At 39.6% G+C, this 60,948-nt stretch overlaps 3 protein-coding genes across 5 annotated transcripts in view; 2 read left to right on the top strand and 1 right to left on the bottom strand.

Annotated features, from left to right (window-relative positions):
- Positions 1–4,231, top strand: part of dkk2 (dickkopf WNT signaling pathway inhibitor 2) — a 13,051-nt gene extending 8,820 nt beyond the window's left edge. Inside the window, exons 2-4 of the mRNA XM_056409508.1 lie at positions 136–286; positions 782–913; positions 2,174–4,231. Of these exons, the coding sequence (XP_056265483.1) occupies positions 136–286; positions 782–913; positions 2,174–2,424 (534 nt within the window). The 3' untranslated portion in view covers positions 2,425–4,231. The remainder of the gene's footprint in view (positions 1–135; positions 287–781; positions 914–2,173) is intronic.
- A 28,316-nt stretch (positions 4,232–32,547) lies between these two features.
- aimp1a (aminoacyl tRNA synthetase complex interacting multifunctional protein 1a) lies at positions 32,548–44,239 on the bottom strand. 3 transcript variants are annotated; one of them, XM_056409511.1, is made up of 7 exons: positions 43,981–44,238; positions 40,914–41,044; positions 40,023–40,136; positions 37,939–38,100; positions 35,623–35,831; positions 34,228–34,396; positions 32,548–32,809 (listed from the first exon to the last, which is right to left on the bottom strand). In XM_056409511.1, coding segments are annotated over exons 1-7 (954 nt in total). In that variant the 5' UTR covers positions 43,983–44,238; the 3' UTR covers positions 32,548–32,642. The 3 variants fall into 3 exon arrangements, with proteins under 3 accessions (XP_056265486.1, XP_056265485.1, XP_056265487.1); XM_056409510.1 differs by having other exon boundaries at positions 37,939–38,103; positions 43,981–44,235; XM_056409512.1 differs by lacking the exon at positions 40,023–40,136 and having other exon boundaries at positions 37,939–38,103; positions 43,981–44,239.
- A 174-nt stretch (positions 44,240–44,413) lies between these two features.
- tbck (TBC1 domain containing kinase) lies at positions 44,414–60,729 on the top strand. Its single transcript, XM_056409850.1, has 22 exons — positions 44,414–44,490; positions 44,915–45,145; positions 45,715–45,787; positions 45,928–46,042; positions 46,120–46,193; positions 46,997–47,138; positions 47,276–47,336; positions 47,427–47,488; positions 47,938–47,999; positions 48,093–48,241; positions 51,882–52,023; positions 52,125–52,224; positions 52,831–52,880; positions 53,022–53,151; positions 53,349–53,447; positions 53,542–53,604; positions 53,697–53,823; positions 54,071–54,121; positions 54,233–54,316; positions 56,197–56,282; positions 59,087–59,123; positions 60,652–60,729. The coding sequence occupies exons 2-22, from the start codon at positions 44,953–44,955 to the stop codon at positions 60,699–60,701; spliced, it is 1,950 nt and encodes a 649-aa protein (XP_056265825.1). The 5' UTR covers positions 44,414–44,490; positions 44,915–44,952; the 3' UTR covers positions 60,702–60,729.
- The last annotated feature ends 219 nt before the right edge of the window (positions 60,730–60,948 follow it).

Consider the following 60,948-nt stretch of genomic DNA (forward strand, 5'->3'; position numbering starts at 1 on the left):
ATTAAGTCTGTTACCACTGAAATGATGCACTTCACCTTTTGCCAAGTAAAATGATAGACGTGTGCTTGTTCATCGCGTGATCTTTTTATAAACCGAGTAAAATGGATTGAGTAAACACGTGCATTCCGTGTGTAGGTGTCTCCATGCAGCAATGATAAGGAGTGCAGCGTGGGAAGCTACTGCCACAGCCCTCAAAAAGCTGCCTCTCGCTGCCTCACCTGCCGCAAGCGGAAGAAGCGCTGCCATCGAGATGCCATGTGCTGTCGTGGGAACCGATGCAGGAACTGTACGTGTCTGACACAAACACGTTTTCAGCACATGCTAGTTTCAGTTATGTTGTGACTGCAGGATACAATTCTGAAATGAGATTCCTTGCCTAATGCAGACATTCTGGAAACAATGACGTGTACATTGTTTCGCCCAGAGAGTCGGTGAAGTAGCCAGTACATTTAAATAATGGTCAACACATGCTTTCAGACCGAATCCTATTTTTGAACTGTTTTCAATTAATGCCAAACGTTTAGAAATCAGTGGTCACAGTTTGTGCCGAGGCTTTAGCTACATAGTTAGTAGTTTTCATTGACATAGTTGACCGACATGTTTGCAGTTAGTTCTACTGTCAAACCTAGTTTAGCAATCGATAAGCCATACTGCCTCATTGATCTGATCTTTTAACTTGTTGCCCGCCAGGCTGAACACTCTTACGCTGGCTTGTTTCTTGACAAAGTAAAATATCTATTATTTTGTGTCATGTTTGATCTCTTCTTTATTCTGCCTGCAGATATGTGTGTCCCTATCTCTGAGAGTGTGCTCTCGCCTCACATCTCGGCTTTAGCCAAACATAATAAACTCTCCACCAAAGACCACAGCTGGAGAAAGACTGGGAAGCCACATGCTAAGCATTCTCTCAAAGGTGAGCTTATGCTTAAAACATGTCCACTGGAAACCCTGCTCTCTGTAAACACTGTCACTGTTGTTTTGTTTCTCAGCGTTCCTGCTGTCGCTGGCAGAATCTCTCTGTTGTTCACTGTCTGCATGTCCTACAGAGTTCATGGGCGACGCCAATCCACAAACTATGTTGATAATTACCCCTCTGCTCATGTGTCAGTGTCTGTGAGCCTAAAGCACAGCATGGGGAGCCGAGAAGAAACCACAATGCCCTGCGGTTTCTGCACCTATAAAGCCATACAAACCCTGTCATTGACAGCACACACACTTGTGTGATACAAGTGAAAACCACAGAATGCAGGTTTGGCATGGTTATAGCTAATAACTCCCTGAGCCCCCTGCTTAGTGTTCATGTCACCTGATTTAAGTCAATGTAAGGGCCTATCCATAAAACAATTTGTTTCATGAGACACTTAAATTACTCAACTCTAAGTGCACCCTCAAGACAGCAGGCTGCAATGCTAAAATCAATGGGAAAATAGCAGCACGACTTAAAGTTGCTTTAAATAAGACCATTTACTTGTATTTGTGCTCTACTTACTCCCTCTCTTTAAAAATGATGGTAATATAATGGCCTTGTGTACGTCGCTGCTTGAGAAACAATACATCAAGCATCCGTGGTGTTGAAGCAATGAACACGCAGCAGGCCGAGCAGTCCATCACGCTGAGGCTCGGGACTTTAAGCAAAGTGTGCTTTTGTCACCAATACAGGGCAACTGGTTTAAAGGATGAAGCTTTTGGCAGGGGGGTATACACATTTAAAAACTATAGGAGTAACTTATACTAATAATGCATTCATGAGAGTAATGTTAACATCCTGCCAAGACTATCAGACCAGATGGGACAGTATGGTTAATAAACAGTAAAAGTTAATTGTTTTCTTGATTTATGTTGAAAGGTTCATGCTTTTCTTTGGTCTCTGACATGGCGACATATAATGCAATCTGAATTGAAACGTGAAGAAAGGGTTGAATAAACGTATCCGTATGGAAAACATAACAGCCTGATGAGCAATAATTGTACATTTCCTGTGGTTTATTTAGGCGAACACAGCAAAACCCCAAGATGCTGGATGATTTCTAATTCCGTGCAGGTCTTTCATGTCTCTCTTGAAGCATTTGGTTCTGGTTTCTTTCTGAGCAGACAATATGTCAACTCTGTGTACCATCTGTAGAGGTGTTGTTCGCTGGTTCCCCCACTCATGTTTCGTGTCCTCCTCTGTTAGGGCACGAGGGTGACCCTTGCCTGCGCTCGTCTGATTGCTCGGAGGGCTTCTGCTGCGCCCGCCATTTCTGGACCAAAATCTGCAAGCCGGTGCTGAGGCAGGGAGAGGTTTGCACCAAGCAAAGGAAGAAAGGCTCTCGCGGCCTGGAAATCTTTCAGCGCTGTGACTGTGCCAAAGGCCTTTCCTGCAAGGTGTGGAAAGACGCCACCTCCTCGTCCAAGTCCAGGCTCCACATGTGCCAGAAGATCTGAAGCAGGGGCAGCTGCTTTCGGCGTCGAGGCCTCTGTCTTCATCTGCCAGGGAAAGATTTTTAAAGGATGGTTTGTGGCTGTATTGAAAAGGAGTAAAAGACACAGACTAACAAGAGAAAGAACAGACTGTGTCGGTTTAAGCTCGCTATTTGGAGAGTGAGTGGGCTTGCTTTGAGGAGTTTGCTGCGAGTGGTCCATCCCTGCACCTACACACAAACGCACACACACACACACACACACACACACACACACACATACGCCATGGGTCCGTGAGATTAATGAGCTCACAGATACAATCATCTTTTTAGAAAATCTTGTTACATTCAGGGAGCCACAAGGTTAGCCAATATATGCTGTGATAGGTGTGAACCTTTTCGAGAATGAGGAAATAGACATAGCAGTCTTTTATTAAGCCTCAACTTATAATAATAATAATAATAATAATAATAAGACTGATAGATAGACTATTTATAGACAAGCCATATGTTTACTGCACAGTACACTCTTTACCCAACCCCAAAGTCAAAGATCTGATGTGTGTAATGCTGTGTTTCATTACTGGCTCTGCCGTGTCTGTTTTGTCAGATTTCTATTTCTCACTCCACTTGGTGTTTTTTTTAAGTATTGAGGAATTTAGTTATTGCGACCAGTAACAATGTCCAGACCCACAAAATACCAGTTATATCATATGAGGAACTTATTTCATACACAGTTCACTCCAGAGCTTGACTTGTGTAACAGCATCCCGAGACTTCAATAATACCCTTAAACCAAAGAATGAAACAATCTTCACATCAGAGTGATGAGATTCATCTGGGGTATTAGCTTCTTGCCCTGATTTTTAGCAAGATAAAGTATTGTGTCCGTTGTGGAAACCTTGTTTGATCTGTCAGATACAGCTGCAATCTATTGTGATACAACTGTGTATGTTAAAACAGTTTGCACTGAGGTAGCGCTCTGCTTTAGACTTAGTGGTTTCCATACCAGACCAGAGGATGGTTCTGCTTTTCCAATCACATGAATCCCATCAAGGATACCAGGGCAATGTTTTCCATTTGCAAAGCCAGTAGGAAAGAGATGTGAGAAGATTGATTCAACTAACAAAAAGGCTCCATGATCCTGATGTCTTCGAGGAGATTTTTAGTTTGAATCAACATTATGTTGATGGCACTCAGACCTGTTTATTTTTTTGTTTTTCAAATATGACTGCATACTTTCTACTTTCTACAGTTGTGTTGTACTGAAGGTGAACTAAATGCTTTTCCACCTCAGTACAAATTCTTTAAACATTCACTTGTTACCTACATATTCAATATATCACATTTGCCTCTTTTTGCTTTAATGTTCTTAGAGCATCAACTACACATTATTTTGTAATCATTTAAAAATATCAATAAGCTCTTATATTGTAAATAGATTGGAAACAATAAAATGTATTTAAGAATCAATGTATATCATGTACATATAATAAAAATATGAATCTTAAACATTGCAGCAAAGTTATCTAGGTGAGAAGAGTAATGAGGGATGAAATGGGACGAGCAAAGTTGGATAGATTCAAAATAATGTAGTTGAAATGATAAAAAGCTGTATTAACCAGAGGCGAAAACATAGATAGCTTTGACGGTTATTACAGACTGGATGCATCAAAATGATATTTCAAAGAGGAGAAACAAGCACATTCATTTTCAAAATTGTTTGCGTAAATGATGTCAAGATTTATATCTCACTAAATATTGTCTGTGTTAATACTTTGGATTTGTTTCGTGTATTTACGATGATGACTGAATAAAAAGAATGTATTTTGTATCATTTGTTATACTTGACTGGTTAGTACTTCTGTTGCTTGTTATGTTTTGTTGAGTTTTTATAGTGTACATGGAGGTAAAACCAAAGGAAGATGAGACATGCTTACATTATGCATTATTTTAGAATTATACAATTAATCAGTAGAAAAGATTTGTTTAAGACATACACTTAACTTAATTTAACAAGCTGCAATTAGTAAACGCATGGGCTGATTCACCTGTTGCTTTTGCATGACATGTGCATGACTGTAAAAGCCCCTGAACAATTGGTTTCATATTTTAAAGGTGCCCTGTGAAGTTTTCTTGTAAGCAAACAAAGTTATGTTTACATTCAGTATACTCACCAAAATGCATCGCGTGTATCCCTGAGGTTTGAAAAACTTGCTGAATAAATTTCCATCCACAGAAAACATTTGAAAAGCAGATTTTTTAAAAGTTGGAAACCTGCATTGTTTACGCCCAAGTTTAATTTCGAGGGATCTTCTTCCCAGTGCTTTGTTTGAGCATTGTTACGTTCCTTAGGATGTTGCTGCCACTCGCAGATTAGTGGAATAATGTGAAACCATTGGCAGGAATATGTATTTATAGGACCCACAACACAGCAGTTCATTGCACTTTGACTGGTCAAAAACACTGGGTACCTTACATTTGTCTCAAATCAAGTAAATATACATGACTAAATCAATAAACAAAGATTTCTTGGGGGGGGGGGGGGGTGATCACATATCTCCCCTGGAAGAGGGGAACTATAGGCCTTTAATAAACATTATCCACACAGCTAAAATCTATCACACATCATGGTCGTGAATTTATACCCAAAATAATACAAATTCATCTTTTTTTGTAAGCTTACTTTGTATCCATAAAGTTTTATACGTAGAAGTTGCACCGCTAAAGCATGATCAAATTATATTTCTTGGGAGTTTTTCCGAATCCGATGTGAGGTCCTGGGACAGGGATGTCGTATGTGTACACTGTACAGATTGTAAAGCCCTCTGAGGCAAATTTGTAATTTGTGATATTGAGCTATACAAAATAAACTGAATAGAAAAATTTAACTGATTCATTGCAGATGTGATCTATAGACAATATTTTTGAAATGCTTCACATACAGTAACAAAACATTGAAGAATATGTTAGGTTCGGTAGAGACCCCTTACTTTAAAAAATCTTACATTTGGAATATGATTGAATATAAATTATTCAATAACATCTTTGAATGTGATCACTGTCCTTCATCATTTCAGACAATGTGGCAACATGTGCTTAACCCTTGTGTTGCCTTCGGGTCATTTTGACCCGATTCAATATTTAACCCTCCTGTCGCCTTCGGGTCAATTTGACCCGATTCAATGTTTAATGTCGGTGTTCTTTCGGGAGTCAAGTTTCAAGTTTCAAGTTTTTATTGTCACATCCCCTTTTATACAAGTATAATCGGTTCGTGAAATTCTTATGTGCAAAACACCCGACAGCAGTAGCAGACTAAAAAAAGAATAAGAATGAGAATAAACTATACAATATCCACACACAAAAAAGAAGAAAGTATTAACAATATATATATAAAACAATGTAATAGAATATACATCATGGCAATATATATATATAAAACAATGTAATAAAATATACACTTTTTGAGACTATATATATATATATATGTATATACATACAATATATATATACAATATATATATATATAAACAATGTAATAAAATATACACCATGGCCATAGATATTCACAGAATATGTTCTGGTGTGTAGTGTTAATGAGGGTCTCAGTCCTTGTTCAGCAGCCTGATGGCCTGACTGAAGAAGCTGTCCCTCAGTCTGTTTGTCGGCACTTGATACTGCGGTATCGCCTGCCTGACGGTAGAAGGGTGAACAGTTTGTGGCCGGGTGGTTATTGTCTTTCATCATCCGTTTGGCCCTGGCCACGCACCGCCTGGTGTATATGTCCAGGATGGAGGGAAGCTCACCTCCAACGATGTACTGTGCCGACCGCACCACCCTCTGTAGTGCCCTACGCTCCAGGGCGGTGCAGTTCCCGTACCAGACGGTGATGCAACCTGTCAGAACACTCTCGATGGTACTGGTGTAGAATGTTCTGAGGATGCGGGGGGCCATGTTGAATTTCCTCAGTCGCCTAAGGAAATACAGGCGTTGTTGGGCCCTTTTCACCACGTGACAAACAAACATAAAGTACCTCACACTTAAACTTGGAAAACAATATTAATTCTAATAATTTTCTGGAGATTTTAATAGCTGGGGTCATATTGACCTCAAGGGTAAAATATGTTAGTAAATATAAAGGTAACAGAATCGGGTCATATTGACCCGAAGGCGACAGGAGGGTGAAACATTGAATCGGGTCAAATTGACCCGAAGGCAACACAAGGGTTAAAAGTTCTCCGATAGGCCATTTTCAAAACGCAAAACAATTTTCCGAACATTATTATCATCATTTAACTTCTCTTCGTCCCGTTTTGACTTTTCTCATGAGTGAGACATCTTCTTTCTATCATCAACAGGAGACTTACAATTGGCAAAAACATCAAATGCAGCAGCATTGTTGTGGTGCTATTGTTTTCCACAGTATATCTCATTATGTTCTAAATAAGGTTTTATTTATCAGCCAGAGGACTTGTTCTTTCACTTATCAGTTCATCTTGTCATGCCCCTTCCTTTAGGTTACAACAATTTTGAATACAATTAAAGCTTAAATCTTAGCAGCAGTGCCATGCAGCTACTTTCAAGCTTTTTTTTCAGTTTGTTGTCAAAGCAGTTCGAACCAGATGTTATTAGGTGGCCAGAGAAACCGCTACAGTGCTACAGTATGTCTTCTACAATATTGTTTATGATTTACGAGCATTTTGCAGGACATTTTCCGGGACCTTCTGTCAGTAGACACTTACACAACAGTCAGTGTAGCCAGCATTCCTAGATAAGCCCTACTCATTGGGATCAGTAAGTACAAATTCTTTAGCTAAACATCTGGCGCTACTATGATACGAACAGAGCACAGTGCTACAGCAGGATATTTTCTGTCTTGTTGCAGTCTCGCTGGATATGGTTTGCGTTCCCACTCCAAGTCCTCTGTAATTTAATAATACATACAGCATTTTTCCTTAATTATGAAGCTTATTTTACAGACCATGTGGAAAAGTCTGGGAGGGACCACCTTTGTAAATGTTTTCAACAGATGTTTGATAATTGTATTTCAAAACAAGGTGTGATTCCTCAAAGTTTACCTACTTTCTCCATTATATTCTTCTGTTTTACTTATTTGTCTTCACCTTATTATATCATCAGAAGCAATATCACTTTTCTACTACACTTAGTTTGAATACATATTGTGGTTTAAAAGGGTGAGAGACACAATACATAACTTCCTCATATTCTTTGTCAGTAAAATGCAGTTATTGCAACAATAATTATTCAGCACCAAACTCAATGCAGCAAGTGTCCAGTCTTTTTTCACACGTGCTTTTGATTAAAAGTTATGACGACTTGACCTTTGTTTGGAGAAGGTTTCCATTCACTGAAACATCGGAGGTACACTACCGTTCAAAAGTTTGGGGTCACTTAGAAATGTCTTTATTTTTCAAAGAAAAGCACTGTTTTTTCAATCAAGATAACATTAAATTAATCAAAAATACACTCTATACATTGTTAATGTGGTAAATTAATATTCAAGGTGGAAGTGTCTGGTTTCTAATGAAATATCTCCATAGGTGTATAGAGGCCCATTTACAGCAACGATCACTCCAGTGTTCTAATGGTACATTGTGTTTGCTAATCGCCTGAGAAGACTAATGTCTGATTAGAAAACCCTTGTGCAATTATGCTAGCACAGCTGAAAACAGTTATGCTGGTGATATAAGCTATAACTGGCCTTCCTTTGAGCTTGAAGTTTGTAGAACAAAATTAATACTTCAAATATTAATCATTATTTCTAACCTTGACTATATGTTCTATGAAATGTTCAATTCATTTGATAAATAAAAGTGTGAGTTTTCATGGAAGACACAAAATTGTCTGGGTGACCCCAAACTTTTGAACGGTAGTGTATATTTTTGTATCTCCTCACACACTGGAAAAGGTACGTTCAGGGTATCCATGGAAAGAAGAGGTAGATACAGAAATAATGCACTTTCCTCCAGCTCGAGGCCACCCACGGGCTCTGGAGTCTCCAGCAGAAACCTGCTAATGAGAGTCACTGTCACTGGTTCTGCACTTTACAGCGTGCGTCAGCAGAAACTACAAACGAAGGAGTTCACACAGACAGGTTTGACTGCCCGTGAAGTTGCCAGCTAAATAAATATGCTAACTGATTCAGGCTTTGATTTGGTGCCCGTGTTGGCACAGGGAGGATCATAAATGTAATTTGGGTATTTATGGCTCATATCATTCACTGTGGCAGAGGAAAAGTTTTCTCGAGCAAGCAGGCGTCATGACTTTATCACATGCACAAATACATCTGTCAAACGTACACTTATTGCAAGCTGATTAAAATTATATTATTGGTAATATTTAACAACTAATTGTCATCCCTCGCAAAGTTACGGGATAAATCATTAAATATAATGAAGAAAGTTGGGTTGATCAGAGGAAACCTGTGGTTGGATGCTTTCCAACATTTCTCCCCTCTGACACAGGGTCCGGCGTTCTCAGTCTTCATGTGACCCAAAGTTCAGAAATGTCCTTTTTACTTTTTGATTATGACCAGATTACTGCAGTAATATTGTTCTGCAGGAATGACTGGAAGAAATGATGTAGACACTTACTGCATCCAATACCATGATGGCATTTAGAAAATCATATCTATATTTAACAGTGGTACACAGATTGTTTAAAGTACAATGCAGGCTTATATAACATGTCACAGAATATGCTCCGTGAAAATGAAAATATTTTACTCAATTTGTGAGTAAGAAACTTTTCCTAGAAGGCTTTTTGGGTCATGACCTTATTGTCATCATCCAGAAAGAACATTAATGTACTCAGGGCTATTATAAATCACTAGAATCAGTCAGAGCTATATCAGATCTAAAATAATATCTCAGCCTGAAGGCTTCTTTAAAAAAAATATTCTCTATCTCTTGTAAATCTGCAGTCTGCTCACATTAAAGTAATCATTACAACTGGCAACGTTTTGATTGTATCTTTGCAGCACCGTTCACAGTTATTATTTTCCACGACCTCTCTTTGCTTGGTCCAAGAAAAAAAAATGTTTTTCCTTTTTTTGATCAGAGGTTATTCAAAAAGATGAAGTCTCTCTGCCAACTCTCAACTCCTGGACCTCTGCCTGGTCAACCACTGCTCTTTGTCACGTGCCACTGATATTAAACAGTTGCATTGGTCCGTAATGGAAATATCACTGTGTAATAGTATAATTTCGAGAAAGCTTGTCATGACAAATCAGTTCTTATTCTCTGAATACACCGGACGGCGCCTCGGTGTATTGGTGCGCGATTCTTGCACCTTCCGCCAAAAAAAGTTCCTCGTTTGTTTGTTTTGGCAATAAACATGTTTCTGATTCTGATTCTGATAGCATCAACAAAACTCATCCAGCAGTCAATTTATATGGTGCTTTTTAAATTCTCCCAATTCAGCTCTTGATCTTTCTCTGCAAACCAACATCTTATTTCAATACTTTTACTCAGTAGACCTTTTGTTTATCCTCATCCATCACACGCTGTTCGATCTGTGAGTCACAAGCAAAAGCAAAATTTGGAGCCAGCATGCTTTTCTTTTTTTTGTGAGAGTGGGTAACAAAATGCAACCATTTATATGACCATTTCTATCAAGTCAAGTACACTAGAAAATCATTAGCTCTTTAAGTTAAAGTACCAATATTACACTGTGGAAATACTTAATTGTAAATACAATAAAGTCAAACTCCCGCATTTAAAATCGTTCTTTTCTTCACAAGTACCATGAGCAAATTATCAAAAAGGAAAAGTATCAAAAGTGCTCATGCTGCAAGAAGATGGTCCCTGATGTTTTTTGTTTTCTTTCCTTTTGTGGCACAACTGTGTGTGGTGCATGTTGCTGCTGTAGATGTTTTGATTGTAACTTCTTTTTAAACTGTTATGTAATTGGATCGACAGCAATGCATCATATTCTATAAGATCATATGTGTTGTTGTTGAATCTCTAAAAAGTAAAAAAAGTTAACTTTTCACAAGCTCTAAATAAACAGCCCTATTTTTATCTTTGTAATGATGAATTTTCCAGTTGATCCAAAAAGGCTTTTAAATTGTGTATTCTGCTTAAGTAGTAGGATCATGGTTTAAGTTACAACACTTAATACTTCCATTTATTAGAGAATAAGTCACATTTCAAAATGAACACATTTAGAGATTCTTGGGTTTGCTGAATGTTTATTTTCAAGTACAGGATTAGCAAGTAAAGTACAAAGGAAATTTACTTAGCTGCATCCCACCAACGGTCATTAGTTTCTGACCGATAAATAAACAAACAAAGATCTGCAATTATTCAGTCAAATTGGTTTGTACTAATTCAATCAAACATGACCACAGTGGCCATTGCAGTAAATACAATTGAAACTTCCCTCACTGTGTTTACATCGAGTAAAGCACTTTCTAATTGTTGACAAGAAAATCTCAACAACACAGTGTAGGAGCGCTGGAATAAACGCAGTAGACACGGTTTATCTGTTGGCTGCACACCTCTGTGGCCGTTTATTCCACTCCCACAAACAAAATCTCCTGTAACACTGACGTCTCGTCACCTTTAACCCCTCAGCGCCATCCCTTTTTTTTAAAGGAACCCTGTCACCTAAGCCAGAAGCGGGACAGTGACAAACATTTCTGGGCCACCACTTTCCTTTGCTTTTTGTCTCATATGTAAAATAATTACATTGTGTGGTATTGAAAGAATGATGTAAACATTCAATTAAAAAGGACATTTGAAGAAAATGTGTTTTGAAAAGTTGAACTGCCGGGGATGCCGGATGTCTGTTGCATATGTGAACTAGACTCTAGTTAGGGTTAGGGTTAACCCTAACCCTAACCCTAACCCTAGTTACTAGAGGATCAAGTTTCCACATCACACTTGCGTATGGTGTATATTGGACTATGATTGGCTTCCAAATGTGACCTCACAGTTCATGTTCGTATATACACATGTTAAATTCAGATTTAAGATGAGCACAGATAAATGCTCCTCCTTCAGCAGATGAATATGAAAACAGTCTTCGAGTGTTGAACTCTGCACAGACATCATTCTGCAGTCGAGGGCAAACATCCCAGTGAAGGAACAATTAGAGAAAGCTTTTTGGGGGGTTAAAATCTAAGCAAATAAACTGGCATTTCCAACAATTCCACAAAGGGGTGTCAATTTAGCTCAGATGCGAGTTCATTGAATTGTTCCGACTCCCTATGTTTGTCCGCTCGACAAGTTATTGTGTGGATGCAATTTGTCTGTGTTTGTTTTATTGTTGTATATATTCTCATAAAAATCCAGCCTGATGCACATGATTGTCCAAATCGTTTTGGAATTTGGTCATACGCAATTTCCCATCTGTGCTATTTGTCTCATGTTTTTCTGAAAGATTTATGTTAAAACGCTAATGTGTCTGGGTTTTTTTTGGTGGTAAAAAAAGGCATTCAACTTCGTCATTTCTAATATACAACAACAAAGTTATGTTTATCTGCCACCTGTGGGTTTCTGGAAGGACACATTGAGTATAAGACAACATCAACGGAGTGAAAGAAGAAAGAAAGAGTTTCCATCATTGGCAGCTTATTAAGATGCAACAATAAAGGAATGATGGTTGATGTGCCAAACCTCAAGCATTTCCTTTTAGTCCATTTTGTCGTTTTTTATATTTATTGATTTCTGTTTTCATACTCGTGAAGTTTAGATTTTGTAATCTCTCTTGAAACATTAAAAGACATTCCAAAACAAATGGAGAAAAACACATGGCAAACCGCCAATTGGTTTTGTCTGTATACTTCTCAAACATTTCAGATGGACCGTTCATCTGGACATTAGGCAGGACATTCAAGTAATTGATCCAATTACTTCATGCACAAGTTATGAATCAGACAACATGTGCTCAGACAATTTCGATTTTCCAAGGGTTCACATCTGCATAACAGCCTACATACATAACATCTGGTGGGTGATGTCTGAATATGTAAAAAGCCAAATATGTGCATAATCTCAAGTATATTTAAATGTTTACATTATATGTATGAATCAAGGCCTTGTCATAGCTGAAGCTTTTAATTGGCTTATCCCATAATAGTTTAAATCAGGTGATCTAGCTTACCTCCAGCAGCACCTAACCACAGTGTTGGAGTTGCTGGTGTTCCTCATGGCAGCACTTCTATCCTTAAAAGAAACCCATTTGCACCTGCCACCAGTCTGATCTCCAATACTCTCTGGGGGCCGTGACTCTTTTCTCACTTTCTCAATCTCAGAACATCTGATTTGGCGTCCTTAAGCGTTGCATCTGCCAGACTACAGGGTGTAAATAATTATGAAAACCCCAGAGGGGAACTAGTTGTTGGTTAGTACACCCATTGATTTTCTTTTCAGGAAGAAGCATGGGGAGTACAGCTAATTCAAAGAGTGGGTAATTACAAGATCAAGACCACCCTGGCAAGTGCAGAATCTGAACAATGGAAGAAAAAAAGAAGAAAAAAGCATCGAGTCAATTTGACATTGGTGCAACCAAATTAATGTTTGAACATTCTCTCTGGCTGTTGTTAGTAAGTAATCACGGCTAACGTTCATGCCAAACATATGTTTATGAGTGACCAATTGTGTTTCTCTTAAATGTCGCAATAAAGCAGGCTTTTATAAGCTCACAACATAAAACCTGCTGTTATTCTCTCTCCAAGGTCAGCTTCACTATACAGCTATAATGTAAATCACACAAACCTACAGTGTAAAAAAAACAGTTTGTGGAAAATATAACACTTTTTCTTGATGAAGTCCTGTTTGAAGTATGAGCTGACTTGTTCCAAAGTATATTACAAAACTGGAGGTTACTGTGATGACAAAGTGAGCATCTGCCTAGATGTGTTCACACGTTCCTTAGTTCTGGTTACAATCCAGCAGAACACATGTAGAACGCCTCATTCGTTTAGATTATTTGATTAATTGTACTTCTGTTTGGTGTTACAAAGCATAATATCAATTGAAATAGAGGCCAAAAAAGTGCTTCCTGCTTACCTGATGGATGATCCAACAAATCTGAAGTGGTCTAATTTATTCTCATCAAGATCGCAAAGTCACAAATGCTCGTATCGTGGCTGAACAACGCTATTGCGGATGGTCAGCTCTGTCCAACACCTTCAAATTGTTCTCAGTTAGTCATGGGTAAAAACTAAATCCCCTAAAAATACAAATACACAGGCAGTCTGTATCACACATTCTGACAGAGTGTGACCAATCTCCATGTTTGCAACAAGCTTCATGGTGTTAGGAGATCATGGTCAGATGAATTAAGCTTCAAGTGGAATGAACGTCCAGTGCTCGAAATGGATACGGGGTCAACAAACAAGTGCTACGCTTTTGAGTGCAGCATGTGAATGTGTTTAGCGTGGAATGCAGGATGTGCCATGTAAGATTCACAGCGGCGCTTTGATCAGCGCTCACCCTGATTTACAGGGCCTGGATCGAAGATTTGTGTGTGGTTTTATTGGCGCGAGCAAGTCGAGGATCGCGCTCTCTCAGTTCAAAGGCTGTTGTTTTTTTTGACATACGTTAGGGGTATGCTGACTTCATAGCCAGATATGACAGAACAGGTTAGATATTAGGTATGAAAATGTGTGCCTGTGTGTGGCGAGGGGCTGTCTTGAAGTCATACTCAGAAATAGTTTGTTGATAGTGACCTCCTGAAATCCCTCTTTAGTGCCTGCGTGTGCTTCTTTTCACTTCTCCAGAATAAAAACTGAAGCAAACACCATGTGAGGTCTAATGTGCTGCTGTGTTGGTCCCATCGTAGTAAGCGATGTTTTAGTGGGTTGCAGATGAAAAGTCATCTGTGTTTCTAGGTTGAAACTGGACTAAATGTGTTGAATATGTTTACACATATTGAATAGATATTTTGACTGTCTACTGTTAGACAAGCTAAACATATTTTAATCCTTAAACCAATTTGGCTCAGTTTTAGATGCCTATATTTTTTTCTTTACCAGGAATTCATCAAAACTATGCTTAGTACATCTGAATGATGCAGAGATTATTCCAGATAGATATGCTAATTTGCGGTGGATTACAACAGCCTGTGTTTCCACTTTGTTTGACATCTCCGCTTTTTTGGGACATTTAATGTGACGAACTGCAAACCAACACAGCCTGTATTTGTTTTGCCACGGCCCTCGGATGTCACAAGTAATGATGATTTTGTTGGGTGACTGGTTTTATTTGCTCAATAACGGAGAGAAGTGCTTGGATTGACTCTATCTTTTAACTACTCCAAACAATAAAAAGTCTCCATATGTTCAAAAGCATAGTTTTTTACACACTTGCTTGTAAACATTTTATGAGATGCTACATATTCATCTGCATCCTGTGTTGCCGTTAACAGATGGAGCTCTTACATTTGCCGTCATCACAGCAGGAGATCCATTTGTCAAACAGGCAAACTTGATACAGGGCGTCATTGTGCTCCTTTCATCAGCTCCAAACGGTGACACTGCCCCTCCTACTCCCGGGGGACAAGCTTTAACCCCCACCCCGTCCCCATCTCACTGTCATCCCTCATCTCGAAAAGGAGGCTTTGTCACACTGTCTCACTTTGGAAGTTTAACTTGATAGTTACCATTGAGTGCTTGTGGGTGGCAAAGGGTACAATTTCCTCTCTGCCAGATAATAAACTTCAACAATGACTGCAACATTCCCGTGGTGGATCCACATATATCCTTTCTTTATTTTCCTTCTGTCCTTGATCTCTTGGTTGTCCGTCCTTGTATCGTTCTATTATTCAAAACCCATCGCAATCAAGGGCGGAGGTTTGCATGTGGACGGTATCGACAAAATATATTCTGGGAGGATAGAACTGTCCCTAACAATATTTTCTGGGAAGATATAACTGTCCCAATCGATATTTGCACAAACATCTCATGTAACGTTTGCTTTATCTTCTTTCGCACATGCACAGAGACAGGGGAGCAGAATCTATTGTTGACTGGCACGGAGAAATGCACTTCTGGTGTGAGCATTGGTTGTAGCAGCTATGAGGTCACCGGGCTGAGGCCCTTGTTTTCTAAAAAGCCCCACGTCTCCATTGTAGTTACAAGTCAGTTTAGTTCCGGTTCAAAAGCACAAACAACACCGCTGCTTTGAATGTTTATTATCAAGTGGATGTAGTTTCTCAGACTTGATGAGGTTAACATTTGATTGGACAATAAGACACACCGTAGTGAGATTTATGCTTTATCAAACGTGTTGTCTGTTAGTATCAGTTTTACAGGGCAGTTCCATTTCTTTCTTGAAATAGTTTGACTTTATTTATCGTAATACAACAATGGTTTAAACTATTTACTTACGGTACTTACTATAGAACCTAGACATGTGAGATATGTTTTGAATATGAAGAAAGTTTTTAACGTGAGCAGAAATTTTACTGAAGTGAATTTAAGAGCAGGCTTACGACTTTCCTCTTTGATAACTCTTTAACTCTTCTAGTTAGGGCTGGCTCAGGTCTGCCCTGGTCCAGCCCCTAGATATAATGCGATAGACCTAGACTCCTCGGGGACATCTTAGGATACACTGAGCTCCTCTCTCCTCTTTTCTATCTACTTCTCTATGAATTCATGTCCCATCAATGCACATTACTAACTCTCCCTCTTCTTCGGAGTCTTTGTGCTTTCTATCCTGGGTCATGGTTTTATCTGGACCGTGGTCCTGGCTCCTGCCATGGTCCTGCATGTAACTCATTGCACTTTATTGTCATTATTAGTCACATTGCTATTTACTATAACCGATGCATTACTGCTTTCATTTTATATCTACTACTACTAGCAGTTGTAATCTTTCCCTCATTATTCTGCTTACTACTCTCATTATATGGATAATTTATATCATATCTGTTTCTCTCCCGAAGGTTTCTCCCTGTTGAACTTTTCATTTTGGGGGGGGGGTTCCTGAACCGATGTGAGGGTCCCGATACAGTGGATGTCATATGTGTACCTCTGAGGCCAATTTGTAATTTGTGATTTGGGGCTAAACAAAATAAATGTATATGTGTTACATGCACTTTTAAAGAGGTTAAAGACACAAAAGAGGGGGAGGGTGGAAATCCCTGAAGGTGTTTGGACTCAGCAATGAAGTGTTTGACGCTCACCCCCCTTTATGTGTCCCACACCAACGTTGAAACCAAATCTACGCCCTTGATAGCAATCCATCTTTAGTTCCCTCCCACTGCTCCGTGGAGCAGATAGTGGAATATTCCAAGCAGACCTGCCAGCTACGATTTAGCTTTACATCTCTGCAGCCGGGTGAGAACCAACTGACCCTGTAAGCAATCAAGACAGTGAGACAGACACATGCAGAGTCCCAAAATCCTGCAAGCTCATTCTTGCTATTTATTTATACCATGAAGTGCCCTGGCCTTTGCTAAACGCCTGCTTTACGCCATGTACCCCTATTTGAACAGACTGTTGACATTATTTTTTTCAGTCCCTGCTGTAAAGCAGTAATGGAAGCTTCCTTGAGGTCATCTGTGTTGCACAAATCAGACTGGGCAGACTCGTTGCTGAATGTCATATAAATTGCTTCTGAGTCTATTTCTCCTCCTGGGGAGCTTGTCCAAGGCTGTGCTGCTTTTTACTGAAGGTTACTTAATGGGTGGTTTGGATCCCTTCATGCTTTTCTCTCTCTCTCTCTCTCTCTAAATGCATGTACCATGGGGCGATTAAAATCCACACTTGGGTCTGACCATGTATTACAAGTTAATGAGAGTAATGATAGAGCTACACTCCTGCCAAATAATCCATCTTTCTTTTACTTGAGGGGCCACTCGGGGCTTTCAGCACAAGCAGGGATTTTGTTTGGATTCAATTTAAATGTGTACAGCCTCACTAATTAAGCTTCTTTTTCCCAGGTGAAATAACAGCAAGCTGTTGGTCTTTACAGGATATGAGAATAAATACCATGAGCAGGGAGCGTGAAAAGGACACCACCCGACAATTGTACCTTGTGAATAAAAGTTATATCGATAAATATGGTTTAGCCTGAGGGAGAAAGAGAACATCTTTGTCTTGCAACCTTGTGAATGAAATGAAACTAATCCAAATTGCTGAGTTGCGAATTCTGGAGTGAATGAAAGCTGCACTTGGATCATGGATCAGAAACTTGATGGTAGTTTATAGAAACATGAGAAGATTTGTTTGTTGAAATTAAATTGTAATAATGTATACATATATTTAGAAAACAGTTGTAATGCTAAGGTAATGTTGTGTTCATATTATTATTATTGTGTACTTTTTCTATTTTGATGCTTTGGTAACTTTATTTTCTTTTCCTGCCAATAAAGTCATAATGAATTGGCTTGAATATGAATTCGAGATCAAAGTCAATGTCATAATATTTGACATAACTGTCGAACTGTTTTCAAATTAACTGAGCAAGATAACCAAATGCACACTCCGTAATCTGTCTTCCTTAAAACTGATAAAAGCTGCAGCAGTCGACCACATGTGTGATCTGAACTCAAGTTGTGCGTTCGTGGGAAAAAGAACAAGATTACCAACCTGAAGCACATATGATAGTGCTTTCACTAATCACATGTCTCCTCACCTTTTTACCTCCCGCCTCCCCCCACCACACACACACACACACACACACACACACACACACACACACACACACACACACACACACACACACACACTCCCTTGAGGGCGATCCTTTGCCAGGCTTCCCTCACTCTCCATGAGCAGTGTGCTCAGTGGGGACCACGGCATGAATGAACAACCTGGAAATCTCACTGTTTCAAATGACGGGTGTGCGGAAGTGGAGCTGGCCCATTATGCTACCAAAGATACGTTCACAAAAAAAAGAGAGAGAGAGACACACACACGGGGAGAGGGAGGACAGAGGTATGGCCCCACCCAGCCTGCTCGGCCTCCCCCCACCAGGGACTCCACTAACGTGACATCATGTCTCTGTCACAGAGCAGACTGCATTGTTGTTAGTGACTGGCTCTAACTTCTGCTTTCCCTCCCTCCTCTCGTCCGCTCCCTCATGTTCCTTTTTTCTTTTTTTCTCCCTCTCTCCCCTTGTCCTCTTCTCTTTTTGTTTTGTTTTCACGAACAACAAAAGGACGCCACAGTCAAGGCTGGAGACATCCTTCCTCTCTGTCCATTTAAAAAGACAGCTCCCCCTCCCACCCATTTCTCCACTTGAATAGACAACACACACGAACACATGCACGCACGCACGCACACACACACACACACACACACACACACACAGGACCTTTGGCTAAGCCCACAGATTTACATTGGCCTCTAATTCCTTTTTTTTTACAGCAATGCTCATGTGCACACCGTGAAGCGCCCTGCCATGTCTCAGGACCTCCTCTCTCATACACACAATCAAGTAAGAAAATACAGACACACACTCAACCACAAAAACTGGCTGCCAACCCATCGTTTATCAACGCCTCACTGGGAGGTTTTCTCACAGACACTGGAGGTGACGTCCCACTTGCCTCTTGATGAGCTGCTGCCACCCAGATCCATTTACCATCATGGATAGGGAGCGAGGTCCTGTGTGGGCCACTTTACTTGTGGAAACTTCACCTAAAATATTCAGATTATTATTTTAATGTTACATTACTTAACTATCGTTTGCCACATTAGTCAAATAGCCAATAACCTCCAGAATGTTTTTATATTTTTAATGTAACCATCAAAGGTAATAGGGAGCTGAGATAATAGCAGGACATTCACTATAGATAACACTGCACCATGGTGTATTAATGATTTGGTCCATTATGTATACTTCATTAATAATAATAACCTTCAATTTTATATCACGCTTCTCTAAGTACCTGAAGTCGCTTTACAGAGTCCAGAGTCCAGTAGTCATACACACACACATCCCAGTGGTGGTAAGCTACATCAGTAGCCACAGCTGCCCTGTGGCAGACTGACGGAAGCGTGGCTTCCAATCAGCGCCTACGGCCCCTCCGACCGCCACCAACATTCATTCTTATTCATACGATGCGGTGCATGTCTTTATGATGGTGGGGGAAACAGGAGTACCCGGAGTAAACCCACGCAGGCACGAGGAGAACATGCAAACTCCACACAGAAAGGACCTGGAACGACCGGGATTCGAACCCAGGGCCTTCTTGCTGTGAGGCGACTGAGCCACCGTGCTGCTTATTGCTTCATCTTGTGTTCTCTATCTGTCTAGTCACAGCAGCAGAGGTCATGGTACTTGTCAGAGGGAGTGATTTATAATTATCGGAAATGCTTCTTCCTGTTTGGGTCCCATGTGTTTGAACTCTGCACAATCAGCAGTTAGTTGCCTGATAAGCCTGCATGATTGCATAAAAGAAGTATTTAGGCTTCATCTTGTGACATATTGCTTGTCAGCTGCGGTGGTTGATAACAATGTTACTCTTAATTCAGTTGCTGAAATAAGCATTGTTCTGCTTTAGCACAGTTTTTCTCATTCAAGGATACTCTTACCTCTGTTTTCATTTATGGAAATACTGCGAAATATTAAGTGGGCAGAATATGAGTCATACAGATCATTTACTCTCTTTTTGAAATCCAACTTTTGGGTTTCACAATAAATAAAAGAACACTTAGAGGTATTATTCACACCCTCGTACAGAACCAGAAATAACGTGTGTGTCATGTTTAGTGTCCATGGAGACCGAAGTAAGACTTTCTGGAACAAATGGATGCAGAAACAGAGCTGTGCATCTGCCGGATCTCCAGGAATACTCCTCAGATGTGACATTAAAGAGAACACGTAACACCACGCATCGGAGTGTGTAATGAGACCTGAACCATTCGTATGATGGAGCCCTTCTGTGTTTTGTTTGGGGAAAAAAAGTTCAATGAGGTGTTTTTCATACGCACGGATCTGTGCACATTATTAATGAGCGTTGGTGTTTTCTTCTCGTAACTCTATCCATGCATAACCATGAGGAGTGATTGCTTTCCTTTCCTTTGGCACAGCATACCTGACAGTCGTGATTACTGTTGAGTCAGATGTTGCAAAAGTATACTGTATGTGTGTGATATCTGTTTCACAGCGTCCTGATAAAGGCCCGATGGGGATTAAAAGTCTGCCTTCATGTTAAATGATATCATGATTGGTTCATTTAATAGGATTCCAGTCTTGGCTTTTATTGCAGCCTTTGTGGCCTTAAGGGAAAATCAACCCTGAGAAATCCCTCTGTGACAGTCAGAACATCTGCATATTTAGGGTCTCTTCATTGTCGTAATTGTTGGCTTATCTTTCTGTTTTCTGTTCATTGTGCTATGTTTTTAACCAGGATCACATTTATAATATTCTTTTAAAGATCTTATGATTAATACATTTAAATGCAACAATTTCTACCTACTAAATAATGTCACTTATTATGTCTTTTAGCACAACACACATAATACACTTGCTGTGCTTGATTTAAGAATGGAAAGTTGGTATTAGTGGAAAATGTGGTATTGAGGAAAACATTGTGCCATTCTTATAAGCATGATGTAATTGCTTATTGTTTTTACACAATACTCATCACGTAGCATGAATATCAAAACAGTCTTGTCTGGCAAAGTGTTGACCTTCAGTTGATTCATTGTTTCATTGTCACATAGTATTTGAATGGGTAATAAAACATCAGCATAAAAGACTCTGACATCACACACTTTTATATTTGTATTAATAGTCCCTGCTTTAATAACATTTGAGCATCCCAAATGATATCACTCACTCTCCAAAAATCTCTCGTCGAGGATTTATTGGAAGTAGATATTTTACAACAGCCTGAATTGTTTTAAAGTTCAAAAGGCTTGTACATGTACATGTCAGCCCCACCAAACGCTTTCACTAAAGTTATTGCTATTTTGACTCCGGTTTCTTAATATGAGCGGGTGATTCAGAGGGGGAATTTCTTTGGGCCTGGATGTTTTTACAAGGTTTTTTAATTAATATACAGTCAGCTAAAAAAAAAAGCAACGAAGCCCAGATGTAAAATGTTGCACAGCAGAGCTGCTCAGTGATTCAACCATCTGTCAGTGGCAGTCCCACCATCCAATGAGTCCTCAGGTGGAATGGGTTACGCCAAGTGATGACAGTTGTTGTAAGCGACCCTTAACTTTTCATAGTTTCCGTTTCATGTCACGACCCCATTGACCATCAACTGATACACTCGGCCAAAGTCCATCCCAAAGCCTTTTCGGTCCAGCTGTCTCCTCAGGCCATGACTGACTCCTGAGACAAACCAACTATGCTCACCCAACTCCAATTATTATATCGGGTCTCCAGGCCTTTGTTTTGAGGCTTTGAAGGATGTTTTTTTTGTGTTTGTTTGAGAAATTATGGGTGTCCGGTCTGCAAAGAGGGGGGAAAAAATTACCTGGGATAGAAAATAGAGCGACCACAATGCTTTCACAATGCTTTTTGCTTCTCCTTTCTCTTACCAATACCTTATGGTGCAACCTGACTCCCCTCCTATTTTAACTCTGTGTTTATCTAAGCGTCTCCACGGGACAGGCTGATGTGATTCTTTAGTGGACATCCTTTCAGTGTTCCACTATGAGAAAGGAGCAGGATTCCCATGCAATCTATTCTTCTCACACAACCAACAACTGGCCTATACAGACATAGTAAACTCACTCACACACACACAACATGTACATGGATACTATCTATGTCCCATCATGAATTGATAAGTAATTAAAGAAGAAAAGGTGAACATGTAATCAAACAAACAGTCTAACACATTAATTAATCAAATATTTTAGATTGCAATACTGAAGAGCGACATGAAATCTACCTGTAATCATTTTTTAAAATCTTTTTAAAAGTTGCGTGATGGCACTCTGTTTTCGCTTATTGTAAGCATCGTCTTTCTCTTGGGATTCAGCACATTGGACAGCTCAGGTTTTAAGTGCCTTGATTTGACTCAGTGACATAATCTTAAGCGTGTGTTCCCCCATGCACAGGCTTTTCATCACATTTTCCTCAACGTGGTAAAAAAGCGTGTCTTGAAAGATCCTTTTTTTAATTCTTAAGGATAACAACCATGAAAACTCTCTATCTAGACAAACTAGTGTGATTGGCTTAGAATTGCTTTTATAAGCATTTTTTTATCTACATCTGATAGTAGTAATAGTTTGTGTATCAGAGGAAATGGTTTGCATATCGTTTTCATTATGTGGAGGAATTAGTCTGTATGGAGCTCCATTTATCACTGTGATTTTTTTTTTTTACTCCTGTAATATAATCTGAGGCCGAGCATAAGATCAAATCAGTGAAGTGGACAGCTTTATAGTCCGACGTGACACTAAGCATATCTCCCAATCAACTGATGGATGATAAGAGAGACGTGACTGACAGAGGGTCACTGGACTGGATTCAGGGCCTGCGATTTATCATGTACACCCTACATTGCATGGCTTCAGACTGTGAGGCTGACTGAGGCACTGTGGTAGTTTGGCATGCCACTTGTGGGCCTCTGAGTGGAGACACAAGATTAAGAGTCAACAGCCATGTATTGTCTCTGAGGCTGTACTCAGCTAAATGCTAATATCAGCATGCAAATCACCAGGACAATGCTGTATAATGTTATAATGTTAGACATACATGTTATGTTATAATGTTACCAACTTAGTTCATGCTAAGCATGCTAACATTTGTGATTAGATCACAAAGTACAGGGCTCACTGGTATGTAATTAGTTGTGAGGGATGTGTGAATAAACAGAAATATTGGACATCAAATACTTGTGACAAATGATGGTGCTAGGAGAACAGTTAGGAGATCACTAAATACATAAACTGACAATTCATCCTCATTCATGTGTGTTTCAAATTGCATCACAATACATAGAGATTTCTCTCAAAACCATAAATGTGAACCTCATGTTGGTGCGAGAGGGAAAGTAAGGGGAAATTGTTACTATTCATCATCTAATAAGCATTATTAATGTCAGCACAATATGTTGAATCAATCATTTGTGTAGCTGTTAAGATGTTTGACTTGATGAGTAAAAACGTTGAGCTCATGGTGGCGCTAAAGAGAAGGTCAAGGAATCACCATAGTCCTTAGGACTCATCATCTTGGGATCATGAATGTGTTCACAAAAGTTCATGGCAATCCATTAAACAGTGTTTTAGTTTGAAAGTGTTGTACCAACATCTGACATCACCACCCACAAGCAAACTCACGGCACTGAACATTCAACAGGTGTAACTGTTCGTGATAAAAAGACTGCAGGGCAGGAAGTGATGAGATTGTTCCTTAAAAGTGAGCGTTGCTTTACCAGTATGCGAGACATCAGGTCCAACAGTCATAGCTATGTATGTGTTTTTCCACTCAGCGGTGACATCAGAGCCCACCATGCCCCTCTTGGCTGCTGACACACACACACACACACACACACACACACACAGAGTGGTGAGTCAGCAGCACGCTTCAGGTGTGTTTTATTTGGGGGTCTGGAGTTCAGCCCTTTGGTCTGACTATTACGAGGCACTGAAGTCATAACACTCAGTATTTCCATTGTCTGATGTTGTGTTACTGGAGTGATGCACAGCTTGTGTGAGTGGTCCCTGAAATACTCTCGCAGAGCTTGTTTGCATTAGTCACGGCTGCCTATCTGTACGCAGTTGAAAGGTAGCGATACTTATAATTGGAATCACCTGCTCCACATCTGAACAGGATAATTAAATACCATATCAGTAATTCAATCTTAAATTTGCACATGATAGCCTGAAAACTGTGTGCTCTTCTTGATGGACTTTCTTTTTTTCCAGTTTGTCGAACATGTCAGCATATTTCTAGGATACAAAAAGATTAGCCTGCTGGTCTCGGTCGAGTTTACAGTTTGATTGTGTGCATATGTGGTAATATAGTGATTCAGAGCCAGGATGTCAAAACCCTGCATCAGCCCTTCCCCTCATGTCCATGAATAAGGGGTTTTCCCATACAAAATGCAATGGCAAATAAAGTTAATCAACATGCATTATAAAGGGAATATTATGTTCAATTATGCAACTACAGTAAGGACTGTGGGCACCACTAATGCCTGTCTTTGTTGTTTATACCTGAATGGCTGCTCCGCTGAGTGCACCGCATGTTATTCAAGACAAAGCTGCATTACATAGTGCTTTTCTCTAATATCACAATATCACTTGTCCTCATATGGTAATTGACTGCATGTACACCGTCTACTTACATGTAAGTTGGACTTTGCCCTCAACCCAAATTCCCGGTGGAGCTTAGAAAGGTAAACTGATCTCATTCCCTGAATAATAATGTTTTATAAGACAACAACCACAGCGAAATATGAGCTCCCAGTCCGACTCGCACTCTGTAAATCAAACAATTCACTGGGTATAAAATTACCCTTACCCTACACTTCTGACTGTCATCCGCCATCATACCAAGGAACCCATCTTTCTAAATGGTGGCATACAAATCAGTCATGATGTTATAAGTAGGCCCCTATAATAGGCCAGAAGCCATAAACCAAAACAGGTAAAGGGTCCCGAGCCTTAATTTGTCCAGAAAGCTCCTATTCACATCTCCCTTCCTTGTTATCTTAGGTTTCACCTGTGGATGCAGGGGACAGTGGTGTCCTTGTTTGATTCTAATTATGGTCCTCACCTCAAAAGTTCCCCCCTGGGAACTTCCCTCCTCCTCCTCCTCCTCCTCCTCCTCCTCCAAGGGGTCTAAAGACACTCAGACTGACTCATTAAGTGTCAAGGAAAATTAAGACAATCCAGAGAGGATGCTGGAGTCTCACTGGAGACACTCTGTCAATTGTCTTATCTTCTTTGGCTTGTGGGAGTGTCTCCGCAGGCCTGTTGACTGCTGAAAGATGAATGAGCTCATCAAGATGCAAGACCCTGAGCAGAGTGTTAGTGTTGCTGCCCAGACATCAGTCTAGGGTCCCTTTTGTGTGAGCTCTTTTATTTTAAGCTTAGAATGGGTTACCAAGCTGATCTGTGCTGACACATATAGCCCTTATAACGTTTTTAGTGTTGTATATATATTAGCCATCTTCTAAGACAAATGAAGTTATAAGAGGAAACGGTGCAACTCGAAACACATCTCAGCAGCCTTTTTTTTTGTTCATTCTTTGGCAGCAGGTCCAGTAATTAGGGAAGCTAACCACATCCTTATTTACTCTGTTCTGATATATATATTTTTTAACTCAAATGTCTGTTTCCAACAGATCCTTTCATCACTTTGCGCATTGATAAGATATGGATGGCTAGATGTACCAGGCCGGTATGGATCAGTATCACAAATGGATCAGATAAGCACAAACAAAGCATTTTCCTCAGAAGGATAATTATACAGTCATATAATACTTCCTCCTCCGCTGCATCCTCTTACACATTGCTGGAGCAATGAATGATTCCTCATGAGCAGGACTTTCCTTGTGCCACTTCAAATGGGCTTGAAGGTCAACAGACGGAAAAAAGACAATACAACAAACTAAAGGTCAGCTCAATCAAGCACGTTTAACTCTTCAATGAAACACAGTCTATTATTTGTGTACTGGGGGTGGTAATTTAGTGGTTGGGTTCTGCCCTCCTGTGGTCAGCACAGCAACTCTAAAGGTGTCTCGGAGGTACAATGAATTTTCCTGACAATTATCTCTGTAGACAGAGACCCTTTGGGGTTGCATTGAGTTTAAAATATTCCCTTTGCTGTGCGTTATTCCGATCATCAGCACATGTCAGAGTAAGAAAAGGACTTGTGTAAATGATACAATACATGATGGCTGAATTCCATTTAGCTGCTTCAAGGCCTCGGCATTGTGAATCTGCTAATCCTTTTCTTTTTCAATAAATAAATAAAGTTGCTGGGTTTCAGAAAAGCCAATCAATGTGAGGGAGAGTTGAATGGAAAAATAAATCATGAAGGAAAGCATAATAGCTGCTCCACCTCCCGGCTGCGATGCCTCTAGAAAGCTTGTGAAGCAGCTGTCCCCTTTGATCCGTTAAAAAGGCCGAGTCCGTCGTCTCTTGCTGGTGGAAAGCCACGTGTAATGCACAAAGCAGCTTAATTTATCCAACTCACGAACAAACTTGGATACATAGATAATAAATATTTACGAGGATGAATCTATTTTTAACAACTAAAACACAGCCACACATCTTTGATCCATTTCATTCATAACTGGACTAATGGCATTGACTTTGTCTATGGGCTCCATTATTGACAATTAGAGTTTTAATGGTTGTCTTAATTTCTTTTATAATCTTGACAGGATATGAAATGTGATACTAATCCGTTCACATAATTGTTTTGTGGATTTCAGTGAAACAGTTTATTAGTTTGAATGTTGTTTTTTTCTTGTTCAATTTTATTACATTCGGCATACTATACAAACATACATACATAGAAATATGCATACATACATACATACATGCATACATACATGCATGCATACATACATACATGCAAGCATATATACATGCATGCATGCATACATACATACATACATGCAAGCATATATACATACATACTTGCATGCATGCATACATACATACACACATACATACATACACACACACACACACACACATACATACATACATACACACACATACATACATACATACATACATATACACATACATACATACACACACACACACATACATACATACATACACACACACATACATACATACATACATACATACACACATACATACTGTACATACATGCATGTATGAAATGTGGCCTCTGCTTTTTAGGAGCAGTGGGCTGCTGTGAAACGCAGTTCTCAAGGACACTTCAATGTGAACCAGGGATCGAACCAGATACGAAGAAGAAACAAACTGTTTGTTGTCCGATTGCTGTTTCATGGTTTGCCAAGAAAGATCTGGATCTTAATTTAACACAATCACCAAAATGTTGCTAAACAATGTGGACTCTAGTTATGTTAGACTACAAACTGAGATTGAATGGTGAGAGAAGATCCAGGAGCAATATCTCTGCTTAAGGCACTGGAAATAAAATGTCAAAAACCGCTACACCAGCAAGGAGGAGTGCTCACTTAATTGAACAATACTTTAAAAAGTATCCAGATACATGTTACAACCACCCCACTCTTTAAGCATGCTTTCCACTCCGTCTGTGTTGCTTGGTAACCATTGTGCTAAATGTTGCTGAAGAACTACATTGCTTGGAGGAATAATGATTATTTGTAATCAATAAATGATTTCACTTTTTGTTGCAGCATGTCTATTTCCTGAAACCATGCCAGGCAAGTGTAGTAATGGTTTTATGCAATAAGTGATTTAATAACAGCTGAGGGGCGTTGCAGGCACGACCTGGAGTTTCCTCTCGTTGCTCATTGCTTAATTCTACAATGAAACTAGAAAGCTGCTTCAAGGCTAATTCAATATTACAAAATACAAATCATTTACACATAGTGTTTTCAATTGTACAAATAGAGCATGGAGGTTTATTCTGTGGAGTACTATGTAATAAAACCATCTAAACGTTCCCTTATTGTATTGCTGAGCTTTCATTCAGCAGCATGCCATCATGTGGCCTAGGTGTGGAACTTGAGATAGAATAAATGGATTTGGAGAACATGCAGCTGTTTCCTTTGGAGGTAAGTATCATATTAGCATGAGTTGCTGGCCAGGAATTTATTTATGCTGTAATTCTCTTAGTCTTAATGCTGCCTGAGGAATAAAGGTCCGATGACAGAAAAGTCACAGCAATTACGTAACAAGTGGAGACAATGTGCAGGAGTTTGCTCACTAACGCTACGAGCTGAAACTGCATTGGCTCTTCGAATTTCTATCAACATATTCATTTCACTCAGACGAGTAACAGAAATGTTGGCTTGTGTGTACGTGGTGATTTATTATAAATAATAAAAAAGGGCCCATAATGTGGATAATAGATTTCCTGCAGTTGAAAGGGAAGCTCGGATAATTTTGTTCATTGTGAACTCTGACGAAGCATGAAACCACATGGAGGAGCTCACAAGAGCTGCACTTTCAACTTCAGCCAACAAATGACCAGAGTTTTGTCTTTCCCTTTGCACTTTATGCCCAAATCATGTTTCTGCCCACTTTCTGCTATTATTGAAACAAAGATGTTGATTGTTTTGTTTTTGGAGATCTGTAGGTTGATTTGATCGAAATTCTGATAGGTCACATTTAACAAATTAACAATGAAGTAATAACCACCTGCACCATGTGGAAGGATTTCGATGATTTTATGGCTGAGCTAAATGTTTCTATACACTTTTTATTCACTTTCAAACATAATTCTCATTTAACACTTTAGGCTTGGTTTTAATTAAACTGTGTGGGGTCACAAATAATCAAATTAATTGATTAAATAAGTTCATTAAAGTGATACATCAGTCCTATGATTTGTGGTGGAGGCAGAATGTTCATCCACATTCACTCGATGCTGAAAGCTCACCAGCAGGTCAAGCAGCCCGAAAGGACTCCATCTCTGGCTTTTACAGTTACCAGCTGCATTCTTAATAATAGAAAGCACAGTGTAATCACTTGAAGCTTTGAAAATAAGCTTTAAAGGTTTTGATAATCACAAATTAAATGACTATCTGATGTGAAAGAAGTTTCACTCATTGATGAACCCACAAAAATACCCAGAAAGTTTTCGCTGCTGGGAACTAAAAGCGAGTAATGAGGAGAGAGAATATTGGACTTAAATTAATATGGCGACCAGAGACACAGATAGAAATAAATGTTGCAATATGGGCAATTGCTAACATATTAGCTATAACAGCTTCAGACACTATAATATGTCACGGCTGTGTGTCTGTCAGCATTGTTGGGTAGTTACTCTCCCACAAAGTGGCCGAAATAATTAAATACATTTCACCACTAAAATGTACAAAGCAAACAGAGAGGGTTTTGTCATTACAACCACAACCTTAGAAGATAATCATGGGTATTTGGAAAAAACAATACATCACAACATCATTATTAGATGTAAATGTCAAGTAAATACAAAATCCTGTCGAGGTACAAGTTAAGAACTGAAAAGCTTGGCTTGGCCCTAAACACCACAAAGTTTATGATAATTTAATGATGATAAATAAATGGTGGTTAGGTTGGTCACTTCAAGTCTTCCTTCAACTAACAGTACAGACTTAAAAAAAAAAGACTATTTACTCCCTTAATTGGGATAAATCCTACTATGTCATGACAAGTTTCCGATTACGCATTTAAGTTTGGTATGTCACAAAAAATTTCAAAATATAACTTGTCATAATGCCATACAATGCATTTGAAGAAGAAACACTAAATTAAATATCTGTCTACAGTAAAACGCTACCGTACAACAATAAAATATATTCAAACTCAAACTGTGTCTCTGTAATTGTGAACACAGTTAATAAATCATTTTTGAAAACGAGGTTGGGGAGAATATAACAAAGCAATAACACATTGATTAATTTGACAGAACACTGCACACATCCAAAGGAAGGATCTTGAAGCAATTAAGAAACACAGAATGTCTTCTTTCACATTAAACCAGATATTGCAATATCGAAATGCAAATCCTATTGTCCAATGTGAATCACAGCTTTTATCCCAGAGATTTGCATTCTTTCATAAAAACCTGTCATCGTTTGACTTTCATGCGCGTTCACTAACTCACTTCTTGGCTTCGGAAATGAGGAATATATTTCTTATGGCCCCTGCTGTTTCATGACGTTGTGGTTTTCGGGACCCTCTCTGCGGAACTTTAAACCCAACATTTTGAAAACCAGACTATGAAATGTGTCAGTCACAATTACGAACACACAGAATCCTGTTTTCAGATGGGTAAGTAAAATGATTTATCTTTTTTCATCAAAATGTTATTTTACTTTTTCGTCATATACAATCATGTCTGACTGAAGATGTCACATGTATAAATGTCCGCCTTCATAAAGGCCTGCTAGAAAAATAATTTTCTTTGCTCAGGTCAATTTGAGTACCGGTATACAGGACTGTCTCAGAAAATTAGAATATTGTGATAAAGTTCTTTATTTTCTGTAATGCAATTAAAAAAACAAAAATGTCATGCATTCTGGATTCATTACAAATCAACTGAAATATTGCAAGCCTTTTATTCTTTTAATATTGCTGATTATGGCTTACAGCTTAAGAAAACTCTAAAATCCTATCTCATAAAATTCGAATATTTCCTCAGACCAAGTAAAAAAAAAGATTTATAACAGCAAAACAAAATCAAACATTTGAAAATGTGTTTCCAGGTGTTTCGAGTTAATTAGACGATTCAAGTGATTTGTTTAATACCCTACTAGTATACTTTTTCATGACATTCTAATATTTAGAAATAGGATATTTGAGTTTTCTTAAGCTGTAAGCCATAATCAGCAATATTAAAAGAATAAAAGGCTTGCAATATTTCAGTTGATTTGTAATGAATCCAGAATGCATGACATTTTTGTTTTCTTAATTGCATTACAGAAAATAAAGAACTTTATCACAATATTCTAATTTTCTGAGACAGTCCTGTATAATAACCTGGAGGACAAGAGAGGGAATTAATAAAGTAACAACAACGTATAGTCTTCTTTAGCTTTTTGCATTGTAAACCAAACATCACGGGGCTAAAGCAATGTGTTGGTGACCTGTGAACTCAGGAACTGTCTCACATTACCAACTCAAGACGAAAGTGTCTCAAGCTAGATCCTAAAAAAGAAAAACAGATGTACTGATCAGAAAAAATTGGATCGTCTTAGCGACAGATAAGTTTGAATGAATAGGTAATTGCTTCACAGCGTACACCCGATGCAGCTGAGAATTCCATTAGGAAACGAATGCTCTCCAACCGTCTGACTCAAAATAGCCTGGAGTGAGTTTTCTCTCAGGTTGCAACACTCGTTGGAAGAAGTCTGTGGTTTAGATGAGAAAAAGCTTTCGCGGAGGTCACTTGCTAGAGCCGTCATCTAAACTGTCATCTAAACAAAAATGAGAGAATCACCTCATTGACGATGTCTAGTTATTTGTAGTATGGGTGTCCTGCCAAAGGGCAGATTAAGTCATTGAAAACCATACAAAGTGCTTAATTGGCAATCAGGAGGACGTTGAAGCACTTGTTGGGAGACTATCCGTGCAGCGATAGAAGTGTGTTTAATCCCTCGATCCACATCAGTAGAATATTAACACTGTGTCACTGATGTGACGCACCCCAAACCACTCAGCCCATACATTGTTGGCAGAGCGGTGTTAGGAACAGTCGTCTTCTGAAACGTTAATATTTTGTTATAGCTGGAGTCCTTCGAAAGCAAAAGTGTGAGAAAGGTTGAAAGAATCGTTTTCCTGTCTGCTTATTGTGGTAAGAGGCGGATTCCAAAGCAAAACTAGCAATATGAATCGATTCATTTCTGAATTCGATTCAAAATATGAAAGATGGAAACTGTGTATTTATACAGTTACAGTTCCTGTCTGTGGTCTATCGGTGGAGTAGATTAAGAAAGAGAATACACTAAATGTGCTGAAGAAGAGGACTTCACAGTAAGCAGAGGTCCTGTGCGATGGTCAGATTTGACCCATGAGAGTTGTTTTTGTCGAGTGGACGGCCTTCATTACTGTGGATGTAACATTAGAGCCTCTGGTGCACAGTTTTCTGTCCATGTCTTCTGTGTAGACGGATACTTCCGGAGGTGGGGAGACTTTTTTTCTTCCAAGAGGACAATAAAATAAAGCATGTCATGCCACCGGCTTCAGAGTCAAGATTGAGCCACCGACCGTGGGCCAGAATATTGGAGCGCTGGGGACTTCGCACCATCTAAATAACCCTGAAAGGAGCCTGAGAACCCGATCTGTTTCTGGAGCATAACATATCCGTTTCATCTCCTGCTCATTAAAATGCCCGGAACTGGACAAAAGTTTAAACCAATGATGTTCGCTCAAGTCCAACACTGATGTCTTTTAGAGCTATAACCTCAAAATTAAAGTACAATTGAGCTAATGTGCCTCCGGCGAGAGGACAACAGCGATGAATTCAAGCAGAAAAATAGTTGTATTAAATAACTTCACGATGCTGTGGATATATATATTACCGGTAAAAAAACAACAACTCCTGATTGTCATGAGACGGATTGTTATGACAGAAAGTATGTATACTTTTCAAATCCCTTTATTGAACATATTCAAAGCATCAACTCCATCACTGCAGATCAAGTAAACACTGATCTACTTCAAGCAGCTCTGTTATTTCATTTGATGCTACTGTTGCTCATGCTTTGGGCTTTGCAGACTCCTTTGCCGGCCACTTCAAAGGCCGCTCCCTTGTAGGTTGCGACACACTGGCCGTCCGTGCACAGGTCTGGCTGAATCTGCACCCACACCTTCTTTTTAGGGTTCAGCTCTTTGTCTGGTTCACCTGCAATCAAGAAGTCAGTTTAATGCATTAGGAACTATTTTTTCTCCTCATCCTTTGCACTCGCAACAGTCCTGAATCTGAAATATATCAAACACTGTTTTGATGCATCTATTGTTCAACCGAGCTTCATAAGCTGAAGCAAATACACATTGTGAGCAATGACCATGATTCATCAGGCAAATTCAGATTTTATCCATCCCATGTGCCAAGTGTGAATAGTTTGACGTTCTATCATGTTCCATTAAGGTTGTCCGCTTTTTACAACCACAGTTTGTTCTCAGCCATAATTTAAAACATCTAAACCGAACTTCCCAGACAAAGCATGCATCCGGAGAAAAAGAATAAATGAGGTCTCGCATAAGCAGCACTGGCTGACTTCTGTCTGGTCCTCTCTACGAAACCATTTCAAGGTGTGAGGACACAAATACGTTTCATTTCCCAATGCTGCTATTTATGACCCGTGAGTGGCAACAATCAGTTTTGATCAGAAGCGTGAAAGAGGTTTTGATGAGCAACTTGAGCACATTCTTAAGTTCAAGCAGAAGTGCTGGGCCCCATTAGTTGGGGAAATGTGGGCAATTAAAACCATGCACCCACAGCAGCAGTGGAGGGGCTGTCATGTTATCTGTACCATTGCTGTTTAGTTGGGGGAAAAAAGGGAAAATAAGAGACTTTTAACTATTTTTTCCTTATATATGTACTTCAGGAAACTGCATCAGCGATATTGTTTTAAACAAAAACGCAAAGAATTGACAAATCCCATCGTTGCACTTTTTTATTCAGTATCCATAAAAATGGTTCTCGCCATAGAGATGCCTCGTGAATCAAACCTCCTTTAAAAGTATTTGGGACATGTGTACTGCAGAGATGAAAGCCTCAACTGGTGCATCTAAACTGTGGGAACTTGGACCAAAGCATCCGGCTCTCTTTTTTTCCACAGAAACACTTAAATTTGGTATTTTTCTCAAAAGAATACGAGAATAACAAGACCAATCCTCTTTTCATCACTAACTCCCATAATAAATGCGAGTTTTCAAAACTCAAAATACTTCAAATCAAAACCACACTGGCCTGTTACTCACGGTGTTTGATTTTTCAGGAAAGCTTGTATTTGGAATAATTCCCAGAAGGGACCTAAACTCTTGTTTGGTTTAAACAAGTGCAAATTAATGAGGAATATGGTTTACATTAGTTAAACTTAACAAGACACTTATCACGGGCCATTTAACCACCAACAAACACAACAGAGTCCCTCAATGAGTTTTCAGTGGCGTCTGAGAACACATCACGACTGGTGTGAGAAGCCTCAACGACACATTTTGTGGAAACTCGGCTGGGAACTTCTTTCATTGTTTTAATTCTCAGCTGTGGGGGAAGCAACATCTGTTTTTGTGGGGACAGTAATCTGGTGCTGGTACCTGGGAAGCCCTGGAAAGTAACTCTGTCCCCTGGTGCTGCTCCACTTGGAGGATCGAGAATTTCGACCTTGTCTGGCGAGCTGGCACACATGACCATCGCCTCGGACACCACGCCTCTCATCTTGGCTGGCTTCAAGTTACACATCAGGACTGCCATGCGGTTCTGCATCTGCACGGGGGCGACACAAGAATACATTTAGTTTTTACAGCCGAGCCTTGACAATAGAGAAGAAAAACTCAATTTACTTTAAAAAAATGTTATCCCTTTTTTATACCTTCAACTGATGTGGTCTGATAATTCTATAATCCAATATAAACAATATTGCTAATCTCTGAATTCAAACTCGCTTTGTCCAAGGTTTATTTTAGCTATATTTTGTGGCGCATAGCATTATTTTATGATTCGCTTCTCTTATACCCGTATAGAACTTGTATAACATTTATTATTTCACGAGTAACAAGAAACAGTTAACAAGAAAAGTACTGAGACTGTTGCAGACACACACACAGCAGCAGAAGTGTGTTATTTCTCACTTCAGACTGTGCCACTAAATGTCATTGCTGCAACAGTGTCAACTGTTTTTGGGTAGTTAATGTCTAATATCCGTCTGTGTGCACTTTCAATTACTTGTCTTTAACAGCCGTGCCCTTAGGTAGAAGTCGGACAGGATTTATTTCGCATGATTTCAGCAAGCATATGGTTCTATTTAGGAGAGATACAATGTGCACATGCATAAGGCTCTTTGGTCTATAAATAGAGAGAAAAAGTCAGAAATACTGACAACCATAAATTAGTTTGCTCCAGGAGAGACACATAAATGTGAAAAACCCAACAATATTCAATGGAGATCCTGAAACACTGAGAAGCTATTTGAGTTTCTAAGCCGAACCGTCAGCATGAAGTATATTGAGGATTTATTGGTCCATTCAATGCGACTTCGTTACTCTGACCCTCGAGAGCCATCAATGCATGCAAACGTATACAGCACTGCTTGTGTGTTGTGAGTGGAAACAACTCTCAAATAGAGTCTCTGCAGGGATTCTTAAAGTTATTACGAGAATAAAAGTTGCATTGAAGTCTACATTCTCCTCACTCATAGGCAGACAGTCTAGAAGGTCGGCAGAAGTGGATTTCGACATCTACAGACTTGCGACCTGGAGCCTGATGTGAAGTTCAGAAACAAGCTGAATCAGTGAATGATTGTGAATCTCTGCACATAATCCGGATTATTCTGGAGATGGCCAATTCATCATATGACAATGTTCCCCTCTGTTAATTACACTTAAATTTAACATGTCTTTATTCCACTCTGCAAATTGCACTAGGGCTTTTGTATTGTTTTAGCTTGTTGTGTATAAAAAAACTATCAACAGATTATATAAATTGTACAGTACCTGGTCCAGAGGTATGTGCTTGACCAGCCCGCTGACCACGGTCCTGGGAGAAGCCTCTCCCACATCCACCTGCTCCACATACAGACTGTCGGCATCTGGGTGCTTCTCGGCTGTGATTATACGTCCAACACGCAGGTCCAGACGAGACACGTCCACCGTGGCCTCTTCTTGGATTGGGGCCGCCTGATTCTTCTCTGCTTTCTCCCCTCCTGGCATTAAATAAAAAGGTGAATACTGAACACACATCTTACATCATTGAAGTATTTTTTTGCAATTACTCTTTATCATTGAATGCGTGGTAGAACAAAGTGTTTGGGTGTTGGAAGTTTGGTTGGGTGAACTTTTAGCACAGACAGTAGCCAGCCATCACGTGTTGAGGGGAGGTTTGAGACATGACGAGAGGAATCTGGGAGAGTGTGCATGCTATTATCTCGAAATGTGCAAGATATTATCAGAAGTGTTTGTTTAAAAAGCACTGACAATATTTTAGCCAACTATTGTTCCAAGGGAAATGATAAAAAAACTAAATCCTAGTTGAAGCAATACAGGGCATCTGTCTGGAATCTGATTTAATTTCCTCCCATAAATGACAATAAACCACCACGGCCTCAGGGTTTCACTTTTTTGCCTCTTCCCAGAAATTCAGGGCACAAACCTTGATTAAATGGGTGTACAAGACGCACTTTTGAGCGGGTGCTTCACGATCCAATGACATAGCAGCATTTCAGACGCTTCCTCCCGAGAGACAGAGTACCTCTCACTCGCATGGTCTGCTTACACACTCACTTCACTGATCAAATGACCACACGGTCTTTCATCATTCCTCTGAACCGACACCAGCCCTGATGAATATGAACTCCAATCCCTGCCTTTGATATTCTACTTTCTCCTCTGTTTAATCAATGCCCTGCAGCGACGACAGAACATTGACGCAAGACCGACTCCACTAAGGTTACACATGGGTTTGAAGACCGATAAATAATGGAGGTTTGAATTGGGTGAGAACAGTTACATTGAGGTCTGAGGGAACAACGATTTTAACTTGTAGAACACCGTTTATAAAGAGGAAGAAGCAACTCTCATTAACAGCTCCCCAACATCTGGATGTAAGAAATGCCAGACAGGGCCATCAATTTGTCAAAGTCTTAGAAACGTGTTCCTTTCCCTTTCTACATTGTAAGCTCGTAAACACAGCCAGTGATAAATATTCCCCGTCTCTGCCCGACCGTCCTAATGATGATGATTCCAAATATCTTATTGCTGAAAGAGATTTACTGCAAATAATTGAAATTCTGTGGCGAGTATTTTCTTGTTTTGTATTCTAAACGTATAACAGTTTAAAGCCATTATATTTGACACAAAGTGATACTTTGATTTTATGATGTGTTGTAGAAGGACACATCCACTATTCATTAAATCATTCGCAAATTCGATTAAATCACTGGTGACATTAGACAAGGACGTCTCTTTATAAACAAAGCTTAGAAATCAGTAAAGTCCAAATGAAGCTTTACTAAAAAGTCTTTCTACTGAGGCCCAGAGGTCCTGGATCCATGAAAAGGGCCGATATTGCTGCCACACTCATTATCACCTGTAATTGGAAACACCTGTTTGGAGAAGGCTTATTGACTTTTGAAGAACCGAGTGCCACTACGATGTTGGTTCAACAGTTTAAAAAAGATGCGAAACAAAACCGTAAATACAGAATGAGTCGGACATCTCGGTTGCATCTTATAAATCGAACATTCAAAGTTGGCCCCTCCTTACCGGGTTCAACGACACCAGAAGTGCAAAGGCCGTGGTTAGGGTGCTCGCCAGTGGGTGAAAGCCAACCCCAGATCCACTCTCGTTTTGGAACACGCTTTGTCCGCTTAACTATATTTGCGTTTTTCAGCACTGTGTCCGGCATTTTTTCTGCATGCGTGATTACAATCTGGCACCTGGTTGTCCAGAACACAGCACATATGGGCAGATACAGACACCTCTACACACTTCTAGGGGTCAGAAGTAATATTTGAATAGCACTATTTAGCACGAGTCAATACAGAATAATCGGACGCATTCTGCCTTTAAGTTCCTTATAATGTTGATAAAGTAGGAATATATGTAGTGGTGAGAGCTCTCTTTCATGGCTTTAATATAGTCCTTTCTGCTGAAAATGAAATGGATGAAAAACTGAAAACTTAACTACATGATAGAAATGTTGGTTTATGACACATCTAAAGATATTTAATAACATTTTATTGGATGTGAAAACGTCAAAGGAGTCAATATAAAACACTAAACAGGGCCTTCATTTTGTTCTCCAGCTGTTACCTTTTTTCTCTGACTTATTCTGTTCACCCTCATCTCTGGGAGGGGGGCTCTGGATGGCCACAGCAGGGAAAGCAGAGGCTGCCGGTTCAGAGGGTTTAGGTGGGCTGGGCTTCGAAATGCACTCAACACTGTTGTCACTTGAAGGCATCGCCACTGCCACCACTACTGGAGGGAAAACAGGCAAAGGGTCAGTCGAACACATCATTAACTCGTGGATCATAGTCGCTGCCTGAAAGACTTTTTCAGACATTTTCTCTGACAACCGATATTCGCGGCACGTAGCGTCCAACATGTTGTGTGAAAGTATGAAAAGACATGAGCATAGAAGTCCTGAGGTGAAAAAGATCATTTACATTACAAGTACACAAGGTACACTACCTCGTACGCACAGAGCTGGTTGCGTCAACATGGTACAATGAAATGACACAGAGGGCGATTTATTTACACACACAGTGGGAGGACTGCACTCCTGAAGCAAACAGTTTAGATGGGGGAAATGACACACTGTCCAAGTTGATGGCAACAAGGAAATGGAGCCATAAAGAAGGGAACAATATCCTACAATAACTCTCCAGAGAAAAAATAACCCCTCATTTAAGGCGCCTGATGTTTGAATTCCTACAAAGATCGAGTGCCTGTCTGACAAACATCGGTCTGCAGTCACACCGCCGTCACCATAATGCTTTTAATTACCGTAATTCTATGTTAGGACCTGAGCGCAGGACCTTTCCGGTTTACCTTGGAATTACAGGCAACAACCTCTTAAACTCTTGACATTCTCCCTCACTGTTATATGGTTGCACCCTTATAACAAATGAAGTTATTGTAGATGTCATGTGCAATATTCTATTCATGCATCTTTGGAAACATTAGGATCTCGACTAAAATTTTAAATTAAAGCTACACTTATTCATATTGTTATATTCCAAATGACTGTGTGTAATGTAAAAACAGCTTACTAGTTGATAATTACCAGCCCCCTCCTCTAGTCTACAGGTTTATTTTAGCCTCATACAGATCAGTTTGGGTTTTCTGACCCAGACGTAGCAGCTGTTTAGTAAACACAATGAAGCATTTAGCAGGTAAAGAGACATATACTGGAGTTGGTGGAGACCAAAACTCTAGAGTTTAAAAGAAGAGCTAATATTAGTCATACATTTGTCAGAGGGCTAGAAACTCATTACCAAATGAATGCCTAAGTTACTCCACGTATGATGGATGTATAATATTTTCAATCATGTTTGCTATGACAATAAAAGTGGACCCAACAAGGTATTGCCGGCATAACTTAATTGGGTTTTAACAATGCTCGTCTTCAACTCAACTAAAAAGCTGTTTGAGTTCATTTGACACTCAACTTCAGTTTGTATTTCTCTGCTGCAGAAGTGTTGTTTTTCCTCAAGGCCCCATGACATTATTACTCAATAGTTGTTTCCATCTCAATAACAAATCAGCAAAGCCGACTGAAAGCACATTCATAAAGTTATTATTTATCCATGATTTGATTCGGCCATTTAATGTCACCTTAAAGACATTGAAAAGAAACCCCCTAAAATAAACATCACCATTAGAAACAGTCTTTGGTGTATTGGAAAGCATTCTGTTTACGTTCCAACACTAACATAGTGGGTCTTTTTGAATACGGTTAAATTGCTTATTTCTTCCAGCCCCCTTTCATTCCTGCAGCGTCATTCTGGAAAACATTAAATGTGTGTTAATGATCTGAGCCGTTCGCCTTCGCTGTGTGCCAAAGTATGTTAGCCGCACACAGCTGACAGACATGTTGTCCCCATCACCGTAATGGGGATTCTTGAAGCTGCTTATAATAAAACCTTTTTTTAGTTTTTTTTTAAGAAATGAAAAGATCCGGTTGTAATAGGCTGAGGCAACAATGTACAAGATGCTATCATTGATAGTAAACCAAACAATGGTGTAATGGGCAAAAACTGACATCAACTGTTCCCAATGTCACACAACGGTTTCTATAACTAGATTTGAAGGGGAACAACATCAAGGTCTTTTAAAAGACAAACAAACATTTAATCTGTGATGGAATATTTTGCTGGGAACCAAACCCAACATACCTCCCCTCTTCTTCTCTTTTTCCAGCAGCTGTTTTTTTAGTTCCTCAATATCATTCTTCAGTTTGGCATTCTCCACCATCAGCTTCTTCTCTTCTCTGACACTGGCCTGGACGACTGCAGCAAAGCGAATTATCGTTAGCTCTTAGCACTGGAATTAAAGTTCAGTATCCTACAGGACATTGTTACAACTGCTGAACTAGTACAGAGACAAGATCGACTAAAACATAGTGACCATTACAATCTATATTCTGTTTATTTTGACGTTAAAGAATCAAAATTAATTGTCCATGAATTCAGTTTTTGGATCCCCAAGGAGCCTTAAATTACAGTAAAACACTTTCCTGTCTTTACTCCTTTAGAATAATTAATATGTGACATATTGTGAAAGTAATACAATTGCCATCGGAAAGGATCATAGAGATTATTCTCGGTGGAGCTTTATCATTTACACAACTGGAACAGAAATAGAAACATCTGCTCTCATATTATATTTCGTAAAAAAAGGACGGCACTCGACCTAATAACATGTTTGAAACATTTATTCATTTATAAATAAATTACTTTGTGTATGGAATATATATATTGGCTCATTTAACCACCAAGCTTACAAATACCATGGAAAATTAACTTCATATTGATAATGCTTGTAAATCTAAGAGTACTTTCCCATATAACTGGGGCCTCAGGTATCATAAAACTGCTTATAGTCCAACAGGGATTTCACTCTTTAAATCATGAGACTGTGAATCATGCATGCAAGCAGTTCTTCAGCCCAAAAGTATGTCACTCCTACAGCCAATAGAGAAATGAATTATGTACTTCAAATGAACACAGGACTTTCTGCACAGAAATATAGAGGTTCTGGTGTGTGGGTTTAAGTGTGTCTCCTACTGGCTTTCTCCTTCAGCAGCTGGACTTGTTGTTTCAGGTACTCGATGATCTGGTCGGCCTCAGACGCCCGCTGCTCCAGCCTCAACAACGGATTGGGACTTGACATCTTGGACAAGGTGCGAGCTAAAAACCTAACAGACAAAAAGACATTCATCAATCTGAGTACTACAAACAGCTAGATATTAGAGCTGCAGAATAAATTGTGTGATAATATTCACAATAAAACGTGTAGGGGTAAATCATTTTTATAGATAGAGTATCTTTTCCTTTGTGTGTGTGTTCATGCATCAAACTCACAAGTAGAATGAATAGTTAAAAAGTTATTCAAGTGACACATTGTAAAAAGAGACGGTATTCTAAAGTACTATTCTGAACATCTACAAATATACATGTTTGGAGTTACAAGGTTTGCATTCCAGTACAACGCAACCACAAACTACAGCTCTGAACTGACCAACTCCTCTCTGACTGTCCCAACAAAAACATTTCATTTCTGTAAAAGGTGGTATGTGTTGCAGGGCTATTCTACAGGACTGCATTTCAGAGTACAGACATTTTCTATTTTGTTTAACATATAATATAATGTACTGGTGCTTTGTTTAAAGACATTCTATATACCAAAAGCTAAACCTAGACAGTGTTTTCCATGTGCAGTGCCGGTAGGTATAAACCATGTCTTGTTAGATTTTTTTAAATGTTTGATAGATTTTGTCTTGTTTCCCAAAGTAACATGCTGAAAGATAACAGAAGGACATATGTTGCTTTTCATCCAAATTAGAAAATGAATCAGTAAATCTTGTTTCCAGACTAATTTCATTCTAAAGTTTGCTGCAACATTGTGAATGAAAACCTCATTACAGCCTTGATAAGATCCAAGTTGACTTTGTCAAGCTAAATTATTGGATGAATTCCTATCCGTCTTTCATAGTAGCAAGTATAAAGAAGTGAAATTAGCCACACTTAAGATCAATATCATTTGTATTCAGTTGTGGACATGAAGTTCAAAAAGGTTCAGCCCCCTTTTGGGCGACTCAACTAAAACACTACTCGACACCAGTTTAGGTTTTTGAGTAATGTTCCTTTATTATGTCAAGCTTGGCAAAATAATAATAAAAAAAACAGGACAAGTAGGATTTTTACAAGGCTGAGACATGGAGAAGAAAACTTCTTCCACATATTACAGGGAGGCGCTGGAAAACAACAGCTGGCCTGAGATAAAAACAAAATGTTGGGGGATGAGGAAATTAGAAACACAAAAGAGCTGGAGTTGATAAAATCAAGGATCAAAGCATTGCTTTTTGAGACACCAAATTGATTTAAACAGGACCAGTGGTGGAGTAATGACAAGAGCCACAAAAAAGCTGATCTCATTTGGATAACCCCTGAAAATGAGTCCTGGGGTAGAAGTATGTACTGCAGCATAAAGACATAAAGAGGTTAATTCAGCAAATGGAAATAGACAAAAGTGTGAAGAATGTTCAAGTGATGTGGGCTTTCAGCAGCCTTCATGGTGCCTTTTTTTTTTTTTTTTTTTACATGTCTTTGATTCATCTCCTGTCTTGCAACTGGACAACTCCAGCATGTTAACTGTGCCTAACCGGGGGCAGCCGGTGCTCAAATTGAGAGGTTATTTGCCTAAAAAGTCAAAAGTTCTCCATGCCAACGTTTTATGTCTACATCTATTATTAAATTAAAATATCAAAAGATAATACTACATAGCTATTCATGGACTAAACAGGTGGTTTGAATCAGCAATCTGTTACATTTAACCACCAACTTTCTTTGGTATGGTGGTGGTGAGCCGACCCACCAAGATACAAGTGTTTGCTCTTTTCATGCTTCATTTCCACTGTAAAAATAAACTATGAGGACGCTTCACTACCTGCCTGCCAACCAGATCATTGTAAGTGAAAACAGAGAACAGTATGCCAGCACCACCTGAAGGCATTAGAGGGACCTGCACTTTTTAACTTAAAAGATGACCGGCAGTCTTGAGCAGCAGATGCAGCCTAGTCAGTGATGTTCAGGAATACTTTCTCATATTTGCCCTTTAATTGTTTTTTAGAATGCACATGCAAAAAATAACAGGACACACAATACACAAAGAGAGAGAGAGAAAAAGAGAAAGAGAACACCACGATAATAATTGTCAGAGTTTGAAGATGTAGAGTCCAATTTGATAACAAATGTAAAATGTCGGTCACATGCGTTTGACATTTCATGACATTGGTTAATAAATGACATGAGGTTCATAACTGGCAACAATATAATCCCCCCCAAACAATATTACTATTACTGTCTGCATAGAAAACAGCAAAGCAGTTGGAATACACGCAACACAGCAGACATAGTGCAGATCTAATTATATATATACGATAAAATGTAATTATACTGTCAAGTGCCAATCAATTTGTTTGCATTTCCATGTTAATAATTATTGAGAAGAGTAGTCATTGCACACACGTATTGCATTTACAGGAGTGCCAAAATGATTGGATAACAGAAAGCAAAATTATTGATTGAATTAAAAAACGACTTTAAATATTTGATATACACACAAACACACGCACTCCAATCATGCAACTTACAGTGTGTTGTATACTGGATGAACATTTGTTTCCGTTTTAATTCACCACGTTTGAACAATATTCTGACGAAATCGGCAAATTAATTCAAACTGATAGTTGGCTGCAGCCCACTAACTAGGTTAACTAGTTAGTAACTACTATCTAGTTACTTCAGTCTTGGTTATACAGTCTGATGCTGATATCTAGAAAACAATACAACTACTAAAGAACGGAATCACTCACAAATACAGCAATCAAACTACAATCAGTTCATATTGGGGAAGTTGATGTTAATCACAACACTGAATTGAGCCATTAGTTGTCAGTGAAATCCGTGAGCGGAGTCGGTTCAGCTCATGTCGAACTTGTATCTTCAGCAACGTTGGGAGAATCAGCTCCTTTGGGCTAACGCTCATGCCGCTAGCACTGACAAACCACTCGCGGTTGGTTACAGTTTATCGGTTGGTTAACAACATTAAAAAAAAGGTTTTGTAACTTACATTGACTTGCAAGCCAAACACGTTTCAGGGAGAGGTGGGGGCTCGACAGCTGGAAATAGAGTCCTGCTACAGCTAGCTAGCTGACAGACGGAGACTCGGAGGCCCCCCTGTTAGATCTCTGCAGCATCCGGATGGGACTCCGCTCTGTTGACTATCCATCGGAGGGCGCCATCCACATCCTCTCTAGATCGAATACTGTCGCAATATGGTCGGAGGTGGCGGATAACGCCTGTATGTGGTCACGATAATGAGAAATCAACTCTTAAAAACAAAATACTGGGAACAAAATTAATCTCGAACAACCGTATTGAGGTTTTTGAAATAACTGTTTCATTAATTGTTGTGTTTTTTTCCGCACACTACTTTGTCGCACATATATTACGTCATTGGTCACGTTCACTCAGCTGTTCACATCACATCGCAGAAGCAGGAAACGAATTTTGTTTACGTATTTTAATGCTATTTTCAAGTTAATTCCGTCGACATGGCCGTACACCTTAACCATTAAGTGTGAGTAGACTCGATTTACGTTATTGTTTTTCTATCCGGTCCAATAAAGAACGTACCATTATGTTCCTCATATAAACTAATCTCGCACAGTGGGCTTATCTGCAGCATCATTATGGGCATGCCTTTTCATTTCCAAAGTGAATGTACAACTATATGATGTGAATCCCGGTATAGTACTACCATGTATGATCACGAGTACTTGCAATGCCAGTGTTAAACTAGCTGTCACTTGTTGCTTTAATGGTTATCCTCAGCCAGGGTTAATCATGAATACATGTAGGCCTAACGTTAACCATTTAACATTTCATTCATGCTTTTAAATTCACAGCATGGTATGACACAAAGGATAATATGAGTTACTATATCATGGAGATGATTCCAATGTTCTGCTCATTAATAGATGTCTATTATTCACATGTTGCAGTCTCTCTCCCATCATCAAAGCTTCAAGCCAGTAGCAAGATGAGGCCCCTCAAAGACGCCGAGCTGGGGGCCTTCACCTTTTTTGCCTCAGCGCTCCCTCATGATGTCTGTGGGAGCAATGGCCTTCCTCTCACCCCCAACTCCATCAAAATCCTAGGACGTTTCCAGGTCCTCAAAACCATCACTCACCCCAGACTCTGCCAATATGTGGACATGTCCAGAGGGAAACACGGTATAACTTTCTGTCGGGGTGTAATACTACCGTATATCCTCTCTTCCTATTTTATATCATTTCATGTTATTTGCGCAAACAAAGTAGTATCTGAGTATTTATTAACTTTCCAACCGGGTGATGGTCGTCTTGTTTCATCCTGTTGTTCTGTGTGGAATGCATGTTTGCTGTGATTTAACAAGCAACAAGTCTGTTGTTAATTGGTTACATCAAGCTTTGTATTTATAATTGGTGAACATAATAATATTGTGTAGGCCTGCATTTTATTGTAGTCCAACAACACAATACCATTACCATGTCACTATTTAAGCAGCTAAAGTTTACTACCCCAGCAGTAGGTATTGTTCTGCCACCTGCAGCAGTTGCACAGGAACCAAATTTAGTCCCTGGTTCCTCTAAAATGCAAGTTTAGTTCCTCAGTTCCTCAAAAGGATCTTGGTTCCTTGGGAAAGTTCTCAGATGGGTATTGTTTTGTACTGCAATACTGTATATCATAGAGATGTGAAAAAACATAAATGTATGCATGCATTTTTGTAACCTTCAAAGTGTGTTTTCACCTTGCTCTACAGAACGGCTGATTGTTGTTGCTGAACACCTTGAAAGCAGTTTACGTGACTTCCAGAAACAGGGGAAAACAGCAAGGTGAGATTTTTCAAATAAAAAAATCCTCATTTTGAAGTAACTACATTGTATATACTGCATGTATCTTAACTTTTGCTGTCTTTTCTCTGACTCGGTAACCACTTGGTTTAACACACACTGTCGGGTATTTGTTATTTTAGCCCAGAGAATGTGCTGCAGATAGCCTATGAGGTCCTTGAAGGTCTGGAGTTTATGAACAAACATGGAATGGTGCACAGAGCCCTCAGCGCACACAATGTGCTCATGGACTGCAAGGTAAAATTTAAAAGTCGATGAAATGATTACTTAATGTAATGCTGTCACTGTAAAATAGATTTCTTTTTTCATCAAAGGGAAATGTCAAGCTGGCAAAGTTTGGCCTTTATCACATGACTGATCATGGGGCCGATGTAGATTTTCCCATTGGGTACGTCTTTTTCTCCTCATTCATCACAGAGAAAGGTCCATTAGCACTCTGGAACTCTTTAACTGTTGGCACTGAGCAATGTGCAACGTCTGTTAAGGTCAATGTTTCACTTGTGTCTGTTTGCTGTTAGTCAAATCATAAAAAGGGCAATTGACCTGAACATTGATGCATAATGGCCCATTGCTTTTTCAGGGAAACCAGCTTTTGGGATATCAAAATAGCTTCCTGTTATAGAAACTGTAACAGATCGTTGGACTTTTGTCCTAATCCAAAGGCCCCTGGGTTCTATAAAGTATATCTCTGTAATATCCTTTTGCAAATTGAAAAGAGGAATGATGGCACATATCCATGACTCTCAATGTCATCTGGATGAAAACAATTTAATAAATGGAACTGTTAAACGACTATGCACATTCTTAGAACAGCTGAATGAAAATATGTGACTTAATGACAGAAATGTGTGCAATGTCATCACTTTTCATGGAAGCAATTTTGTAAAATAATATTACGTATTCATTTACAATATGGAGTTGACATTATTAAAACCTAATAATTCAACAAAGCTGACGAATAAATTAAATACTATGACGGGATGTTTCTACACTGAGGGTTTGAACCAGTAATTCATCGTAGTGTAACCGGAGTCAAATTCCATGTATGTGCAAACCTACATGGCCATTAAAGCTGATTCTATTCTATTCTATTCTATTCTAGTGTTTGATTGTATAGGGAATGCTGGATATCTATATAATTTAGAGACTGACAAAGTACTGTGCTTATCTGCCATGTGAACATGACCTCAGGTACCCATCATGCCTTGCTCCAGAGGTGATCGCTCAGGGCTCCTTCCACCCCACTGACTCTTCCCACGACGAAGCTCCTCTGCCTTCAGGACCCAAATCTGATGTCTGGTCGCTCGGGGTGTTGTTGTTTGAATTATGTGCTGTACGAATCCTTTAAGAACCTCTTCAGACAAAAATAAGGCGCTCTTACAAGATGTTTTGATGCTGTTTGGGCTAACCTGAACTTAAGCTGCATGGATAATTTGCCCCATTAAGTCTAATGCTGTGAATCAATTACAGGGTCGACGACTGCTGCAGAACATTGATATTAGTGAGAGATTGAAATTCATCCTAACCTTGGGTAAGTAAAAAGGACATAATTAATCGAAGCACTGAGCAATATGTTCCTTCATTCAATTAGGCTGACTCTGATATTGTGTGTCACTCTCAGGTTGCATAGACGACATCGTCACTGTCCTCGCTGAGGAACATGGTTGCCTGGATGCCATCAAGGTGAAGTCAAAAGCCTTGGCTGACTTAATCTAAGTTAATAATGTTGACAAGAATACATAGAGACAATTGAATGGTATTTTTTTAAGTAACATGCTTTTAGACATTACTTGGAAACTAGGTTGTATTATTGGCGTCACAATATTATCCAATATATTATCATAGTTAAGTTTTTTACTCAGCAATAATACGAAACTTCCCAATGAATCAGGATTGAATTTAATTTTTTGCCTCATTAAAATGTTATCAAAATTGAGAATATCTTCCTGATTTAGATCAAGAAATATCCAAATTATAAACACAAGCCTAATACGCTGACAGAACATTTGTTGCCAACTTGACTTAAATACTTACAGTACCGAGCTAGATTTAATATTTTCCATTCAATTAGAATACTTTAAAACATTTTTATTTTAATGTATTTAACTTAGATAATATGTTTTTTTTTACAGGAGTTGCCTGAAAATGTCCTCGAGTTATTAAGGAAATGCTTGACCTTCCTTCCTTCCAAAAGGTAAATGCAGTGTGATGGATTTATTTTAATTAAAGGCAGACCGTTTTTTTGGACATTTTTCTGTCATGACCAAGATGTCTTTGTGTCCTCCAGGCCGACCCCTGCAGACCTGCTGGGAGACCCTGTGTTTAGTGGCGTCTCGCGCCTCTACACACCCTTCAAGAAGCCCGTTAGTCTGTTCTCTTCCTCTCTACGCTGTGCACATCTGGAACTCCCAGAGGACATCAGGGAACTTTGCAAAGGTCGTCCTCAACCTCACACAACTGTACATGCAGCCTGACACCACACTTCATGCTACATGCCACATGCAATCACCTGCCATCGCTTCTTCCTTGTGACTAAAACATTTTTATTTCTCAAAGAATTTATTGCCTTGAAATAGGTTTGTCAAGCATCAATATTAATAATAGTAGCAGCATGTATTGCCAAAATATCTAATTGGTGTCCTCTGAGATTTTTCTTTGATACTTGATGATACTTTAATTCAGGTTCTTGAAATCACAGTTAATTTGTATTCTTGCTCCTATTTCTTATTTCCACACATTGCAATTTGTTCCAAATTCAATTCAATGAAACATAGTATAGTACAGCTTTATGAAAATAAACAGGACTAAATACTAAATCCATGTAACACATGACAGACACACGAGTGACTTTTTTGTGGATGGGGATGAATGTTTTAGTTCAACAGGATTGTTACACCTCAGTTTTTTGTGCAGTCCTGTTGTTAATTACGAAAATGTGTTCAGTGACTCCACAAAAGCTCAACAAGGAACATCATGTTGACAGCACAATATAGACTATTTACTCTGTTAAGAGATTACCAGAGATTTGTCGGCCAAATGAAATCCCATATTTAAAATATTTATCTAAAAAATAATTCCAAACAAGGCACGTGCACAGATAGACACCTAGTGGTGCTCAAGCACGGTGTTGGTCCCCTGATGTTGTGAGGGGATAAATTAACCACAACATTAGCGCTGCTGAAAACATTACATAAACCCGTGATTTCAAAGCCTTGTCCAGCTGTTTACTGACGTCATGTTTAATGAAGAGAGAGAGAGGGATATACAGGCAGGCATCTTCTTTGGTAAAAGCATGTGTAAAAACATTTAGACAGGACATTTAAAACAACACATGTATGTGTATTTAGGTCCTCCAGCAGCACTGGGTGGGGTGCTGGGTGTGGGGATGATGGAGGAAACCGCTCTGGGGAAAAAAAGCTGTTCCTCAGCCTGTTAGTCCGGGTTTTAATAGTCCGGAATCTTCTTCCTGGTGGCAGTGGAACAAACAGAGAGTGCCTAAAGTGACCGCTCTTGTTGTTAAAGTGACTGTCCTTATTTGTTTCAGTGACCGCTCTTGTTTGTAGGTATAAGCAGGCGCATTTACAGGAGTTGGAAGAGTTTACAGTTGTTATTGATCGGTCAATAAGAACTTTATTGTCATGTCAAATTTATAAAGATTTTTTTTATCAATACCAGAAAACGGGTTTAAACTTTGCCGTTTAGCTATTCCTTTGGACACAAATCGTTGAAGAAAGAGACAGAGAAATGAAGATGGAGCTGAAGTTCAAACTTCAACCGAAGTCCACTGCACTCCAATGTAGAGTAACTGTTCACCTAATTGTTAAGCAACGCCTTCATCATTCCTGACGGTTTATTAATTATTTTACAATGTCTAATGGTGATACAAACAATCTGACCCTCTTTATCTTGTGATTGGTCAGCTGTTGGTTGTCAGAGTCGTCACAATCAGCCATCTTTCTTTTGACGCTTGGTGATGCGCAACTGCTGCTGCTTGAGGTGGACGGAGCTGCAGAGTTCTTTCTAACCCTTTTTATCTTTCAATTGGACAACTGGTGGTTGTCAGAGTCGTCATCATCAGCCATCTTTCTCACAAAGCTTGGTGAGAAGCAATTGCTGCTGCTTGAGGTAGACGGAGCTGGAAGGTCTCTCCGGGTCCTGTTGCTGTCATCATCTTGATGACAAGCACAGTGTGCTCTATACATTAATGAATCGGAGGTTAACATTAAATATTTTTACAAATATACTGACTGATTGATAATGATGTGAGTGATGGAGGCAAGCTTACCTAAGCCATCCACACTGGACCCTTTTTGACGGATGAGGGGTTTCGCTCGTCGTCTCATTTTTGTCATCAACTTTTCTTTTCACCCCTTGACCTTCCGAGTAGAGCAGGGATGAGGGTTGATGCCTTGTGGCTGGCTAAGGGCAGAAGCAGGAGGAAGGTTCTGTTGGACACTATAGGCGCTCCCTGATGATGACCCGACCACTGCTTTCCCACTGCCAGTAGTCCGGTTCTCACAGAGGTCCATTGTCTCAAAACAGGACCGTACACTGCAAACAAATGACGAATTACATGAATAAACTTCCACATTCAGATTGTAAGATAGATGAAGTGTTCTCTTCCACACACACCAATACAAGTTTAATAACTGAAATCTCAACATCGACTTACTAGGGGCTGACATGGTATCTGCTGGACATGTGGTGCATGCTGGTGAATTGATGCTGGAGCACCAGACGGGGTGTAAGGAGCAGCAGCATTTGTGAAACCTATATTAACATATCTCCACCTTTTTAAGTTGTTGTAGTGATCTTGTAAACAGACAATTGGCTCATTTTGAGTGACATTTTAATTTGTTGTATATTATGAATATGATAATATTGTCATAATATGATAATATTGTGCTAGAAGTTACACATTTGGCTTATTCCAATTACTAAGAAAGCACACTTTGTTATTAGTATGCTATATTACTTTGTACACTACATACTATTGTCCATTAAAATATTATAAATGTATTACCAGGCCCTCGACCACAAGGGCCATCTAGTTGCATTATATTGGAGAGAAGAAAGACACCTCTATGGACGATATCTACGACACACAACTCACACCAAAACAATCTAGATTGATAAATAATGGGCTCAAGAAATCCGTGGTTTCAAAGCCTTGTCCAGCTGTTTACTGACGTCATGTTTAATGGAGAGAGAGAGGGAGAGATATATAGGCAGGCATCTTTTTTGTGTTGTATAAATGCTTTTTAGACCATTTCTAAAGTGTGTTGAAAGTATGTTTATCAATGTCACGAGAACTCACAGCGAGAAAATAGCAGCTAGACTATTCTAACAATGCTAGCTCTCGGTCTCATGCTATCCTTGTGTCGCATTGTTTTATGTGTTATGTATCTCTTTGTTTGGTCTGTTCCAGTCTTACAATGATCAATCTTGTAGAAAACGGACAACACGGCTCAGCTAAAATAGTTTTAATTTACAGTAAAGTAACAACACAAGTGATTCAAACAATAGTTTCTCGTCTTCATCACTTTCAATAACACATTTTCGCTGCTTCTGAATACCCCTTGGCTGTTGATGTCTATCAACATCGCTCATTTTGAAAATGACGTCAGAGGGAAATACGGATCCGTATCAGACCAGCAAGGAGGGCGATACGTGGCTGGCATGACAACCCATTAGCCAATCAGAACACTTGTACTGTTGTTGCCATATAATAATTCATCTTTATTCATAAAGAAAATGTAAGCTAGCTGTCTAATCCTGCCCAGAGGAAACGCAGGTCGAGGACAGCTTCACTAGTCTATTGCTACTTATGCTTCAACTCTGTCACAAAACATCTTTGGCAATGGGTGCCCTTTTTTTGGTTTGAGCACCTGCCCCCCAAAATGTTTGTGCACGTGCCTGTTCCCCTGCCATATGAAATAACATGTCTTGATGTCAGGAGATGATATTAAACTTGCTAATGAAGTGATAATTTAACTGGATCTGCTCCAGCGCCACATGTGCCTATGGTGGGGTGTTGACTGTGTGTGTGTATGTGTGTGTGTGTGTTTGTAATTAGATGATGATAATAAAGACTACCTGTCGGAGCGGGCCATAGATGAGGTGTACCATCTGTGGTGTCTGGCGGGGGGAGACCTGGAGAAGGAGCTGACCAACAAGGAGATCATACAATCCAAACCTCCGATCTGCACACTGCCCAAGTACACGCACAAATATACGCTGATGATGAAGGCATATGCAAACTTCAGCTGATATTCAAACTTGATAAAACACCTCGCTCTCTCTTTCTTTTTCTCTTCAGTTTTGTCCTGGAAGACGGGGAATCTTTTGGCCAGGGGAGAGACCGGAGCTTCTTGCTTGACGACACCACAGTGACGTTGTCTCTGTGCCAACTCCGAAACGTAAGGCGACAAACTTGTCAGCAGACATGTTCAGTATTGCGTTCATGTTTGGTCAAAGGGTTGGGTTTTGATGTCGGGTTTGGAGAGATGGAGCAACTAAAATATCACAATATGTTCACCGAATACCTTGATATCGAAGCTGTAACAATATCGCCGGGTTTACTATTGGTGGTTTCAACAAATATTTACATAATGAGATTTTTTAATATGATCAATCAGTAATGTGGATATTACTAAGTAAGAAAGGGCAACATATCGCACAGCTAAAATAGTCTGGTAATTTCTGAAAATTACATCACATTATTGTAACGCAACCTTTAAAACCAGGTATTGGCACTTAGTATGATATCTAAAATCAAAGACAATATCGAGTCTCATGTTGCCCAGCTTTTATATTTTACCATCATTAAGTTCGAAACAAAGGGAAGAAAACATATGGAACGGAGCATTAACCTTTACATTAGATTGATACATTGATAGGTGCTTCTTCATCTCACGAGCTGACAACTATTCCATAAACAATACATCACTACATTTATGCAGTTTCAAAATGCACCCTTTAAGAGACTTTAATTGTACATCCATATTGTGTTTTTCATTTTTCAGAGACTGAAGGATGTTTCAGGAGAAGCCTATTACCCTCTACTGGAAGACGAGTAAGCAATCTCCATCCTTAACTTTCAGTTTTGGGCCCTCCACCCTGTCACGATTTTTCACCCCCCCCCCCCCCCCATCCCCTACCGTCATTTATTTGGGCTTGGGTAATCTCATATTCCCTTTACTTCTCCCTCCTTCAGACAGTCGAGTCTGCCCCAGTCCAACAGCAGCAATGAGCTGTCGGCCACCGTCACGCTCCCACTCATCATCCGAGAGAGAGACACCGAGTACCAGCTCATCCGCATCATCCTCTTCGACAGGCTGCTCAAGGTCTGCTCCACACAGTCACACATACGCACACACTTTAACAGCACATTTACACTCGCAAACACAAGCATGTCTTCCACAATTAGTCAGAGAGCCTAAATATGTCAGTGCCTATGTCAATTATTATTTCTATTATCACGTTATCAGTTACTGTTGTCAAAGCATGGTAATGTATACTCCGTTTCCTATTTTGTCTTCAGGCTTATCCTTACAAGAAGAACTCAGTGTGGAAAGAGGCCAGAGTGGATATTCCCCCGCTTGTTCGAGGTCTGGCGTGGGCAGCACTGCTTGGCATAGACGTACGGGAGAATTGTTCTGTGTTGAGGAAAGCTGCAGTATTAACGTTGTTTTAAACAGAATTTGATCAGTTATTTATTTATTTATTTTACACAGGGAGACATTCAAGCCAAATACGAGAGCACTGACAAGGATACTCCCATCCCAACTGACAGACAGGTAACTTTTTTTAAAGAAGATACAGCAGTAACCTGTTTGAAATGTTTTTGACTTCATTCTTTTGTTGGGTGGGATTTTGTGCACGCCTCCAGATCGAGGTGGACATCCCGCGCTGTCACCAGTATGATGAGCTGCTGTCGTCTCCTCAGGGCCACATCAAGTTCAGGCGTGTGCTGAAAGCCTGGGTGGTCTCCCACCCTGACCTGGTCTACTGGCAGGGTTAGACACGGCTCTGCGTCTTTGGATGTTTCTAGTGTATCTCATTTTTCTTTTTGTCTTACCCTCTGTTGCAACCACCAACACGCTCCCACACCTCAACCCTCCTCCTTTGTTTGCGTTATTCCTTATTGTACTACATATGTCCGGACACTAGATGGTGATCATGTCACATCTTGTAAATTCCCTTTTTTTAGGTTGTTGTGACAACAATTTTTTACGATAAAGTATTTTCTTTCCATCATTTCAGGTTTGGATTCACTGTGTGCCCCGTTCCTCTACTTAAACTTTAATAATGAAGGTAATTATTGACATTCTAATAGCTACTAGTTTAACACTGCTTACCACTTACCACTGCTTAGTTCTTTCTTAGTTTTTGACTTCCTTTCATATTTCTCCTGTTCTGTTACAGCCCTGGCATATGCCTGCATGTCTGCCTTCATCCCCAAGTACTTGTACAACTTTTTCCTGAAGGACAACTCTCATGTCATTCAAGGTGAGGTTTACGACTCGACGACCCACTTATTCTGCTGTGTTTTGCACAGCAATGCAGTTTTGTGATTTTAAAGCTCTTGATATAAATTAAACATAAGTTCAAGCTTACTTGTTTCCTCTTAAGACATCAAGTGATTTTGTGATGATGTAATCAACTGCCACTGCAAGTTAAGTCATACGTATTAAATATGGTCAGTGCATTCAGCTAAGTCAGTGGTTCTCAAACTGTGGGGCAGGTGGGGGGCGCGGGTGTCATACACAGTGCCGTGAACTACACAAGGGTTTGACCGATGCTATCAGCGTGGTCAATTTCATAAAAACAAGGTCCCTGAAAGCACCACTGTGGTCCGCACTCTGTGAGGAGACGGGAGCCTTCAGCTGGTTCACAGTGAAGCTCGGTGGCTGTGACGAGGAAACGTGTTGTCTTTGAGCTCAGAGACATTAAACATCCATCATGTGATGACATGTCATACAGGACAATACAATTGAAATTGTACACATATTATCCATACACATATTATTCTGCAAAGAGGAGGTGGACTCAGTTTATCATTTATTTTATCTTTGTAACATTTCACATATATATACTTTTTGGAGTCAAATGTATTAATTCAATGATAATTATTACCTTTGCTGATGGCTCACACATATCTGCAATAATTTTGTTTTGCACCGGTTGCACATTATTGTTTTGAAAAGATATTTAATGTAAAACTCAGTAAAACTCTTTATTGCCAAATATTTGAACTTTTTTTATTTAGTCTTTTCACAGGTTTCACTTATTGTTATTATCTTGAAAAGATATCTAGTGCAAAACATGTTAATTGCAGCCACAATAAGCTATTTGCCAAATATTAGTTATATTTTGTACAACTTGTTTTACATTGTTTTTGTCTGATGGAGTTATCTGGTTTAATTAAAAGTGAATGCAATTTTCTTTATTATATTATTTGAAAAAGCACAGATGGAGGAGTCACACAAAGTTGTTATTTCAATAAAAATTCAGCGAGGACCATTTAGTTAAAATGTCGGTGGGGCACGAACATTTTTGTTCCTCCGAAGTGGGGCGCGACAGAAAAAGTTTGAGAACCACTGAGCTAAGTTCAAAAACAAATTATCCCTGGCTGGCACGGAGCATCAGGCCCTCAGCTCAATGTTGATTACATTTTGGCTCCATGTTGTTTCCGAAGCTGTAAAAACTAATTTCAGTTTGTCTTAATGGAGTTTGCAGCTGAGCCACATCATTTAGAGATGGAGAAACAAATGAAACTGCAAAAGCCCGCAGAGAAACGTCACAAGCAATTCTTATGTGACAACAGCTCCACCAAACACCTCTTGAACTCAGAGGGGAATGTGGCTCTTATCCTTTCATCCGCTGCTAGATACCCTGGAGAGCGAGCTAATGTTTATCTGTCTGGTTGAAGGATCTTTGTTCATTAACAATGTGGTGCCAGTACAGCATTACAATGTTTCCATTTGACATGTGCGGAAGTTAATTTCCACTGGTTGCACATTTGATGAGCAGTCGAGCTGCAACATTTTGTCTTTTGTCTCTTTGCAACCGATGGTTAAAAAAAGGAATCTACACATTGAGATCTCATTGTTTCATGACTGATTTACTAAATCCAATCATGTATGATGCATGTTTGTGTATGTTTATGTCTGTGTAATACATCTTGTGTTCTTACTGTTGACTGTTAACGCTTACTGCTTGTGTGTCATTGGTTAAGTTACTGTTTGCCAAAGGTGGCACATGTATCTGAGGTTGCTTACTCCTACTCTAAAGTCTTTGGTCGAGTACACTTCCTTTTGGGTTTTTAGTTCTCAAGCTGTACAATAAATTATATATATTGACCTCTTTCCCTTTTGCTTGTATTTCAGAGTACTTGACCGTCTTCTCCCAAATGATTGCCTTCCATGACCCAGAGCTCAGCAACCATCTAAATGAGATTGGCTTCATCCCAGACGTAAGTTTCCAAGAGTGCAAGTGACACATTGACGATAATAGGCAGCAGTGGAGGGCATGCAGGATAACAACATTGTCTTTTATTGCAAGTCAAAGACAGTAAGAAGTCATTCCAGTTGTTTTCTCCCTATGAAGGCCAAAGGAAATGACCATCCATATATCACTGTGTATATCTTTTCTTTTTTGTTCCACATCCTCCTTTTCCAGTATTTGCGGTGAGGGTCAGGTTCTCCCTGTAGTCCACTGGTGATTTATACAGCTGTTAATGTCTGCCATGCACACTTAATGATTGTCCTCTGCCAGGCTTACCTTATTTCTCTTACTATATGCCACCTCTTCTTGCCCCTCACTCCAGGTCGGCTCAGACAGTAACAAGGTTACAGTGTCTACAGTGTCTCTGGGGTTTCGCTTAGTGCGCTGATGAGTGGGTGTCAAATGTGAACCAGACTGGGACATTACCCGATGAAAAGTGGGGTCTATATCATCAAGCAAGGATCGAGGTGTCCTCTTCCTCCACCTTGCAGTTTCTGATGCTGCAGCTCCTTTTCTAAAGTGGTGCAAGTGATGTTGGCGAATTGTAGATTGTCTGCCTTCATTTAAAGTTCGTAGGAGAACATGAAATTAGGAAAGATACTTTGGCTAGTTGAACACGTGTTCCCTGTCGTTGTTGATGTTACCTGTATATGAGCCACGCCTTGAACAGATGTCTCGTCCATTTTGCTCATCCAATATTCAAACTTGACAGTTCAAAGAAAAGCATGCTGTTATGATGCTGACTTGAGGAGTACCTCATGTACGGAGCTACCAGTATCGACTTGCCTTTCAAAGGAGACTTTGTATACCTGTTTGTGTTGGTAGGCCAGTGTGATATTGGAACAGGCTTTGCGGAGACAGCTTTCATGCTTGATGTCGACCCCAGTAATTAAACTTTACCGACCACGAATCCCCTTTTCCTCTGTGAACTTCAGAGAACCCTCCTAACTGTTGTTTTACTAAAGAAACAAATCCATCGGCCATAAAAGACTGAATGCTACTGCAGTATGAAATGGATTTGATTCCCATTTATGCTTCCCAAAACATGGTGAGATTAATACAGTTTGTCTTGTGCAAGCAAGCAGAAACCAGAAGTAATCTTTGGAAATGGGATGGCAGTCGAGGACTACGCTCCAGTAATGCCCGAAGCCATCGCCAGAAAATCACATTGCTTGTGGCCAGTGGTTTAATTCAGGCCATTCTCAATTTGGCCACATCTGCTCCCCTGGGTCTGCCATTTACACCGACAATAATCCAATCTGGCTTGACTTGCAGTTCTGCTCGAGAGCGGTTGAGTTGAGAGTCAGTGCGGTGGCTTTCTCTCCTGCTCATCCCTCCTGGGCTCAGAGGAAGTCTGCTAAACAGTCACCAGCTCCCACACAATTAGCTATCAATTATCTGACTGAGATGAGCAGTATTCTTGCACACTCTGCTGCAGACCCCTTTGGTACTGCACATTTCAGAGCCTCAGCGACAGTGGCAGGTGTTATAACAGGTGGTTAATGGTGGAGTGTGTGCGCGGTCTTTATTTTTAATTTGATAGATTTCCTCCAGGGAAAGTGTAGAATGGATAGAACGGAGGATGGATGACGAGATGATTTGTATAATGGGATCCAGGCACGTGCACAGGTAGAGCCCTAGTGGTGCTCAAGCACCAGCCCTTTTGCCCTGGATGAGAAAAGTGCCCTTTTTGTTGGAGCCCACTTTTTTCATTCATCAGTATTGAAGAATAAAAGTTACTCTTTCTGTCATCAAGTCCCCAGAAACGTGTTTTAATATCCGACGGGGCATTTATTTGAGAATTTCGCCCCGACATGCTCCGCGGCGCTCACGAGCCTCCCCCTCCTCCACTTAGTGCTCGCGCAGTGCTCCTCGCGCCACCAAACGGGTGCACCTCTTTCTCCTCTGACCCGCAGCATCAGACACACAGGTCATGACGTGTTTGTCCCCTGACGTTGTTTTGTGATCAATCAACCACAACATTACGCTGCTGAAAACATGACGTCACAACTGGTCCGACGTTTCCTAAAAAAATAAACAAACAAAAACTCACGAATTCCGTGATTTCAAAGCCTTGCAGCTGTTTACTGACGTTTATTATGTTTAGAGAATAGAGAGAGAGAGAAGAGAGAGAGAGATAATTCTTATTCCGTATCTGGCCCGCGGGCCTTAGTTTGAGGACCACTGCTCTTGGCTGTTGATGTCTATCAATATCGCTCATTTTGAAAATGACGTCAGAGGGCAATACGGATCCGTATCAGACCAGGAGGGCGATACGTGGCTGGCATGACGCCCCATTAGCCAATCAGAACGCTTGTACTGTTATTGCTATATAATAATTCATCTTTATTCATAAAGAAAATATAAGCTAGCTGTCTGATGCTGCCAGAGGAAATGCAGGTCGAGGACAGCGTCATCGGTGTGTTGCTGCTTGTGCTTCAACTCTGTCACAAATTTTTTGGGGCATTGGGTGCCCTTTTTTTTGGTTTGAGCACCTGCCCCCCAAAATGTCTGTGCACGTGCCTGGTGGGATCCATTGTTATTTTTCTCCCCATTGACTACTAACCAAGCAGTTTGTTCTTTATGGTCGTTTCTGTTCCTCAGAAGTCATAGAGATGTCTGCTGCATGTTTTAAAGACATCTCTTGAGTGAGAAAGATGTTCACTTATTTCATGTGCGCTCTCAGCAATTTGATTCAACATTAATTTGGCTGAATATTGCATACATTATTTCATACATGTCCTGACTGTATATCTTATCTCTTTTTCTCAGCTTTATGCTATTCCATGGTTCCTGACTATGTTTACACGTAAGTAGCTTTTTGTTGTACTCACAATGTGGATATGATGTATCACTGATCATAATCAAGAACTTTCAGAGGGTAATTTGAGTCTGCTTCAATTAAAGTATGAATAAAAGAGACTGAAAAGGTCAGTGGGTCCAGTATGGACCAGGATCAGTAGGTTTTTGCGTTTTTTGTCTCTGTGACCTTTATTTCTAGCTGCTAATTAGTTCCACATCTGAAAGGAAAGGACTCGACCGCTCGGTCCCACACTACTTCATCCTCATTTCATTTTTTATTTAAATACATCTTAAAGCTCTTTTGAGGCTTTCAACTACATATTGAAGTCTACAGCGGATAGAGTTTGCTCAGTTGTCCTTGATTATCTTTAACAGGATACATAAAAAACAAATTCATGTTCCAAAAACAAGTGGTGAAAAGTAACTGAATACATTGAGTCAAGTACTGTTGTTACTTATCTCAAAACATATGATGTATTATTATTGTTTAAACTAACCAAAAGTACTGTATATGAAGAAGATACAATGAGCTACTTTTAAACAAACTCAACATTTAAGTCTTTCTTACATGTACATAATTATCCAATAATCCAATAATATCTAATAAAACACTGACATGTGCCAATCTTGTTGCTGATACTTATATACTGTAAACCGTTGAAGGCATGGCTTGTATTTTATCCCGTTGTACCTTTTGGCTTAAGTAAATTATTTCAACTATTCTGCCAATGGTCTCTTTTAAAGTACTTCTCTTGTCATGTCATTCTTCGTGATTTTTTTGACATGCTGACTGGTAGTGCGTATCACTGTTTTCAAATTATTTCCCCAAAAGGCCAGGCAGAATTGGATGGTGCACAATACTGTAGTTTTTAAAAGGAAACGGTCGTTTCAATGCTGGAACCAAATCTGACCGAGTGTCACGTCTCTGTGACTGTGACTGAGCCGAGTGGCAGCACTGAGCTGGAGACTTTACAGGGTTCCTGTTGGCCAGTCTGCACCATTTTATGTGTCCAACAAGTGACTCATATACCGATAATGCTCCGAGTTAGAAAAATAACAACCAATTGTGCATTAGATATGAAATACAGTGTTTGTTTAGGTGCTTGTTATCACACAGCTATTGCAAGAATATTGATTACATTGTCATTATTTTACGGTCGGCTGAAAACAAGCGGATAATGTATTCTAACCTTCAGCTCGCGCTGCGATTTTTGAGGTAACAATAAAAAGGAGGAAAAAAACACAGCCAAGGTCCATGGGAAGAATGTGGCGGACAAAATCAATTCCAGGCGCTCTACTCGGGGATGGTAAAAATATAAGGCATTTGATAAATATTGATTTAAAACATTATAAAAATAGCTCATCGCCAAACTTTCCTTCCTCAGGAGAACCTTTAGGAGGGCGTGATGTATTTTTATACCTTTTTGTGCCCGGATTTATTAAAGACTTAAAAATTGTACGATATTGAAAGCCCTAAATTGCATTTTGTGTGCCACATACTAATGAATGTTTTCCCTCTTCAATATAACTTCTAGATTTAAGGGTGAAGATGAACACTCCTGCTGCAAGTGTTTCCTCAAGATAAAAAAATAGAAAGAAAGCGCATAAGGAACTTTGTGGTCGCTTTATTAACTATGAGAAGATACTGTATGTCCATACATGCAACACTGGAGTTGTAAAAAATAAGCTACTTTTGTGAACATTATAATGTTGAGCTTTGGTTGAGACTTACAAACAATAACAATATTACAGATTCCAGCAATAATTGTAGGCTTTCTCGCTTAGTTGTGGAATGTGTTGATTCCAGTAAGCACAATGCAAAGTAAGAGCCC

This window comes from Pseudoliparis swirei, chromosome 24, assembly GCF_029220125.1.
Source record: "Pseudoliparis swirei isolate HS2019 ecotype Mariana Trench chromosome 24, NWPU_hadal_v1, whole genome shotgun sequence".
Taxonomy (NCBI): domain Eukaryota; kingdom Metazoa; phylum Chordata; class Actinopteri; order Perciformes; family Liparidae; genus Pseudoliparis; species Pseudoliparis swirei.

Coding starts and splice junctions, on each gene's coding strand:
- aimp1a (XM_056409510.1), bottom strand. Junction 35,832..37,938: donor GAATAAGTCAGAGAAAAAAG/GTAACAGCTGGA, acceptor ATTTAATGCCAG/GAGGGGAGAAAGCAGAGAAG. Junction 34,397..35,622: donor AGCACATACCTCTGGACCAG/GTACTGTACAAT, acceptor GCCCCCGTGCAG/ATGCAGAACCGCATGGCAGT.
- tbck (XM_056409850.1), top strand. CDS start 44,953: ATGAGGCCCCTCAAAGACGCCGAGCTGGGGGCCTTCACCTTTTTTGCC. Junction 53,152..53,348: donor TCTTCGACAGGCTGCTCAAG/GTCTGCTCCACA, acceptor TTTTGTCTTCAG/GCTTATCCTTACAAGAAGAA. Junction 53,448..53,541: donor CAGCACTGCTTGGCATAGAC/GTACGGGAGAAT, acceptor TATTTTACACAG/GGAGACATTCAAGCCAAATA.